The sequence below is a fragment of the Lepidochelys kempii genome, chromosome 14 (assembly GCF_965140265.1).
Source record: "Lepidochelys kempii isolate rLepKem1 chromosome 14, rLepKem1.hap2, whole genome shotgun sequence".
NCBI lineage: Eukaryota > Metazoa > Chordata > Testudines > Cheloniidae > Lepidochelys > Lepidochelys kempii.
In genome coordinates this window covers 43116189-43187395 of record NC_133269.1, presented here as the reverse complement: position 1 = coordinate 43187395, position 71207 = coordinate 43116189, and the positions used below count along the sequence as shown (strand labels likewise).

The window sequence follows — 71207 nt, the reverse complement described above, 5'->3', positions numbered from 1 at the left end:
CGAGCGGATTGCTGTATTCGACACCAGCTGCTGTTGCAACTGGGCTTTTGGTGGTCGAGCCAGTCTGGAGGCGACAAAGGCATAGGTCACTGGAGCAAGGTCCATGTCAGAGAGAAACTCCACCTCCTGCATTCCAGGTAGATGGGAAGAAGTCATGGTGTCTGCAATGTCTCTGTAAAAACCCTGGTGAAAACTTAGGCCCCTTTGGAGGAGCACCTTAAAAACCTAACCAGGTATCTCACAAAGAGAAGAAAAATAATCAGTTCCGTTTTCCCTCTGAGTCATTGATACGAGTGGTTCTCAAACCGCAGTTTGCCGTAATACTCAGATCAGTCAGGGACACACAGGCTGGACAAGACACTGGCATATATGGGATCTCCGGCTTACAAAGGGGTCTGCAGGATGGGTACAAGTTGATCCACATGCAGTTGGAGTTCAAGCAGTGCAAGGTAACATGCTTAATTCAACTCAAAGGCTGGTTTTGGTCATTGGCTTCACTTTGCCTCTCTTCGCTGTGTCTATTTCTAGTAGTAGATCCAGTTTGTTTGGATTTTTTTTTCTCTTTTACTATTTGATTTGTCGGGGGTGCTGAAGAGACTCTGAGGACATACAATTCTCCCACCAAACTGAAGGATGTTTTGGGGTGATCTCCCTGCCTCGCACGGCATCATGGTGCTAAGTCATCGTTGGCGGAAATCTCTTATCCCCAAGGTTTACCAAAATCATTCTTCTGAAGAGCAATTTTTTGGTGCTGTTGAAATGCAGCAGATTGCATCAAATGACCGGTAGTTTTAAAACCTTCCCCTATAAGCCTCAACCAAGGGGATCTTCAACCCTTCCCCAGTTCAATCAAACAAATTAAACACTGTCCTATGCTCTCTATACACTCAAGAAATCCGAGCCGACGGGAGTTTTGCCATTGACTTCAGTGGGACCAGGATTTCACCCACAATACTTTTCTATTTCATGATCAAAGTAGGAAATATTTGCAAGTTCTCTGAGCAGCAGCTGGTCCGCTGGCTGCCGTTGCTCTCTTCATTCATAGAATCATAGAATATCAGGGTTGGAAGGGACCTCAGGAGGTCATCTAGTCCAACCCCCTGCTCAAAGCAGGACCAATCCCCAACTAAATCCCTAAGGACCAATCAAGATGGGATGTCTTTTCGAAAAGATCTGCTTTAGTTCAAACAGGAATTAATTCTGGGAAGTCCAATGATCTTAGTGATCTCTTCTGACCTAGGAATCTATGAATCTCTGGCTGATATTGGCGGTGGGGAAGTACAGAGTCTCACAAGAGAAGTTTTCTCTTCCACATTTATTGATATTTGCAGCCAAGTAGCTGCTCCTTTTCAGCTTCCCAGTTCAAACACAGAACATGAAAATCAAGGGAGCTCTCCGGATCTGGAGGTACTACCAGCATCTGTCTCTCGCATCTGTTTGTGCAGCGTCTGGCACAACGGGGCCCTGATCTCAGCTGGGGCAGGGACTGTCTCTCGATGGGTGTCTGTGTAGTGCCCGGCACAATGGGAACCTGATTTCAGCAGGGTGCTACTAAAATGTAAATAATAATTACATTTTGCCTAGCCGTCTTAAGCTCTACAGCCATCCACAGGCTAAGATAAAGGGAACCAGATACCAGGTTTGGGGGTATGAAGTGCTCATGGGCAGATATCAGGAAAGATTTTGCCCCCTGCCCCAGACAAATTCCAAGAGACATGATCTCCTCCCTGCCAATGTGGTGTTAACTCTGAAGCCTAATGATGACAATTTAAACACCTCTCATGGTAAACACTTTGTTGCCAGTCCCAGCACGGGAAATGGTCGTGCTGTGAAGATTTGCACAGTCTGTGAGTATAGTTTAATTTTTGACTGGAGTAGGAAGCACCTGGGTGGTGGGCAGAACCTCCTCCCCCTTCAAAATTGCACTAACCTTTTTTTATTCTTGACATTGATTGTGGCTTAGCCCAGGTGGCCCCAGAAAGCCCAGACAAAAGAGAGAACTTGTGGCTAGCTAGACACCATGAAGGACCTTGCAGGTTTAGTTTCAGGAGCCAACTTTGCATCGGTTCTCATCCCTTTTCTCTTTATATGCAGGTGCTGCGGTGGCCTGGTACTGGTATATGATTCCTCTCCTGAGTCTGCTCTGATGGTCGTAGATTTGCATCTCTGTTTGCATGGCCGACCTTAGGATTTTTGGGGCCCTATGCAGTATTATTAAACTAGTGACCCTATGCCCGACGGCAGCTCAGCACTTCACAGCAGCCCTGGGGAAAGGAGGCCTGTTACTGGAGAACTGACCCCTGGAGCATCTCTCAGAGCCATTAGCAGTAGAGAGGACTATGATGCACTGTTTACAGATTCGCAAAAAGAAAAGGAGTACTTGTGGCACCTTAGAGACTAACCAATTTATTTGAGCATAAGCTTTCGTGAGCTACAGCTCACTTCATCGGATGCATACTGTGGAAACGCTGCTACTGCCCAGGGCCCTTTAAACCGCTGCCAGAGCCCCCGACTGCTGCTATTACCCCGGGGAGGGGGAAGGAGGAACTTGCCGGTACCGGGTGGGCCAGGGCTGGCTCTGACCTCCCCCAGCCCTGCCTCTTCCGCCCAAGGCCCCGCCTGGAGCCGGCCCCAGCCCAGCCCTGTACCGGTAAGTCCCGAGACTTACTTTCACCCCTGTCTCCAGGCCGGGCACGGCAGGCCCTTGGGGGAATGCACATAGCGTGGGGTCTGAGAGAAAAGCTCTCTGGCCTGTTTCCATGTCACGCGCCTGCTCTACCCAATGCAAGGCGAGAAGCAAGAAGTGTGATACACACAGACGTCAAATACGCCTCGCCTGTCTTAGGAACCATTAGTCACGACGGTCAGTAAAAGGGATAAGACCCATCACTCGAAGACTTTTAGCTGGCCTGTCTTTTTAGAAGGGGCGCTAGCTTCTAAGGAGAAGTGCTGCCCTAAGGAAGAGTTGCCCTGTGAAAATCACAGAATCTTCTATGTTTCTAAAGATCCCAGCATTAAAATGGGCCCGCTAACACTGCCTAGACTCAATAAAAGGGGTTGTCACTTTTAAACTTCATACAAGGTATGAGCTGCGCTATTTGCCAAAATTGGTAGATCTAGTTTTTTTTTTAGCGTGGGGCTATAAAATCTCACTGGGACCCTGGCAAATTCATGAATTTAATCCCCATTCACAGTTACAACCCCCCCAGACAGAGCTACAGAAGCAGCTTGTGATTCATCTACCTCTGTTACTTTCCCCCAGCAGGGATGAGCACCAGAGACTGGATTGAGTCTGTTTGGGGGACCATTCCAGATCTGTACATCTGCAAATATACCGCAGCCCTAATAATACCAGTGAAGGGAATTAAACCAAACACCAGAAAATTCACCTTCTCCACCACTCCATCCCGTCTTCTGCGTTGCAACAAATTGCCTTTCTCTCTATTACCACTGCGGGTCAGTATTTGCCTATTCCTTGTTCCTACTGCAGAGATGTTAGCGAGGGTAAGCAGGGTCTGAATGAGCCCTCCCCTGACATCCAGTGATGAACTGGGGGAAAAGACCTCAGGAGCGGACTGTATTTGCATAGACACACATATTCTGCCTAGGGGATCAGCAGACAGACCTGCTTTGCCCAAGTGATTGGTTTTAGCAGTGTAACCCCTTTGGGGTTTAGAGAGCATGGCCCCTTTAAATCTTTTTCCTAAGGGGAGAGGGGGGCAGTGAGAGACAGGAGGGACACTCCAGGGCGGGGGTCTCGAGCTAGAGAGAGAGAGGGGCGGATTCTCTGCCCGACAACCCTGAGAGATTTGACTACGAGCCCTGCGTGCTGGGCTGTGAGGGATTCACCTCGGGCCGACACTACTGGGAGGTGGAGATGAAGATGGAAGGGAGGGGAGTCTGGGCTGGGGGGGGTGGCCAGAGAGTCTGTGAGCAGGAAGGAATGGATCAACTTTAACCCGGAGGAGGGGATCTGGGCTGTGGAGGGCAGAGGAGATCAGTCCCGGGCTCTCACAGCCCCGGAGCAGCTCATTCCCTTGTCCCCGAGCCAGGCACCCCGCAGGATCCGGGTTTATCTGGACTATGAAGGGGGGCGGGGGGCGGTTTTCGATGCTGGTCGCAGGGACCCGATCGTCACTTTCCCGCCGGCCGCTTTCGCCGGGGAGAGAATCCGCCCGCTCTTCCACCGTGGACGCCCTTTTCTTTTCTGCTCCCTTCCCTCCACAAACACAAACACCGCCAGGGCCGACGCTGCCAGCTCGCCCTGTGTCCCTGAGCTTCCCTGTCGGTGCCCACCAAACAGGCTCCTCTAGCCCCCTCCCTCCTGATCTCTATGACCTGGAGGACTCAGCCAGCCAGTCTCCCTCCGCACAGACAGGGCTGGGGGGGGAGGTGGGGGAGACACTCTACCCATAGCTCTATGGCTGTGGAGGTCTGTGAGAGTCTCTCTAGGCTGGGTCTCTGTGCTCCTAGGAGGCCAACTCAGTGTGGAGTGGGGGGGGGAGTCCCACCAAGAAAGGAGGGAGCCCCCTGTGGAAGAGACCCAGCAGAGGGCCAGGGAGAGACCCCCTCAACTGAGCGGAGGGGAGCAGGGGGAGCCCTGGGTGAAGAAGCTGGGGGGGGGGGAAGGGGACACAGGGGTGTTTAATATCATGTGAGCGGACTTATTTAGCCACAGCCAGCTAATATATATTCAAACACAACTGTTAGCTTGTGTACGAGGTACGAAGGCTGGAATTTTCAAAAGCACCTAACCTGGAACTCGTGCTGCTAAGTAACTTCAGGTGGGATTTTCAAAAGTCATGGAAAGCCCCCTAACCTTGTTAAAGTCCTCCCCCCCGTAAATGGACCGGAGACAGACGTTCGTCTGTTTAAAACTTTCTGGAAAGCATTAGTTTGCTGTGTGAGGTGTATTTTGAGACAGAAACAAAAGGTTGGTTTCCATATGAATTTTACCAAAAGCAATATAAAATGAACAGAGACATGAAAGCCCCATCAGTTCCCTTGTGTCCACTGCCCAATATAGGATGGAAAGGCAAAAACAGATGAGAAATGTAGGATTGATGACTAATACAGGAATGATGCTGAATTCCATCAAGCATGACATTTCCCGCTAGATCCTCTCTTCCGCCCCCGTTATACCGTCAAGTAAATAATGTAACTGTCAGGGTGGGAATGACTCTGACAATACCAAGACTATGAAATAAAAGTGAACGGATCATATGGAAAACCCCCTTGAGATGCACGGCGTTCAAACTAAAATGTCCAGCATCTTTCACATCCAAGTTGTTTCCATGAGGTGCAAACTGGGTATAAAAATTACCATAGGTGTTCTTCATGTAACTCATTTTTCTTTTAGAAATCTCCCTGATTTTGCTGTCAGCAATTTATTGTACCCGAGTTTTCTCCCAAAGTGGTCTTTCTAAAATGTGGATAAATGCATATTTTGACGGTGTGGGTTCATATTATTAAATTTGCTGACAGTAGAATTGTTACTGGTGTGACTGTTGCCTGATATGAATCAGCACTGAGAATGGCCGATTCAGGACAGGGCAGATACACCCCAGAAAACTGATGGTTTGTTCTATATATAGATTCACCAAAACAGTAACAAAATGAGCTCTTATATCCCCACACTGGTTAACAGGAAGCCAAAGCACAGCCCCTTTCAGCATTCCAGCTCCTGGCTTGTCCACCTAAACTGGTCTTTTGTGATAAATGATTACTAAATCCAGAAATCACATATAAAGCTCTTCCAATCCCAAAGCCACTGTCCTCAGGTCAATATAGACTTTAGATCTTATCCAAAAATCACGCTGCAGCCAATCCCCTTTGTAACTAAAAACAAAAGTGATACATCTGATGAAGTGGATTTTAGCCCACAAAAGCTTATGCCCAAATAAATTTGTTTGTCTCTAAGGTGCCACAAGGACTCCTTGTGGTTTTCGCTGATATAGACTAACATGGCTACCACACTGAAACCTTAAAACAAAAGGTTTATTAATAAAAAAGAAAAGGTGTTAGTAAATGGTGAAAAGAATCATCTACACTACAATTGATCTAGAGAGTCTGTAGATCAGGATCATAGCAGAGACGGTAGTTCTGCAACCTTGCAATGAGTCTTTCTGGATCATCCAAAAGGTTAGATACCAAATGGCAGTTTAGATGTAAAAACCTCAAGGAATCCTTGTGGTACCTTAGAGACTAACAAATTTATTTGGGCATAAACTTTCGTGGACTAGAACCCACTTCATCAGATGCATGGAGTGGAAAATACAGGAGCAGATATGTACACACAGTACATGAAAAGATGGGAGTTGCCTTACCAAGTGTGGGGGGGGTCAGTCTAAGGAGACAATTCAATTAACAGTAGAATACCAAGGGAGGAAAAATCACTTTTGTAGTGGTAATGAGGGTGGCCCAATTCAAACAGTTGACAAGAAGGTGTGAGTAACAGTAGGAGGAAATTAGTATGGGAACCCCCCCCCAGCAGTCAGAGGCATTGCTCAACCCCTCCCTTTAGGGGTGGGAGGGGGATCCACAGGAACGCACCCCTTTATTTTGGGACTCTGTTGATTTTGGACAACCAATTGCGAGTAGTTTGCAGCAGAAGGAAAGTGGAGGGTGCGTTAAAGGGACATTTGTCTGTCAGACTGTCACACTGCAAAGTGGGAAACTGAGGCAAAGGACACTGCCCAACAGACTGTGAGGTGGGTGTTGACTTATGGTTTGCAAACTTTTGAATCATTGTTGTGGTGTCTTCCCAAATTAATGGTGAGCTCCCTCTTCTTTTTAATGAAAGTTTTCTTTTGTTAAACACAGACTCAGTGCTTGCGAGTGGGGAGGCACTGACAGGGGTGTTGTTTAGTTTTCCCAGATTACTGGGTTGGGATTCAGGCTGGTGTTGTTTTTTAATGTGAAGAGAAAGCCCTAGATATAGACTCCAGTCCTTGTCACTACCGACACCACCTGGCAGAAGGGTTACACTACAGCCGACTGAAAAATTTCAACAGAACCATGTTCCATCAGAGAAAGCACTTCAGCAGAAGCTGAAACACTGAACAAAATAGTGTCGGACAGCAGACATTTCATTATGGGGAAAAACCAGGGAGAAGAATTTCCAACAGTGTCAAATCATTCCCTTTTGACATTTTTCTGAATGAAAAGTTTTAATGTTTCATTTTTTGCAAAAGATTTTTCATTTTGATTTTTTTCTTCATGGTGTATTATAGAATATAAAATTAAAAGCCAACATCGAAATGAAGTCATTTCAAAATAAAACATTGAAACCTTTTATTCTGAGAACGTCAAAATGGGATGTTTTGACATTGAAAGATTTTCCCCTCGTTTTTCTCCCAAATAAAAGTATTTTGTGGAAATGAAACACTTCCAATTAATGCCAAACAATTTAAAACATTCTTTTACTGAGAATTTTGAAATTTACAAGTTTTGTTCCTAAGTGGAATGAAGGCAAATGTCAAAACCTCGAAATCCTTCATGAAATGGTATTTCTGTCCTCCCCAGAGCTTTATATGGGATCCCAGTAACGAGCAAGTGTTGCCAGGATGTGGAATTAGTCAGCTCTATGCTTGGCTGATGCAGTAACTCATGATAACAGGCGCCACCAGGCGGTCAAGGGACATCTATTTAGAACTCCTCACCGGACATCAGCAATACCAGGAGAGATGCTGGAGTGCCATTGAGAAGTGAAGTCAGGAAAGCAACTGAAATACTTCCCTGATGGATTATATTTACTGAGGGACAACCTATCCTAAATTCTCAATTACTGAGGGACAAGCTACACTCATTGCTATATTTGGGCTGAATTGGGAGAGCAGTGGGGAGGCCTGGCTGCAGAGGCTAGGGGGAGGGGAGACCAAGGGGAGGCGTGATTGAAGAGGGTGGGGAAGGGAAGAGCAGGGGTGTTTAAAACCATGTTAGCTGGTCATTATTTAGCAACAACCAGCTAATATATATTTAAATACAAATGTTAGTGTGTGTACGAGGTGCGAAGGCTGGAATTTTCAAAAGAACAGACGTGACTTAAGACTCATTGATTTTCAATGGAACTTGTGCTCCTAAATAATTAGGGTGGGATTTTCAAAAGAATCTACAACATAATGATTGTGTTCGTTAAATGTGTTAACATTTTCCCTGTGTAGCTAAACTGCTTGTGTTCTCTCGTTCACCTTATTAAAGTCTCCCACTAGATGGGCCCGAGAGGGCAATTTGAGTGTTGAAACTTTCTAGAAAGTTCTGGTTTGCCGTGTGAGGTGTTTTTTGAAACAGAACCAAAAGGTTGGTTTCCACATGAATTCTGCTAAAAGAAATTCCAGTGAAGTGAGCTGTAGCTCACAAAAGCTTATGCTCAAATAAATTGGTTAGTCTCTAAGGTGCCACAAGTCCTCCTGTTCTTTTTGCGAATACAGACTAAACAGGGCTGCTACTCTGAAACTTAAAATGAACAGAGACCTGAAATCCTGTTCCAATCCCTTGTGCCTGCTGCCCAATTTAAAATAAAGCCAAAAAGATGAGAAATATAGAATTGATGCAAAATATAGGAGCGATGCTGAAGTTCCATCCTGCTAGATGATCTCTTCCACCCCCTCTTGTACCACCAAGTAAATAATCTAACTGTAAGGGTGAGAATTATTCTAGCAATACCAGGAATATGAATGGATCGTATGGAAAACCTTGAGATGCACTGAATTAAAACCAAAATATCCATCCTCTGTCACATCAGAGTTGCTTTCATAAGGTGCAAATGGTGTATAAAAATGGCCATATTTGTTCTTCGTGTAACTCATTTTTCTTTGTCTTGTAGCAGTCTCCCTGATTTTGCTTTACGCAATTTATTTTATCTGAATTCTCACCCAGTGTGGTCCTTCTAAAATGTGGATAAATGCATATTTTGAGGGTGTATGTTCATATTATTACATTTGCTGGCAGTAGAATTGTTGTTGCTATCAATAAAAAAGATCCAGATTTTCTCTTACAAGCTCCTTTACAGATCAGTGAAATAATGGTGCAAACCTTAGAGCTAGTTGAATTATTCAGTATAAATAATATCCTGTGCCAATTTGGGGCCTGATCTTCAGTACTAAGTTTAAATTCACTATTTAACCATTCACTGCCGACCATTTCAGAATAAAGACCCAACTAAGATGATTTATTGCACAATTCTGCTTCCCAAGTGTCAGAAGTCCCAAATATCCTCTGCCTAGACAACAAAACCTGCAGCTTTCCTTCAATATCCATATGACAATCAACATCCACAATGCAGTCACCAATCAATTAAAAAATCCTGCTTTGAAAGAAGAACATTTAGCATCAAAATAAAATAACCCAAAGGAAGTGTCACCAAACAGGATTATTTACAATTATGTTTTTCAGTGAAAAAGCATTTTTAATATGCAGATTCTGCTGCTGAACTTTCAACTCACCCACAGCTGTGGACCACAGCAGAAACCAGAGGCCCTTGCTGCAGCCGTTAGATCCAGTCTGCAGCAAAGTGTTGCAGATCTTGTTTATACTCACACAGGAATGCACACACACAGAGAAGTGAGAGGGGCAATTTATTGAAGCAAGACACATTTTTCCTTGAAGAACCCTTTCTACAGTGTTGGTTATGGTCCTTATTTAATTAAAGCAAATCAACCTACCACTTTCCCTAATACATGTCATTGCCACTTATATACAGCAGCATCTTTCACTCTCGTGAGGGTTCAGACCAGATATAGAGCTTGACTTCATTATGCTGGTGCTTGCCCTCCTCTCCCTTTGTATTTTTGCATGAGAAGATCTGGTGACGTTTACTCAGCGCTCTTTTGGCTTGCAGGGCAAGTCTGGTGAGAACGTCCTTAGTTTCCCACCATCACGCTGTATGCACTGCATAGCGCAAAGTTCCTGCTGCCTGTTGTCCAACCCTGCGGTCCCTCCATTGTACTGCTGACCTCTCTCTGCTCCTGCCTGTACCCTAATATGACAAACAGGACATGAATTTCTAATACAGCAACTATGGCTCTGTGAGAAGGGCACTTCAATGGCTTGCAGGAATGGTGTGACCTGTTCCTGAAACTGACCTGCTGCATGATGTCAGTCAAGTCATTTCATCTCTGTACCTGTATCCCCATGTATAAAACGCAGTTTATGGTGCTTCATAACATCCCTGTGAGGTAGGGCAGTATTGCAAAATCTGAGGGGAATTTATATCAGTAGTCAATAATTAAGCCAAGGGCCACATTTGGTGGGATTTTCTATTAATATTTGAGAATTAGGATGGAAATGGGGCAAAAATCTGTGGCCAATTTTACATCAATATTCAATTATTTGAAAGAGAAAGAAAATGCCCTCAGAATTTGTACTATCAGTTTTTGAAAATTAGACCAAATCTGATGGGCTATTTTGTCAATAATTGATAATAGCAGAGACAAGGGATTTAATCTGAGGGGATAGTTGATCATAGGAGGTTTAACCCCTTCCACACCATCTGTCCATAATGTGTAGTAATGACTCAGGCTCACAGTTTCCCTCCAAAACCAGAAGTAGTGGCAGTTTATTGCTGGTGGGGGGGAAAAAGCCCCCAAAGAGGTAGAGAGGAAAGTAGGCAACATTAGAAAGGACTCAAGATCGATTTTTGAAAAAGAGAAAGCCATGTAACTATCTGAGGGGATTTTCAGTCAGTATTTGATTAGAAATAACAGTGGCAGTATTGGAGGTAGGGATTGTGTCAGGGCGAGAGGGCAATGTGTGTTATAGACTCATAGAGTATCAGGGTTGGAAGGGACCTCAGGAGGTCATCTAGTCCAACCCCCTGCTCAAAGCAGGACCAATCCCCAGCTAAATCATGCCAGCCAGGGCTTTCTCAAGCCTGACCTTAAAAACCACAAAGGAAGGCGATTCCACCTCCTCCTTAGGTAACGCATTCCAGTGCTTCACCACCCTGGTAGTGAAAAAGTTTTTCCTACCATCCAACCTAAACCTCCCCCACTGCAACTTGAGATCATTACTCCTCGTTCTGTCATCTGCTACCATTGAGAACAGTCTAGATCCATCCTCTTTGGAATCCCCTTTCAGGTAGTTGAAAGCAGCTATCAAATCCCCCCTCATTCTTCTCTTCTGCAGACTAAACAATCCCAGTTCCCTCAGCCTCTCCTCATAAGTCATGTGTTCCACTCCCCTAATCATTTTTGTTGCCCTCCACTGGATGCTTTCCAATTTTTCCACATCCTTCTTGTACATGGGGCCCAAAACTGGATACACTACTCCAGATGAGGCCTCACCAATGTTGAATAAAGGGGAACAATCACGTCCCTCAATCTGCTGGCCATGCCCCTACTTATACAGCCCAAAATGCCATTGGCCTTCTTGGCAACAAGGGCACACTGTTGACGCATATCCAGCTTCTCGTCCACTGTAACCCCTTGGTTCTTTTCTGCAGAACTGCTGCCTAGCCATTCGGTCCCTAGTCTGTAGCGGTGCCTGGGATTCTTCCCTCTTAAGTGCAGGGCTCTGCACTTGTCCTTGTTGAACCTCAGATTTCTTTTGGCTCAATCCTCCAATTTGTCTAGGTCCCTCTGTATCCTATCCCTACCCTCCAGCGTATCTACCTCTCCTCCCAGTTTAGTGTCATCTGCAAACTTGTGAGGGTGCAGTCCACACCATCCTCCAGATCCTTAATGAAGATATTGAACAAAACCAGCCCCAGGACCGACCCTTGGGGCACTCTGCTTGATACCGGCTGCTAACTAGACATGGAGCCATTGATCACTACCCATTGAGCCCAATGATCTAGCCAGCTTTCTAGCCACCTTATAGTCCATTCATCCAGCCCATACTTCTTTAACTTGCTGACAAGAATACTGTGGGAGACAGTGTCAAAAGCTTTGCTAAAGTCAAGAAATAACACGTCCACTGCTTTCCCCTCATCCACAGAGCTATCGGTTTTACTCTTTATTTCCTCGCTTTTATAGCTCCAAATTGGGAATTATTTGCTCTTAGCAACTGAACTGGTTTAAACTAAGCTTTTTGTTTGTTTGAATAATGCAATGGGTTGCCAGGAGTGGCCATTGATGTAATCACCCCCACCCAAAGCACCTTTAAAAAGCTTAAATGGGTTAATCCACTCCACCTTCCTCATACAGTTAAAGCTTTGACACCCCTTTCCCTTGGCTGCACAGGGTGTGGTGTGTGAAAGGGGAGGCCAGGTGGCCCTAGCCAAGGAGCATGGAGCAGAACTGGGTGGTACCTCTCACGTTGTTTACAGTTTTAGCAACTCACTTTAATCACTTGCGCGCCCCCCCCCCCATTTTATTGAGTTCCTAGAGGAGATGGGGTACCCTCCTCCATGAGGAAAGAGACAATCATAAATTCAAACCATGCATAAATTTAATACAATGGTCCCAAAAGATACATTGCAATCCCACGCAGTATGTCACAACATGAATTCTAATGGCCAATCAATACACAGGACTTCCTAACACGGTTTTATAATTTCCTTTAAATTATAGATTCACCCTGCTCCAAGAGTAGGGATGGGCTGAACTTTAGCCTTCAGATTTGCGGCAATAAAGTTAAATGAAATCCTAATGCTCATAAGCTCTTGCCAAGCAATATGATGGTTACTTGCCATATTAACTCTAGCCTCAAAATGAAACCTCCCAACACAAAGTACCAAGTTGAAGGACTTGTTTTAAAATTTGGAAGAGCAGCTCAGAGACCTCCCTCCTTAACCTAAAGGATAGAACCTTGTTGCAGCCTGCATGAAAAGGTCCTCAGAGCAGACAAAACAATTGCAAAGCACTACCTATGGGATCCTCCTTGAAAGAAAAGGACAAAGCCACTCACCAGTGGTGCTAGGAGTTACAATTCATCACAGTCAGCATATCAAAGGCATGTGACAGATGTTAAAATAGTCAGCATGATTGATTTGATCTTTACCCATAATCAGAACAAGGCCCTTTGCCAGTTTAGTCAGTATACAAAATGCTAGCTAACAATCAGATTGACAGCACTCAAGGAAATGACCCAAGTTGCCTTGTGTAAGCGTTCAGACTCACCCAGCAGTACCTCCTGCTGGCTGTCCTCAGGAATTAGCTCAATTTCCAGCCCCAAGCACCCTCTGCAGGCCAGTGATCCACCTTACCACTGGCCCCCGGTCCCTCCCAGGACCTGGTGTCCTTGTCTTGGGTGCTGCCCCACTGGAGTACCCCCACTCACTGGGTCTCCCCACCCCAGGGAATCCTCACCCATTATCCCCACATTGCCTCAGTTGTGGCTACTGCCAGTCACCATCTAGCCCCCATACCCTGGGGCAGACTACAGTGTAAAAGCCAATCACCACAGGCAAGAAGGGGTTTGGACCGGCTGCCTTTACCCGCCCTCAGGCTACCCCTCTGCAACCCCAATACCTATATAGGCCTGGGACCAGGCCCTGCAGCCTGGGGAATTGCTGGCCTAGGGCTTTCCCGCTCCTGAGACCTTTCCCCAGCCCTACCTCACTCTAGGTCCCCTGGGTGGGTGGGTGGGTGGGTGGGTGGGTGGGTGAGCGAGCGAGCGAGCGAGCGAGCTCGCCCACCCACCTACCTACCTAGCCTCTCTCTCCTACTAGAGAGACTCTGGCTGAGCAGCTGGCTCCCAGCCTTTATAAGGGCCAGCTGGGCCCTGATTGGGGTGTGGCCCAGCTGCGGCTACTTCCCCAATCAGCCCAGCTTCTAGCCCACAGCCCCAGCCCTCTCCTGGGCTGTTTTAAGCCTGCTACACCTTGACAAAAAATTCTTCATAGTTTCCCTTTAAAAGGAGAATATAGACAGAGCAACAACAGAGAAGATTTTTACTGTCAAAATAATTTCTTTAGTAAGGCCCTAATGGTCATTTCCTTGCCCTAAATCTCTTCAGATTAGAGGCCCAATGTCTCCCCGCTGGATTTCGTAGATACCTCTATTACCTTGGCAAGTGACAGTGGCTCATACACAAGCAGAGATGACAGTGTTTGTCCCTCCAAAATAAACCCCCCCACTCTGGAGTCTGATAATTTGGTCTGCATGTTATTTTCTGAGAAATGGGTTAAAAACCCCTCACAGTGAAAACTACTTGATTGCATACACAGATCCACCAGCCCTTTTTGTCCCTTGGAATAGCTTTGCCGATCAGGACTTTGCAGAAGTTAGCTGGAGGCTAAGAAGCCCAGCTGTACCTCATGCAAAGCCCTTGGCACCAGTGTTGTGGGGTGGCTGCCCCACTCCTGGAGACCAGGGTTTTATTGAAGCAGTGAGGGCAGCTGAGTGAGTAGCTGACCACAGGTGTGGCCAGCTCAATCAGGTCCACAGCTGGCCTGGATAAAAGGGCTGTGGGCATAGGTGCTGACTTTGTGGGTGCTCTGGGGCTGGGTGTGAGCACCCACCAGCTCCAGGAAAAGTTGGTATTTATGGCTGTGGGGCCAAGAGACAGAGGAGTCTCACTATAACCCTGGAGTGGGAAGAGCCTAGCTGCCTGGGAGCAAGGTACCTGAAGCAGAGCTGGGCTGGGGAAAAGGGCAAGAGGAGCTGGGGAGCTCCAGCCTGGCAACTCCCTAGGCTGAGGCCTTGGTTAAGGCCTTAAGAAGTATTAGAGGTGCAGCTTAGGGAGGGATAAAGGCAGCTGGTCCAACCCCCTTGCCCGTGATGAGTGGCCATTGCAGTCTGCCCCAGGGGCTAGATGATGAGTTGAAGTTGCCACTGAGGCAAGGTGAGTATAGAGGGTTGGGGGTTCCCTGGGGAGGGGAGACCCAGAGTGTGGGAGTACTGCTGAGGCAGGACTCTGATGTAAAGGGGCACTGAGGTCTGGGAGGGACACGGGGGCCTAAGGCAGCCAAGCCACCGATCAGCAGAGGGTGCTCTGAGGCTGAAGAGCTAATTCCCAAGATTCCCAGGAGGCACCGTGGCAGTGAGTCTTGCTTCGCTACAACAAGATATCAAAATGTTTTCATGCTGCAGTTGGTGAGAAACAGGCAGTGACTCTGGCCCCCATTAATCCAGCCACCTGTTTTCCCTCTTCCTCTGTCACAGACCATCTGTATATACCCTGTGAGAACATGGCTCGGAAGACGGTATTTAGAAATTATTGTATCCATCACGGAGGGCAAATATTAAGCAGAAAAAAAGATGGCCACTGCCACAGTTATTGGGTTGCCGGGAAGGGGCATGACTCCAGGATCCTCCCCTTCTAAAGGCTGGAATACCACTGGCAGCCCACAATCCTTTGTACATTTTCCCAGAACCACCTGCTGCAGAGAGCTGTGCCATGAGCTAGGCTGTAGGGACCTCCGGAGTCCCACAACACAGGGACACAGCGATGGCGGGAAGAAATGCTGTGTACAGCTGGGTGTGGATGTGGCAGGTGCTGTTTTTCCAACAACTGTTCTGCAGGGTGGCCCTGCTGCACCCTTGTAGGGATCCACAGCGTCAGGTGCTGCCACGCCACAGTCTTTCGTGGTAGAGCCTCCCTTTGCCAACTGAAACCACAAGGTGTTTCCGGACTCACAAGAGTAACATGAGACAATGTACACATAGAAAACACCTGTTTGGTGTGCAAAGTTCAGAATCAGCCCATTTCTGAGAACACTAAAACGAAACTAAATTAGTCTCTTCTCTGCAGAAGCAGCCATGGCTGCTGCGAATCCAGCACAACAGCTCCTAGGTGAACTGACTTGTTCAGTGTGTCTAGATTATTTTAAAGATCCAGTGTGTCTGGACTGTGGCCACCATTTCTGCCAGGCCTGCATCACTCAGCGCTGGGAGGCACTGAGTACAAACTTCCACTGTCCTGAGTGCAGAGAAACCTTCTCCCAGAGAAACTTCAAACCAAACAGACAGCTAAGGAATATTGTAGAAGCTTCCAGAACATTTACACTGGAGCCAACAAAAGAACCAGAAGTTGGGACAGTGTGTGAAAAACACAACGAGGATTTAAAAGTCATCTGCCAAAAGGATCAAATACCCATTTGCTCGGGTTGCCACCTGTCCCGAGATCACAGAGAACACGCTGCGGTTCCCAAAGAGGAAGGTGCTGAGGATTACAAGGTAAGAAATCACAGAATGGTGTAAAAGCAGGAATGGCATTTTAATAAAAAAATTATGGCAAAAAAGAGCAGATACTGTTAGGGACCCTTAAGAACAATATTTTAGCAATGAGAACAGACTTATAACACGCTGTTATTAACCTGTTCTGGCCCTAAACCATTTTTAACACCAATAAGGACTCAGAAATGTCAGTTCTGCATTGGCCCAGGGGCTGAAATTTATATATCTAGCACAGTACTATTAAAATGGAACTGTTGCTGACCTGGGATGCATATTTTGCTAGAAATGAGAACTTCTTGTGTGCATGTGTTGTGCACTTGTCATGAATCAGTGCAGCCACAGGAATTGCTGGATTTTCCTGAAAAAAGGCACATGAAGGGAGAAAGTAAAAGTCTCCGAGCTGAAATGTGGCATACGAAAGAAGTGTAGTTAGCTTCAATATTATCACCTCTTTAAAAAATACCAGTAGCTTCTGGAAGATCCAAACTTACAGGGGTTTCAGGGACCTGACAGAACTGATACACAAAGCCTTCCAGGGCACAGTGAAGGTCATACCACATAAGTCATTGTGGCTGATTCGATTTTTTTTTTTTCTGTTTTTCATACACAATTTTTTTTTTTGTTGTGTATTTTTGGGAAGAGTCACTCTCCTACGTGCAGCTGAGACATTAGAAAAGGAGTATTAGTAGTACCTTAGAGACTAACCAATTTATTTGAGCATAAGCTTTCGTGAGCTACAGCTCACTTCATCGGATGCACTGGAGTCTGTTATTTTTCACTGGCAATTTTTAGAGAGGCCTAAATGTTTCTGCTCCACAACTCTGCCATCTGTACTGTCAAATGTATGACCATGACATCTCCAAGGATATTGTCTCATATTCCTATAGGGCACACATGGGTCAGGTATTTCATCTTGTCCCAAATAATGAACAATCACTTTGTCCACATTTCCATCAAGAATTTTATATCCATATCTGTGACACACAACCTCATCTGTATTGGTCAGCCTTCGGAAATATCTCTTCCTTGCCAGAAGATCCCCGTTGGGAAAAGATGTCTTCCTCTGTGGATCCATTTGTCTTGATCACACCTCCGGTCATCTTTTTTTGTCCTCTTTTTCTTTCATAATTGTATGCAAGCAGCTGTCCCCTTTTTTTTTTTTTTTTTTTTTTTGGGCTAGGAAGCTGGAAGAGTCGATATTTTGTGCTTTACAGGATTTTCTTAAAATATCCAGTACTTTTGCAATGAAAGTGGTCCCTATATATATAACTACACAGACTGGAGGAAAAAAAGACTAAACAATCTATTTTATTGCATTTGTGCACCTGTGAACTTTAGGTTTTGTTAAATCTTCTTCTGCAAAGCTTTGTGCAAATCAGATTAGAGTTGCGGGTGAGACACACCACTGACTGGACAATTGTCAAGACGTGACCAATGTTAGAGCAGGATGATTAAAGTAGAATAATGTATTGCATTTAAGCAACACACCCTACCAACTCAATGATTGGCAACAATGATAGGGACCTAGGAGGTTAGTCGCCTATTCTGAACAGACTTATGTGCCATGCAACTGTACACCTGGGATTTTCACCCCCTCTAAGCAGCTCTGTGCATTCTCGACACCGACTGAGAGCTATGTGCTGGGGGGAATGTCAAGGCTCCAAACTGCAGAGGTGAAAATGGGGTGAAAACAGGTGTTCCCACAGGTACTCGCTTTCTTCCTGCTTCAGAATCCATGTATTAGCCCTCATGGAATACCCACACTGTCCCCTTCACTGACTGCTCCCTGACCCCATTTCTGTGGTAACATCTTAGCTGGTCTATGAGTGAGCACTTTCAGGGTTCAGTGACGGAAGAGTGAGATTAGAGTAAGGAAATGGACTTGCAGGGGGCAGACAGACAAGGTGGGTGACATAACATCTTTGGACCAACTTCTGTTGGTGAGACAAGCTTTTGAGCTTATACCGAGAGAGGCAGCAAATCAGCCACAAAGCAAAAGAGAGCAAGAGAGACTCAGACTTTTTAACCAAAGCCATGCAGTAGGAGGCAAACAACTCATTTTCATCCTCTGGGCTACTTTCAATCAGAGTGTTTTAGTAATAATTAACCCCTTGATCGTTTGGACCAAAGAGAGAGACCACAAGCATGAGAATGACTGACTGTACAGTGGTTAGAGCACTCACCCATTTAATTATGTATTTGATATTCTTGCAAATATAAATAAATGGAGGGAAATCCTCCAAAAACAACCAAAACTAAACCAGTTTTTCTTTTGTTAGGACCAAATTCGGAGCCGTTTGGAGATTCTGAAGAAAGAGAGAGACGAGATTTTGTCATTTAAATTGAGTGGGGAAAATAAAAGCCAGGAACTGCTGGTAGGTGCCATTATTACTCAGAAGCAAATGTGCACAGGGCATTATCAACACACTACTTAGTTTGAGTATCGTAAGAGGACTAGTGAGTAACACAGTCTCATCCGTGAAAGGTGATTCCTTCTTTATTCTCATTGTAAAGAAAAACTCTTCTGCTTTGAGAGTCAGCAGGAAAATGCAGCATTAAAGAAAGAGCTTTAATAATCCAAATATTTTCACTGATAATTCCCATGTAATTTGTTTAATTAACAGTATTTTCTCCTTTAGTCTTTCAACTAAAGCTGGTTGAAAATTTTCAACCCAAAAAAAGCTCCCTGCGGATAAATAGGGTTTAGTAGAAAACAACTTGCAAGACATTTTTTCAATTTTTTGACTGGAAATTTCAAAATGAAACAAACATTTTTGTGTCAATTCAAACTAAAATTTTCATTTTGTTTTTAAAAAAACTTTCTTTTGTTTTTTATCTCTTTCATTCTACTGAGTGCACTAAAATAATGTACAGGGTTTTTTTTACCTTTGTTTTTTCCTTTTTCTTTTTGCCACTTTTTCAAAAATGGGAGCTCTTTTGAAGAGGTACAGGGAGGAAGTACTAAAAAAAAAAAAATGGGGGGTGGGGTGGGGGGGAATAAACATTATTTTGTTCCACTTCAGGAAAAGGGAGAAACAAAAATGTGAAAATTTTCAAAAGTTATTTCAAGATATTTTTCAAACAAATCAAAAGAAGTTTCATTTTGAAAACTGACAAATGGAAACCACTTTGAAATGTCAATTATTTTTGCGAATTTCCCCACCCTGGAATGTTTTGGCCAGCTGTACTTTCAAAAGAGATAACCACAGCTGGACAGTCAGTGCAGCTCCTCTAGGAATCTGCTGCCCCACAGGAGGAGGCTCACTTAGGGCCTAAAACAAAGCACAAGGAAGTCCTTGGAAAGACTATGGGCCACTTCAGTGAGCTTTGGAACAGACCCTTATTAATATCGCTGCTAGACATTGCCATGAAGAAGATCTGGGTTCCAAATCTGGTCTGATTTCCTTGCCCCTAGGGTACCAAGGGCCAGACAGTGCTCCAGAAACAGCATGAATTGGTGGACGTCTGACCAGTTTACATGCACTCATTCCAAAGCAATCTGCAAACTCAGATTTGCATGTGCAAAAGGGGGTCTTCCCAGCAGCTCAATTTGTGCTCAAGGTCCCTGTGTGGCTTAAAATCCAAGATTTATGGTGTGCCAAATTTTATGTATCCAAATCTGTTTTCAGAACTCTTGAGAGCAAATGATGGAGCTCAAATGTTAGTCCTTTTTTTTTTTTTTTTTTTTTTAAATGCCCTTTATGCCCAAATGTATTTTAGGGACAGCATGTGTTCCCCAGTTCAAGTCTAGAACCCAAACTAAGAAGCACTATTGTTTGCTCTCTGAAAATAATCCTTGCCAGTCCAGTTCTAAATTCCACACCTGCTGTGCTTCTTGTTGTTAGAAGGATCTAGTTTTCTGGAAGCCACTGATCACAGATTATCTGAATCATGCAAGAAAAATTCATACTCTAAACACCAGTTAGGACTCTTGAAAATCTATTGGAAAATATTCTGTCTACTGAGCACAGAGTATATTCTCCATAAAATGTCAGAAGTTAATTTCTGTGGGGTTGCAATGACGTGCTGCAATGTGCATAAAATGTCCCATGACTCACTCCGTAGTCTTGTTCTTGACCTGTGCTTTTCCTGTTTGTATCTCGGCCTTTCAGAAACAGCTAGAAACTGAGAAGCAGAAGATTGTATCTGAATTTCAGCAACTGCGCCAGTTTCTGGAGGAACAAGAGCAACTCCTCCTGGCCCAGTTGGAAGAGCTGAATAAGGAAATTGAAAAGAGGAGGGCTGAGTATGTTGCCAAATTATCTGAGGAAATATCTTCTTTCAGTCACCTGATCAGTGAGATGGAGCAGAAGTGCCAGCTGCCAGCGAGTGAATTCCTGCAGGTGAGACAGTGTTAGAAACACCCCCAGAACCTTTCACAGGGCAAGAAAGTCTCCTAACTCTCTTCCTTTTGGAGTGTAGGAGTGAATGGTCAGAACATATAGTATTGCTAAAATATACATTATTTTTCCTTATGGGTTTGATCAAATGCCCATTAAAGTCAATGGAAATATACTTCTTGAGTATGAGCATTGGATTGAGCCCTAAATGAAAAGAAATTCTTCTTTTGAATTCAAGTGGGTGAAGACTCCTCCAAAAATGGCTAACTCCAAACTCTGTTCTGTCTCTTAATGCCAGAACAAAGAGACCTTCAATAAAATTAGAAGGTGACAAATTCAAAATTGATCCAATGAACACTTTTTCACACAGCACGTAATTAGACTGTGGAACTCATTGCCACTGGATGTCGTTGAGACCAAGCATTTAGCAAAACTCAAAGTGATCAGATCTTTATATGGATAATAAGAATATGCAGAGTGATATTAAACCTCCATGCTTTGTTGCTTCATCCAATCACTAACTATTAGAGAGAAGGATGAGAATGCGGGAGGCAGATTATCTTACACCTTCCTCTGAAGCATCTGGCACTGTCCACCTTTGGAGACAGAATACTGATTAGATGGACCTACAGTCTGAGCCAGTCAAGCAATTCCTGCATTCCAAACACTAACTCCAAAAGATGGAACCTGTCATTAATTATGGAAATAGCTAAGATTGAAGCAGAGTTTCCATTTTATGCCTGATTTGGCCACTCTTCCTACATATGCCATAAAAGGGAAAATATTGGCCTTAAAATTGATACATGAGGTCTGAGGCGGTGATTGGTTTTTTTTTTCTGCCACAACTGAAGTTAGTGAGGGAAGCTGTTCATTACTTATGGTACTCTGAAAGTGTAAGTAGTTGTTAGAATTCCAAAAGCCTTCTAATGCTATTTAGAGGCATTTTTTGACACTTAAAATCAAGAAAAGAGAAAAACAACAACTTTCCATCCTGGACATCTGTAGCTGCTATCTAGGGCCAAATGCTGGGGGCAGCTTTCTTCACTCCTCAGGTTTCCTGCATTGATCCTGGGCCTTAGGATAGTGAATGGCCCTGTGTTACTCTGTACCCCACACTCATTGTTCTCACCCAGCCCTCAAGAAGTCCACAGGCCGGGCCTTCAGAACATTTGTGGGCGAGTGGGGAGAAAGTTTACAGCATGGGGGCAGCACAGCCTGGGGTTGTCCCTCCCTCTGGACCCACTGGAGTCTGCAGGAGGGGATCTTCCCCAAACCTTTGAGTGTTAGGGAGATTTCATGTGCCTGCTGGTTGTCCAAATGTCATTACCCAAAGAGCTAGTGTGCCTTCACGAACAAACTTCCTTGGGCCTGGATCCTGCAGTCAGAGCACTTATCCAAAAGAGAAAAGGCAACACCTTTAATGTTTTTGTTTGCATTAATAAATAACAAATAAGTTCACTTTGAACCTCACACTGTGAAGCCAAAGTGAGTCTCCTCCAGAGCAGGAGGGATACTTAGTTTGAGATATGGGACTGAATTTCCTTTTATCTTTCTCCTCTAGGACATCAAAGGCACCTTGAGCAAGTAGGTGGCTCCTTCTCACTGTCCCTTTCACCTCACAAGGCAGAGACTTGATTTTCAACATGAGACCGTGGTCCAGCAGTGCAGAGTGTGGGGGTGGTTCCCAATCTCTCTCCGTTAAATCTAATCTTGGGGCTCTTGTCATTTTAACTAGACTCCAGAATAGACCAGCTTGAGAAGTTATTTACCTACAAGCAAGGTTGTTATTTATAGTGTAGCTGGTGGAATGGAGAACTCAGGGGATTGGGGATGGAGAATGCATTTTTCATTTTGAGGTCATAGACTCCAAACTCCACCTAGATTGGTAGGGATGGAAAGTCAGAGCCAACTGCTGACTATTCAATGAGCTGTTTATTAATTGTTTCTTATTATGCCGTGAGTTCAATCAGTGGGCTTGGCGTGGCAACAGGTACGATGGAAAAGACATTCCCTGCTCTAAAGACTTTGTAATGTGCTATTATCAGTAGCAGTCTCTAGAGGCTCAAGGCAAAATCAGGGCCCAAAATGCGGGGTGCTGCACAGACACGTAGTAAGAGACAGTCCCTGCCCCAAGGAGTTTACGGTCTAAAGAGACGCAAGAGACAAAGGGCGGAGGGAGGAAGGATTAACATCAATTTCAGGGGACATTCAATAAAAACAAACCGCTGCACTTTGGAAGGAAAGATCAAATGTACAACTACGAAATGGGAATAACTGGCTAGGCAGCTGTACTGCGGAAAAACACCCCACCTCTGCTCCCTTGGGCAGTGCAAGGTCATTAAGTAGTTTGCCACTCCCTCAAGTGTGGAGTGGACACACACTAGCCTTTGTAAGCTGAGAACCCCTGTGCTAGTGGTCTGACCATTGTACGTATCCAAAGAGCTAAATAAGAACGTAAATTATCTTTGAAATGGATAAGTGGATCTCACTCCAGGTGCTGGTACAATAGGTGTCTACATCACCACAAGGATTGTCACTAATTATCTCCCTTAAATAGTGTACAGGATATGTCAGGGGATCCTGCTTCCCACACTCACAATACAAGACCAAGGGGATGCTCAGTGTAACAGAAAGGCAACTAGTGTAAAGCTGAGAAAAGGAAATACTTTTTTTTAAAACACAATTCATTATTAACCTGTGGAACCCATTGCCACATGGTATTACTGAGTTTCATAGATGCATAGAGTTGAAGGCCAGAAAGGACCGTAAGATCATCACATTTGACCTCCTGTATATCACAGCACAGGCTTCGATTTTTCTCATTCCCCTGGGGGTGTTCGACCTCTGCTTGGCCCCAGACCCTGCCCCCACTCCACCCCTTCCCCCAAGGCCCTGTCCCGCCTCTTCCTGAACTTGCTGCACCCCCTGTACCCCCAGCGCCTCCCATCCACTGGGGATCAGCTGTTCAGCAGCGGCCAGGAGGCGCTGGGAGGCAGGGGGAAGAGCTGATCTGTGGGGATGCCAGTGGGTGCTGAGCACCCACTATTTATTTATTCGTGGGTGCTCTAGCCCTGGAGCACCCACAGAGTCGGTGCCTATTTATCACAGGTGCTTAAATTTCCCTCCGTTATTCCTGTGTTCAGCCCAGTAACTTGTATTTGACTAAATCCCAACGTGTGTTGATTAAAGCACCTTCCACAAAGCCATTCAGTCTAGATTTGAAGACATCAACAGACAGTAACGCCTGAAGCTCCCTAGAAGTGGGGAGGGGGGGGGCCACCGGTGCCCAAACCATGGCCCCACCCCTGCTCTACCTCTTCCCCCAAAGCCCTGCCCCCTGCTCGCTCCTCTTCACCCCCTGCCCCCATCACTTGCCTTTAAGGCAGGTAAAAAGGGAGAGAGCAGAGCTCTACCACTTATAAAAGTGATGGGGCCATGGCCCCCTGTTCTGGCGCCCCTGTCAAGAGATGGAGAATCCACCACTTCCCTTGGCAGTTTCTTCCAAGGTTAATCCACCCACACTCTTAAAAATGTCTGCTTTATTTCCCATTTGAATTTCTCTGGTTTCAGCTTCCAGCAATTGGTCCTTGTTGTGCCTTTGTTGGCTAAACTGAGGAGCCCTTTAGTACCAAGTCTGTTCTCCCCATGACGGTATTTATACCCCACACTCAAGTGCCAGGGTGCTCTCAGGGCAAGACATTTTTACCAGCCCTCAAATCATTTTTGTGGGTCTTCTCTGCACCATCTCCACTTTTTCAACGTCCATTTTAAAATGGGGACACCAGACCTGGATGCAGTTTTCCAATGTCAGTCTCACCAAAATGAAGGGGAAGCTTGTAGTGTCAAACTGGTATTGGACGTATTCCTGAGGCCAGAGAGAATTTAATCCCCCACGGTCGGCTGAGCTACAACCATTCGCTAGAATAAAATACATTTTAGTAAAACACAAATATGAACGGACTCCACAAGGAGTAACACTGGGTTGTTCTTCAGATGTGAGAGGGAGAAGTTTCAGAACCCAGTGGCCTTTTCTTCGGACCTGAAATGGAGAAGCTGGGAATCTTCTCAAAGAACTGCGTCTCTGGAGACCATAATGAAGAAATTCAAAGGTAATAAACAGTCATTTGGGGAATTTTCTCACAAACATTACACGGATAATTGACAGAGCTGGGGAAATGTCTGAGGGAAAATAACTGTGGCTGGAGATAGTCAACTAATCATCTGGAACCTATGAATTCCCTACTCAGCTCTCAATACGGCACAGACACACTGGGTTAGGGTCCTACATTCGGACTCCCTGCGGGTTTTCCTTTCTTAGCAGCTATGAACGTTAACCTTCGCTTGAGTTTCCTGCTGAATTAACTGTTTCTGAAGTATGTTTGTTTGGAATTTTTGTCTGCAAGGCCTCCTGTGTCATCACAGTCCCTCTCTTGCTTTAGACCAGGGCTGGGGAACCTTTTTTCTATCATGGGCCATTGACCCACAGAAAAAAATCAATCCAAGGCCACTCCCCCGAGGGGGGACAGAGAGGCTTGGGACGTCCCCCCTGCAGCAGGCCAAGCCGGTGCTCGCGGCTCTAGCCCCACGGTGGGTGCGGAAGCAGTAGCGATGGAACAATGGGGGTGCTGAAAGCCAGTGGTCCCAAACTTTTTACGTGGCGTACACCCTTACCCATGTCTGTGCCCCCTCAGCCCAGAGCTGGTGCCAAGACTGGGCTGTGACCTCGCGGGGGAGGCGGGATGCGGACCGGCTGAGGCTGGGACCACAGCTGGGGGTGGGAGCAGAGCCCCAGGTGGGGGTCTGGCAGCCATCCGGTACCCTGGGCATGGAACCCCCACGCAAAACCTGGGGGTGCTGCAGCACCCTCTGCACGCCTAGTCCCGTGGCTCTGCGCAGAGGCTTGGGGCTTCCACCCCATGTCGGGGCCAGTCTGCACTCGCGGCTCCAACCCTACGGTGGGAGGGGGGTGTTGGTCCTGCAGGCCGATGAAATTTAGTAACATGCCAGATCTGGGCCACGGGCCGTACGTTGCCCACCCCTGATTTAGAGATTCTCCACCTTTTATCCTCCAGAGCTGGAGAGAATGAGACCACAAGGTCTGTCAGGAAGGAAGAGCCAATTTTATTAAGTAATAATGATACAGGGGCAGATTTAAAGTTGATTGAATGCTAATCAGGGAAAAGGTTTCTGTGTATTGGTCTGTCTGTGAATTATGTGTTGGTTTCAGAGGGTTTGTCTGCACAGCAATTAAACACCTGTGGCTCGCCCGTGTCCGATGACTCAGGCTCACAAGGTTCGGGCTCGGGCTGGAGCCTGGACTCTGTGACCCTCTCCCGTCACAGGGTCCCACAGTCCAGACTTCTGCCCAGGCCCGAGCATCCACTCTGCAATTAAACAGCCCCATTGCCCGAGCCCAAGTCAGCTGTCATGGGCCAGCCACAGGTGTTTAATTGCTGTGTAAAACATCTCTGGGTATGTCATGTAACCTTAGGTCATGTGCTTTGTTTTCATGTTTGTGGTTATTTTTCAGTGAGTGTGTAATGGTTTGTATTGGTCTGAATTGCACTTAACCTCCTTAACTAAAACTTCATAAAGTTTGTTTTCTTTTCATTTGGCTTTTGTGTTAGAGAATGGACAGTGTGAATATGACATTCAATCTTTTTCACCCTTTTCTTCCTCTAGACTCTCTGTCGTCTAGACAGCGGTTGGACAAAGGTAAATTTCTGGAACCAAAGGGGGAGTGAAAACTTTCATATGAATCATGGTGGCTCATTGGCAGCACTGTAGTTCAGGTTTTGTTTCAAGTTTGCATTTGACAGGAGCTGAACACCGTTATTACTGGTGGCTGCCCAGATCTTTCCTAAAAACAGAAAAGTCGATTCTTTTCTCTATGATAATTTAGAATTAAGACTCACTCATGATCTCACGCTAGAGCTGTGGCTGAAAAAATATCCCGACATTTGAGAGTTCTAAACACGAGGCTTAATTTTACTTCGAAATCCTGTCAGCTGCCCTGGGTGTGGCTGGGGCTCCTGCTGTCAGCCACCCCAGAGCGGCTCCTTCCCTGCCAGCCTGGGAGGTGGGTGAGGAGACCTCACTGTAGCCCCCAGGCGTAGGGAGGATGAAGAACCCTAGAAGGAGCAGAGGTGAGGCTGGGCGGGCTTTATTATGGCCTGGGAGCTGTAGGGGGCCTGAAGTGAGCAGGGGGCTGGGTGGTCTGTATCGATGGTGGGTTCTGAGCAGATAGGGTGAGTGCTGGGAGGGTGAACTAAGGGCAGTGGGGTAGGGGTGCTGAACTGATGGGGCGGTGATGATGGGGCAGTGATGATGGAGCCTGGGGGACTGAATTGAGGGGGTTTGGGTGGGGACAGAACTGATGGGGGCCTGAGGGACAGGATTAATTGCTGGTCAGGAGATGGGCAGATGTGGGGGTGAGAGCTCCTTCAGCAGGAGCCAAAATCACCTTATCCCGTACATGTGGGAGAGTGGGCAACACTGATTGTCACATGTGCACGCCCTGGGGAGGGGCCAGGGGAGTTCAAACTCAAGAGACTGACCTAAAAATCACAATATAGTCCTTTTTAAAAAAGTCACAATTTTTGGGCCAATCTCATGAGATTTGATCTCTTGAAGTTGGCATTACTGTATTAGCCATTGTATAGCCTTGGGGCCATCAGTGTGGAGTTTGGAAAGTCCCCCTGGTAGACCAGCATAAGACAAGCAGCCATTCAGTAAGTGTGTGGTGTCCTCAACCACACCGCAGCTACACAGAGTCATGGGGGGCCAGTGATGTCTCTAAAAAAGCAGTTTTATACAGGAGGACTTTGGATTCCCTGTAATCTGCTGGGAGCCTCCTATGATGCCAGGATCTCTAATCACATCCGTGGGGAGAGGTGGGTGCAGATGGGGAAAGACTGTCAGGCCCTTTGATGCTGCTCTGTCAGAGCAAAGAGGCCTTAATATGCATGGAAACAGTCCCCAGAAAATAGCTTCTGTGCAAGGGAGCCACCCCCGTCCGTGTGAAGTTGTCATAAGGGCTCTACAGCAAGTCTGCTCCCAGCCGTTATTGTAGGAGTGGGTTGGGGGGCTGGGTTGGGGGGCCATGCTGGGGGCCAGGGCTGTCCCTAGGGGGGTATGGGGTCCGGGGCTGAAGTGACAGATTCGTTTCTTCTGCGACTGACTGCACCTGCTTGCAGCGCCCCCTAAAGCGTGGGGCCCAGAGTGGTCAGCCCGATTCACCCTACCCAAGGGTCGGCTCTAGACAGGATGCATCACACTATGGCTGCACTCTGCTTTGCAACACTGAGGCCCCTGTAACTAGGGGCCAAGGAGACTAAAGGAAGGACAAACGTGTCTTAAAACCACCTCCCTCTAACCCCCCTTGTCTTTCCCCCAAGCACACGGATGGAATAACTGAGAATCAGACTCTGGGTCTGGGAGCCTGGCTGAGCTGAGCTGATCCTTTCACTCTGTCACTGAACTGGTTCTGTCAGGGGTGTGACTCCCCCCTGCACATGGCTGAGATCTCAGCGCAGCTCCCTTTGCAGAGCTGGGTAAATTCTGGAGGGGGGAGATTCTCTGATTCACCCCCCACCTGGGGCAGGTTCTGTCACTGACACGATCAGACCCCTGCCCCAGGGCTGAGCTCTGCCCCTCACCCTCTGATTCTCTCTCTGCAGTGAACGTGACTCTGGATCCAGACACGGCCCATCCCCAACTCATCGTGTCTGCTGATCGGAAAAGTGTGAGAAGGGGAGACACGTGGCAGGATCTGCCCAACAACCCTGGGAGATTTGACACTGAGCTCTGTGTGCTGGGCTGTGAGGGATTCACCTCGGGCCGACATTACTGGGAGATAGAGCTAAAGGAAGGCGAAGTCTGTATTGTGGGGGTGGTCAGAGAGTCTGTGAGCAGGAAGGGAGATATCGATTTTAACCCTGAGCGGGGGATCTGGGCTGTGCTGTGCAGTGAGGATCGGTACTGGGCTCTCACGTCCCCTGATGATCTCACCCCCTTCTCCCCAAGCCGGGGACCCCACAGGATCCGGGTTTATCTGGACTATGAAGAGGGGCGGGTGGCGTTTTTCGATGCTGGCAACGGGGACCCGATCGTCACTTTCCCGCCGGCCTCTTTCGCCGGGGAGAGAATCCGCCCGCTCTTCTCTGGTCCGTTGCTTTTCATTTCCTTTTCCTCTCTCCTGGGACCATGCGCTTAGTTTGCGGCTCACACTGTGTCCCCGAGGTGCCCTGTCCGGCCCCGTGAAACGGGCTTCTCTAGCCCCCACCCTCCTGATCTCTATGACCTGGAGGACTCCGCCAGTCCTCCCCCCCGCACAGACAGGGCTGAAGGGGGGTGACGCTCTCCCTGTAGCTCTATGGCTGTGGAGGTCCGTGTGAGGCGCTCTAGGCTGGGGCTGTATGCTCCTAGGAGGCCAACTCGGTGTGGGGGCCCCCTGTGGGAGGGACCCCTGTGGGAGGGACCCAGCCGAGGGCCAGGGAGAGACCCCTCAACTGGGGGGGAGGCGGGGGGGGGAAAGCGGGGGGGGATGCCTGGCTGAAGAGTCGGGGTGGGGGGAAATGGGGGTGTTTCAAATCCTGTTAGCCGATCGTTATTTGGCCACATCCCGCTGATATATATTTAAATACAACTGTTAGCGTGTGTACGGGGTGCAAAGGCTGGAATTTTCAAAGGAACCGAAGCGACGTCAGACTCGTTGATTTCCAGTGGAACTCGTGCTGCTAAGTAACTGCAGGTGGGATTTTCAAAAGCACCGAAGTCATGTTTACCATTGCGTTAGTTTTAATGTGTTAATATATTTTCTAGAATAATGAATTGTCCCCGTGTGGGCAAACTGCTTGTGTTCTCCTGTTCACCTTATTAAAGTCCCGCAGTAAATGGACCCGAGAGGGATATTTGTCACTCCATTTGTCACTCCATTTGTCACTCCATATGTCACTCCACTTCCTGCCGCCTGGTGATTGCAGGGCAGGCCTGACCCTGCACTCACGGGGCAGCGGGAACTGGAGTGACCTGGCCCCAGCCCGCTCTGGACTCGGGACTGGGGGGCAAGGGGGAACCACCCCCCAGCACTCGCCGGCGGTGCACAGCTGGCTGGGGCCGGGTCGCTCTACTTCACACCGCCGGTGAGTGCAGACCCGACTGCTGCTGGAGTCCTCAGGGGAGCGGGGGAAGGGCTGGGGAGGAGCAGGGGTGGGAAGAGGCGGGGTGGGGGCAGAGCAGGGGCGGGGCTTTGGGGAAGAGGCGGGGCTGGGGCAGAGCAGGGGCGGGGCTTTGGGGAAGAGGCGGGGCTGGGGCAGAGAAGGGGCGGGGCTTTGGGGATGAGGCCGGGCAGGGGTGGAGGCAGCTTAGCCGGCCAGGGGATCGGGCTGGCCGGGGCCCCTTCCGACTCTGGGCCCGGCGTCAGTACTGCTTCCTGCCCAGAGGGTCTGCGATGAACGTGCACTCAAAAATGTAACGCGTTAATTGTGCTGTGCATTAATCGCAGGCATTAACGGCAGTTAATCGACAGCCCTAATAGGAATTAGATACGGTGTCCTGTCAGCTAATTTCTAAGTAATAATCTGCAAAAAAACCTCTGTAGTTTTCAGGTGCCTAAGTAGCTCCTGGAATCACAGTTAAAGTTGCCCCCCTACCAAAATCTGAAATGGCCCCCCTGGGCTCTTACCATGGCCGGCTTCAGGCCTGACTGGGGGTGGGTCCTCGGGGGGAGAGGAGGAGGATGGGGCAGGGCCCCGTGGCGAGGGGGGCTAAGGCCCACCTCAGCCCCGCACTGGGAAGACACTTCCTCTGCCAATCTGTGCCTGCCCCAGGCTACTACGCTTGTGTTAAAACATGGGCGGCCGTGAGGGCCCTGACGCAGCGTATTCTGAAGAAGGTTGAGTTGTTGAACACTCTCTACCTCCCTCATTCAGTTAAAGCTTTGACACCCCTTTCTGCTGGCTGCGCAGGGTGTGGGGTGTGTGTGAAAGGGGAGGCCGTGTGGCCCTATCACAGGAGCGGAGACCTGAAGCAGCTGGCACCTCTGGGGGCTGTTTACAGTATTCAGTGACTCCCCTTAATCCCTCTCCCACCCACACACCCTTTCGAGTTCCTGGAGGACTTGTGGTACCCTCCCCCAGGGAGGAAGACACAATCATACATAAACCTTTCATCAATGTAATACAGTGGTCACCAAAGATACTGCGAGAGGTTGCAATGTATGTCACAACATGATGTCTAATGGCCAATCACAATACAGGACTTCCTAAAGCTGTTTTGTAATTTCCCATAAATTATAGAGTCACCCTTCTCCAAGAATAGGGCTGGGCTGGACTTTAGCCTTCAGATTAGCAGTGATAAGGTTGGATTAAATTATTATGCCCATGAACTCTTGCCACACACTATGATGTTTACTTATCATGTTTGCTTTATCCTCAAAATGAAACCTCCCAACACAAAGTGCACAATTGAATGTCTTGTTCTAAAATTTGGAAAAGCAGCTCAGAGACCTTTCTCCTTAACTTGAGAATAGAAGCTTGTGGCAGCCTGCATGAAAACGTCCTCAGGGCAGACAGAAAATTGCAAAGCACTACCCATGGGATCCTCCTGGAAAGAAAAGGACAAAGCCACTCAAGTGTAGCACTGTAAGTTACAATTCACCATAGTCAGTATATCAAAGACTTCTGACAGCATGATTGACTTGATCTTCACCCTGATCTGGAGAGGGTCCTTTAGCAATGTAGTCTGTGTACTAAACGCTGGCTAACAACCACACTGACAGGAGTCAAGGAAATCTGAGGTTCCCCCCAACTAGCACTAGAGTGACCTTGACAAAAGATTCTTGATGAACTTTCCCTTAAAAAGGAGATAATAGACAGGACAATAACTGAGAAGATTTTTACTGTCAAAAATGATTTCTTTAGTAAGGGCCTATTCGTCGCTTTCTTGCCCTAAATCTCTTCTGATAATAGTCCGAATGTCTCCCAGCTGGATTTTATTAGAGTCTAACTCACGGATTATAACCCAAAGAGCCATAGGAACTTCCACTTCCTTGGCAAGGGACAGTGGCTCTTACTGACAGTGTTTGTCCCCCAAAGATAAGTCCACCGCTCTGGAATCTGAAAATTTGGTCCGAATCTGCAGGTTATTTTCTGAGAAATGGATTAAAACCCCCTCGCAATTAAAACTACTTGATTTCATATGTCACTGGAAGCAACACAGATCCACCAGCCCTTTTTGTCACTTGGAATAACTTTGCCGATCAGGACTTTGTAGAAGTTAGCTGGAGGCGAAGAAGCCCAGCTGTGCCCCATGCAAAGCCCTTGGCTCAAGATATCAAAATGTTTTCATGCTGCAGTTGATGAGAATCAGGCAGTGACTCAGGCCGCCATTATTCCAGCCACCTGTTTTCGCTCTTCCTCTGTCACAGATCATGTGTATGTACCCTGATGACCTGTGAGAACATGGCTTAGAAGACACTATTTAGATATTATTGTATCAATCACAGAGGGCAAACATTAAGCAGAATAAAAGATGGTCACTGCCACAGTTATTGGTATTTTTCAGGGGGGCGTATGACTCTAGGATGTTCCCTCTCTAAAAACTGAAAGACCACAGTGCTTTTTCCCAGAACCACCTGCTGCAGAGAGCTCTGCCATGAGCTAGGCTGTAGGTACCTCCGGAGTCCCACAACACAGTGACCCAGCGACGGCGGGAAGAAATGCTGTATAGAGCTGGCTGTGGATGTGGCAGGTGCTGTTTTCCAACAACTGTTCTGCAGGGTGGCTGTGCTGCACCATTGCAGGGACCAACAGCGTCCAGTGCTGTCACTCCACAGTCTTTCGTGGTAGAGCCTCCCTTTCCCAGCTGAGACCACAAGGTGTTTCTGGACTCACAAGAGTAACATGAGACAATGTACACATAGAAAACGCCTGTTTGGTGTGCAAAGTTCAGAATCAGCCCATTTCTGAGAACAGTAAAAGGAAACTAAATTCCTCTCTTCTCTGCAGAAGCAGCCATGGCTGCTGCAAATCCAGCAAAAATTCTTCAAGGTGAAGTGACTTGTTCAGTGTGTCTAGATTATTTTAAAGATCCAGTGTCTCTAGATTGTGGGCACAATTTCTGCCAAGCCTGCATCGCTCAGTGCTGGGAGGGATTGCGTGTAAACTTCTGGTGTCCTGAGTGCAGAAGAACCTTCTCCCAGAGAAACTTTAAACCAAACAGACAGCTAAGGAATATTGTAGAAGCTTCCAGAATGTTTACAGTGAAGTCAACAAAAGAACCAGAAGTTGAGAGAGTGTGTGAAATACACAAGAGGGCTTTAGATGTCTTCTGCCAAGAGGATGAAACACCCATTTGTATGGTTTGCCATCTGTCCCGAGATCACAAAGAACACACTGTGGTTCCCATAGAGGAGGCTGCCGAGGATTACAAGGTAAGGAATCACGGGACGGTGTAAAACCTGGAATAGCCAGGAACTGCATTTTAAATAAAAAATTTATTGCAAAAAAGAGCAGATACTGTTAGAGACCCTTAAGAACAATATTTTAGCAATGAGAACAGACTTATAACACACTGTTATTAACCACTTCTGGACCCAAACCATTTTTAACACCAATAAGGACTCAGAAAAGTCAGTTCCAAATTGGCTCGGGGCTGAAATTTATACATATAGCACAGAACTATTACAATGGAACTGCTGCTGACCTGGGACACATATTTTGCATGAAATTAAAACTACATCTTTTATGTAGTTGCCAATTTTGGTTGGAAGTATTCATAACCTAATCTTTAATTAATCCTGGAAGGTTGGCAACCGTAATCTCGTGTGCATGTGTTGTGCACTTGTCATGGATCAGCGCAGCCACAGAAACTGCTGGATTTTCCTCCAAAAAAGGCACACGAAGGGGGAGAGTAAAAGTCTCCGAGCTGAAACGTGGCATATGAACAAGTGCGGTTGGCTTCAATATTGTCACCTCTTTAAAAATACCAGTAACTTCTGGAAGGTCCAATTTACAGAGATTTTCAGGGACCTGGGTGTACTGACATACAAACCCTTCCAGGGCACAGTGAAAGTCATACTCACCACATAAGTCATTGTGACTGATTCTGCTTGTCTGTTTTTCATGTTATTTTTTATTCTGTATTTTTGAGGAGTCACTCTCATATCTGGAGGTGAGACCTTAGAGTCTGTTATTTTTCACTGGTAATTTTTAGATAGGCCTAAATATTTCTGCTCCACAACTTTTGACAGTGTTAAAAAGTGGTTCTGGGCTGGAATGAGTTAATAAGCATGCGCTACTAATCGGCTCTCATTCCTAAAATATTGTCCTCAAGGTAATATGCTAGATGTATACATTTAATCCTCTGGGTCACTGAGGAACCGTGTGTTCCAGGTCCTATTTGGCATTTAAAAATGGTTCTGGGATGGAATGGGTTGATAACTGCTAGTCGGCAGTTCTCATTGGTAAGATATTGTCCTCAAAGTGTTTTTTGGTGTTTAAAATATGGTTCTGGGCCAAAACAGGTGTCAAGGTTCCTTCCCCACTCTGAACTCTAGGGTACAGATGTGGGGACCAGCATGAAAGACTCCCTAAGCTTATTCTTACCAGTTTAGGTTAAAAACTTTCCCAAGGTACAAACTTTGCCTTGTCCTTGAACAGTACGCTTCCACCACCAAGCATTTTAAATAAAGAACAGGGAAAGAGACCACTTGGAGACGTCTTTCCTCAAAATATCCCCCCAAGCCCTACACCCCTTTCCTGGGGAAGGTTTGATAATAATCCTCACCAATTGGTACAGGTGAACACAGACCCAAACCCTTGGATCTTAAGAACAGTGCTCTGCGATACAACCGCATTTGCTCCAACCCCTCAGACAGAGACAAACACCTGCAAGATCTCTATCAGGCATTCTTACAACTACAATACCCACCTGCAGAAGTGAAGAAACAGATTGATAGAGCCAGAAGAGTTCCCAGAAGTCACCTACTACAGGACAGGCCCAACAAAGAAAATAACAGAACGCCACTAGCCGTCACCTTCAGCCCCCAACTAAAACCCCTCCAATGCATTATTAAGGATCTACAAGCTATCCTGAAGGATGACCCAACACTCTCACAAATCTTGGGAGACAGGCCAGTCCTTGCCTACAGACAGCCCCCCAACCTGAAGCAAATACTCACCAGCAACCACATATCACACAACAGAACCACTAACCCAGGAACCTATCCTTGCAACAAAGCCCGTTGCCAACTGTGCCCGCATATCTACTCAGGGGACACCATCACAGGGCCTAATAACATCAGCCACACTATCAGAGGCTCGTTCACCTGCACATCCACCAATGTGATATATGCCATCATGTGCCAGCAATGCCCCTCTGCCATGTACATTGGTCAAACTGGACAGTCTCTACGGAAAAGAATAAATGGACACAAATCAGATGTCAAGAATTATAACATTCATAAGCCAGTCGGAGAACACTTCAATCTCTCTGGTCACGCGATTACAGACATGAAAGTTGCTATATTACAACAAAAAAACTTCAAATCCAGACTCCAGCGAGAAACTGTTGAATTGGAATTCATTTGCAAATTGGATACAATTAACTTAGGCTTGAATAGAGACTGGGAGTGGCTAAGTCATTATGCAAGGTAACCTATTTCCCCTTGTTTTTTCCTACCCCCCCGCCCCCCAGACGTTCTTGTTAAACCCTGGATTTGTGCTGGAAATGGCCCACCTTGATTATCATAAACATTGTAAGGAGAGTGATCACTTTAGATAAGCTATTACCAGCAGGAGAGTGCGGTGGGGGGAGGTATTTTTTCATGCTTTGTGTGTATATAAAAAGATCTTCTACACTTTCCACAGTATGCATCCGATGAAGTGAGCTGTAGCTCACAAAAGCTTATGCTCAGATAAATTGGTTAGCCTCTAAGGTGCCACAAGTCCTCCTTTTCTTTTTGCGAATACAGACTAACACGGCTGTTACTCTGAAACCTGAAAAATCAATCAGGTTCTTAAAAGAAGAATTTTAATTAAAGTAAAGGTAAAAGAATCACCTCTGTAAAATCAGGATGATAAATACCTTACAGGGTAATCAGATTCAAAACATAGAGAATCCCTCTAGGCAAAACCTTAAGTTACAAAAAGACACAAAAACAGGAATATACATTCCCTCCAGCACAGCTTATTTTACCAGCCATGAAACAAAAGAAAATTTAACACATTCTCTAGCTAGATTACTTACTAACTTTACAGGAGTTGTACGGCTGCATTCCTGATCTCTTCCCGGCAAAAGCATCACACAGACAGAGAGAACCCTTTGTTTCCCCCCCGTCCAGATTTGAAAGTATCTTGTCCCTTCATTGGTCATTTTGGGTCAGGTGCCAGCGAGGTTACCTTAGCTCCTTAACCCTTTACAGGTGAAAGGGTTTTGCCTCTGGCCAGGAGGGATTTTATAGCACTGTATACAGAAAGGTGGTTACCCTTCCCTTTATATTTATGACACCAGGGTAATCACAATTTGTTATGAGTATGTTCTCTTAACTGTCTGTAACAGTATCTGCCAGTTTTTGCAACAATTGTATTGATTAAAATGCCATTCTGGGCCTTACTGGCTCGTTCCAGCTTTTACACCATCACCATGCCTATGCGCTGGACATGCATACTGCTGTCTCTTTCTAAGTATCCAGATGCCTATTTCTGACTTAAGCCCCAGAGTGATTCATAGACTGGAGGAAGACAGGCGTTTGGCTGCCTAGCTAGAGTATGGCGTCTGACCTGGCAGGTGGCCTCTGAGCACACCTACTGGATCAGGCTCGCCCTTCTAACTTTTAGCCACAGGGTTAGGGTACTCACCTGCTATGTAGGAAACACTAGTTCAAGTCCCTCCTCCACCTGATGAGAAGGGATTCAAACAGGGAACAGCTGACTCTCAGGTGAGTGCCCTAACCATGGACTATGGGATATTGTGATGTGGGGCTCCCTCCATCTCCTCTGTCAAAGCTATTCCACTAGGGATAAAAAGTCATTTGGACCAGAGAGAGAGAGACCAGATGCATGAGAATGACTGTCTAGCCAGGTGGTTAGAGCACTCACCCATTTTATTATGTATTTAATATTCTTGAAAATATAAAAAAATGTGGGAAAACCCTCCAAAAGCACCAAAACTAAATCACTTTTTCTTTTTTTAGGACCAAATTCAGAGCTGTTTGGAGATTTTGAAGAAAGAGAGAGAAAACATTCTGTCATTTAAAGTGAACGGGGAAAGGAAAAGCCAGAAACTGCTGGTAGGTACTGAGAAGCAAATGTGCACAGGGACATTATCAACAAAAGAGAGAGGAAGTATGGTTAAAAGATCAATATACATACAGACATGAGTTCAGTCCATTGAGGTTCAGATTCACAGCAGAGATGGTGAGCTTTGTAGTTGCAAAGAGTTCCTTTCAAATTCAGTTCATAGGTCATAGTCCAATGTCCAAATCTCACACCAGGACATACCAGCGTAACTGGGACCTCAGTCTTGCGACTCAAACTTCCCCTGATGAAGACTCAGCAGATCTGAGATGACAGAATCAGGACCCAAGGATCCTTTATACAATTTCATGTCTTTTGTCGAGTTGGAATTCTTCAGGGAACAAAAGTAATTAGGATGACTTTGAAGGAGGTCTGTCACCGGTACTTAGCTATCCCAATTAACATAAGGCCATTTGTTTGTTCCTCCACCATTCACAGCACATGTCAAAGAGAGATGAATACTGTGTTTACAATTCATTTACATGATAGGATGTTCTTTTGACTTCTGAATTATCAGAATACAGCACAGACAGGGACTGTTGACTACATTGGCCACCCTACTCATACATATATAAATACACAAAAGCACAAACATTATCTCCCCACATGTCTTCTGTGGGTTATTTATTTTGCAGGATGTTTACCCCTTTCTAGCCATGCACCACAATTCTAAACACCAGTTAGGACTCTTGAAAATCTATTGGAAAATCTTCGGTCTACTGAGCATAGAGTATGCACTCGATAAAATGTCAGACGTTAAATTTGATGGGGTTGATAGAATGTGGGGTCTGACCTGGCAGGTGGCCTCTGATATACATATGCAATGATATGCTTCCATGTTCATACATAAGTCTTTATAAACTATTCCATGATTTTCCCTGGCTTGTTCCTGGCTTTGACCTGTGCTTTCCCTGTTTGTATCTCTTCATTTCAGAAACAGCTACAAACTGAGAAGCAGAAGCTTGTGTCTGAAGTTCAGCAACTGTACCAGTTACTGAAGGAACAAGAACAACTCCTCCTGGCCCAGCTGGAAGAGCTGAATAAGGAAATTGAAAAGAGGAGCGCTGAGTATGTTGCCAAACTATCTGAGGAAATATCTTCTTTCAGTCACCTGATCAGTGAGATGGAGCAGAAGTGCCAGCTACCAGCGAGTGAATTCCTGCAGGTGAGACAGTGTTAGAAACACCCTAGAACATTTCACAGGGAAAGAAAGTCTCCTAACCCTTCACTTTTGGAGTATAAGAGTGAAATATACATTTTTTTAAGGGCTTGATCAAATGCCAATTAAAGTCAATGGAAATATTCTTCTTGACTCCAGTGGTCATTGGATTGAGCCCTAAAAGAATAAAAAAAGTTCTTCTTTAGAATTTTAGTGGGAGAAGACTCCTCCAAAAATCTCAAACTCCAAACTCTGTTCTCCCTGTCTCATAATGCAAGAACAAAGGGACATTCAATAAAATTAGAAGGTGGCAAATTCAAAACTGATCCAAAGAAACATTTTCACACATCACCTAATTAGACCATGGAACTCATTGTTACAGGATGTCATTGGTACCAAGAATTTAGAAAACTCAAAAACCAATTGGACATTTATATGGACAATAAGAATATCCAGAGTTATAATAAATAACCAAAAAAATTAATTGATATTAAACTTCATTCTTCATTGCTTCAGCCAGTCTCTAGCTATTAGAGAGCAGCGTGAGAATGTGAGGAGCAGATTTTCTTACACCTTCCTCTGAAGCATCTGACATTGTCCACTTTTGGAGACAGGATACTAACTAGATGGACCTCAGGTCTGATCCTGTTGATCATTTCCTGTGTTCCAAATGCTAACTTCAGAAGATCTAAGATGGAGCCAGGCTTTAATTATGGAAAAAGCTAAGATTCAACCTGTTCCATTTTAAGACTGATTTTGCCACTCTTAATACATACCACAAAAAAGGAAAAAGATTGGCCTCAAAATTGATACATGAGGTCTGAGGCTGGTGTGACTTTTTCTGCCAGAACTGAAGTTTAGTTAGACAAGGCGTTCGTTACTTATGGTACCTTGAAAGTGTAAGTAGTCGTTAGAATTCCAAAAGCCTTCTAATTATTTTAATGTTCAAAAAGTGCCTCTAACTAGCAAAAAAGGAAGGGAGAAATAAATCTTAGTCTACTGGACTTCTCTAGCTGATATCGAGGGTCAAATTCTCTGTTGTGTCCAATATCTGCTGTGGGCAGTGTTCTTCACTTCCCAGATCTCCTGCATTGAACCTGGCGTGTAGGGCAGTGATTGGCCCGCTGTTACTCTGTACCCAACCCTCATTGTTCTCACCCAGCCCCAACTTCCTGTGGAGGTCAAGAAGTCCACAGGATGGGCCTTGCGAATGTTTATGGGGCAGTGGGGAGAAAGTTTAAAGCATTGAAGCAGCACAGCCTGGGGGCATCCCTCCCTCTGGACCCACTGGAGTCTCTAGGAGTGGATCTTCCCCAAACCTGTGTGTTAGGAAGATCCTTGTTCAACACATCGTAAGACTGAGCCCTCTGATTCCATGTGCCAGCTGGTTATCCAAATGTCACTCTATGAAGAGGTAGTGTGCCTCCATAGACAAACTTCCTGGGCCCAGATCCTGCAGTCAGAGCACTTATCCAAAAGAGCAAAGGCAACATGTTTGATATTTTTGTTTTTATTAATAAAGAACAAATATAATTTCACTTGGAAACTCAAAACTGTGAAGACAAAGTGAATCCCCTCCAGAGCAGAAGGGATCCCCAGTATGTGATCAATGGGACTGAATTTCCTTTTATCTTTCTCCTCTAGGACATCAAAGGCATCTTGAGCAGGTAGGTGGCTCCTTCTCACTCTCCCTTTCACTTCCCTGGGCAGAGAAGTGATTTTGGACATGAGACCTGGCTCCCCGTGGTCCAGCAGTGAAGACTGTGGGGGTGGTTCCCAATCTCCCTCTGTTAAATCTAATCTTGAGGCTGTTGTCATGTTGGACTAGACTCCAGAATAGAGCAGCCTGAGAAAAGAGTGATTTACCTACAGATAGAGTTATTTGTAGTGCTTCTGGTGGAACAGAGACCTCAGGAAATTGGGGATGGAGAATGAGTTTTTCATTTCTAGGTCATAGACTTCATCTCCACCTAGGTTGGTAGGGATGGATAGTCAGGGCCGTCTGATGACTATTCAATGAGCTGTTTATTAATTGTTTCTTATTATGCCGTGAGCTCTATCAGTGGGCTTGGCGTGGCAACAGATATGCTAGAAGAGACATTCCCTGCCCTAAGGACTTTATAATGTGCTTTTATCAGTAGTATTATGGCAGGGCCGAGAGGCTCAAGGGAAAATCAGGGCCCAGCATGCTGGGTGCTGCACAGACATATACAAAGAGACAGTCCCTGCCCCCAACGAGTTTACATTCTAAATAGACACACGAGAACAAGGGCGGAGGGAGGAAGGATTACAATACATTTAAGGGGACATTCAATAAGGACAAAGTACTGCACTTCAGAAGGAAAAATCGAATGTACAATTACAAAATGGGGAATAACTGGGCTGGCAGCAGTACTGTGGAAAAAGATCTGGGGGTTCACGTGGATCACACATTGAATGAGTCAGAAGTGCGATGCTGTTGTGAAAAAGGCAAACGTCATTCTGGGATGTTGTCCCAGGTTGCTGTATTCACGGCAGGTGTTGACTCCTCCTGGCTGTTCTGTTCTGCTTCCAGGTCCAACACCTCCCCTTGCAGTCTCTCCCCCAGGTGTGCTCTCTGTCACTCTGCAGCCTCATCTCTCGCTCCAGGAGCTGCAGCTTCCTCTTCGGCCCTCCAGCCTGATCACTAAATGGTTTCTCCTTCTGTGGTATAGAGTCTCCCTGGTCCCACTGTCCAGGCAATTCCCCTCCATCAGTGGCTGGTAGGGGAACTTGAGCCTGTCCACTGCTTCGGGTTCCAGCCCAGGGACCATGGTAGGCCACATGCAGGCAAGGTCTGCTCTCTCCCTGGGCTGCTTCCTACTCACCTCCCATAGGCTTTCTTCTCCACCCTTCTCTCTTATAGGGATTAGACTAGATGACCCTTGAAGTCCTCTCTAGCCCTATGATTCTAAGTACTCCCTTCCTTCAGGGCCAGGCTCCGAGCATGCTATTCTTCCCCTGGGTTCCCTCTTTCCCTCACTAATGCACAGAGGGTGGCTTTAAACTTTCTCACTGCAGCCAATTTTTGTTGCCAGTTTCCTGGCTTTCTACTAGCCCAGCCCACAACTGCTCAGCTGAGCTTCATCTTCCAATTAGGGGTTGCTTCTCTGGCCTAAACCGCTCATGTGTGGCCTGTCTCACTAATCTCCTCTTTCTCAGCTTCTTTCATCCTTTTTGGGGGCTGATGTGGGGTGAACATCCCATCACAGATGTATTAACGAGACTGTCATATGGCATATTAACAGGAGTGACCCAGGTGGACGTTGTTCCACCCTTCTTGCCACTGTGAGGCCTCAGCTGGAATACCATGTCCTGTTTTGAGCATCGCACTTTCAGAAAGATGGGGGAAAATTGGAGAGATTTCAGACGAGAGCAACAAACATGATCAGAGGTTTAGAATGGACGAGCTGTGAGGAAAGGTTGAAATAAATGGGTATGTTTAGTCTAGAGAAGAGAAGACTCAGGGAGGGCCTGATAACAGTCTTCAACTATGTCTGAGACTGTTCTACAGAGAGCGGTGATCACTCGTGCTTCAAGTCCAGTGTGGGTAGAACAAGAAGTAATTGGTTTAATTTGCAACAAGGGAGATTTACATCAGTGTGACGGGGTTGCCGGGGTGCAACCTGGACGGTGGGACTGCTGAGCTCTCCAAATCCCCGACCTGGGCTGCCTCTCGCACCTTGATGTTGATGTCAACCTACAAACCTGACAGGCCCTGCGCTTACGCAGACGCCCACGGGCAGGGACACGCCCACGGGCAGGGACACGCCCAGCTGTGTTACACGACTCACCTCCCAGCCATTGATGAAGCGGCAATAGAAAGGCACCAGCCAGTTCCCCCCAGCTCCAGCCCTGCCCCCCAGAACTGCACCGACTCACCCTGCTCAAGGCTCCGTTGGACAGTGCAAGTTCATTAAGTCGTTTGCCACTTGCTCAGGGTGGAGTGGACACACACTCGCCTTTGTAAGCTGAGAACCCCTGTGCTAGTGGACTGACCATTGTATGTATCCAAAGAACGAAATAAGAACATAAATTATCTTTGAAATGGGTTAATGGGTCTCACTCCAGGTCCTGGTATGATGGATATCGACATCACCACAAGGATTGTCACTAATTATCTCCCTTAAATGGTGTCAGGATATGTCAGGGGATCCTGCTTCCCACACTCACAATACAAGAACAAGGGGACATTCAGTGCAGCTGAAAGGCAACTAGTGTAAAGCTGAGAAAGGGAAATACTTTTTTTTACACGATTCATAATTAACCCATGGAACTCATTGCCACATGGTATTACTGAGTTTCATAGATGCATAAAGTTGAAGGCCAGAAAGGACCGTAAGATCATCACATTTGACCTCCTGTATATCACAGCACAGGCTTTGACTTTCTCTTTCCCCTGGGGGTGTTCGACCCCTGCTTGGCCCCGGACCCTGCCCCCACTCCACCTCTTCCCCACAAGGCCCTGCTCTGCCTCTTCCTGCCATGCCCCACCTCTTCCCGCCTTTGCTCGACCCCTCTCCCCCCCAGGGCCTCCTTTCCGTTACTAAACAGCTGATCCCCGGTGGGCAGGAGGTCCTGGTAGGCAGGGGGAAGAGCTGATCGGCAGGGCCTGCTAACAGGCAGGAGGCATTGGCGGGAAGTGGGGGGAAGCTGATCTGTGGGGCTGCTGGTGGGGCTGAGCACCCACGATTTTTTTTCCGTGGGTGCTCCAGCCCCGGAGCACCCACAGAGTCGGTGCCTATGTATCACAGGTACTTAAATTTCACCCAGTTATTCCTGTATTCAACCCAATAATTTGTATTTGACTAAATCCTAACATGCATCGACTAAAGCACCGTCCAGAAAGCCATTCAGTCTAGATTTAAAGACATCAAGAGACAGTAACGCCTGAAGCTCCCTAGAAGTGGGGGGGCCACCAGTGCCCAAACCATGGCCCCACCCTTGCTCTGCCTCTTCCCCTGAAATCCCACCCCCTGCTCGCTCCTCTCCACCCCCTCCCCCCATCACTTGCCTTTAAGGCAGGTTAAAACTGAGAGAGCATCAAGAGATGGAGAATCCACCACTTCCCTTGGCAGTTTCTTCCAATGGTTAATTCACCCACACTCTTAAAAAGTCTGTCTTATTTCCCATTTGAATTTCTCTGGCTTCAGCTTCCAGCAATTGGTCCTTGTTGTGCCTTTGTTTGCTAAACTGAGGAGCCCTTTAGTACCAAGTATTTTCTCCCCGTGATGGTATTTATGCCCCATACGCAAGTGCCAGGGTGCTCTCAGTGCAAGGCATTTTTACCCCAGCCCTGAAATAATTTTTGAGGGTCTTCTCTGCACCATCTCCATTTTTTCAACGTCCGTTTTAAAATGGGGACACCAGACCTGGATGCAGTTTTCCAATGTCGGTCTCACCAAAATGAAGGGGAAGCTTGTAGTGTCAAACTGGTATTGGACGTATTCCTGAGGCCAGAGAGACTTTAATCCCCCACGGTCGGCTGAGCTACAACCATTCGCTAGAATAAAATACATTTTAGTAAAACACAAATATGAACGGACTCCACAAGGAGTAACACTGGGTTGTTCTTCAGATTTGAGAGGGAGAAGTTTCAGAACCCAGTGGCCTTTTCTTCGGAACTGAAATGGAGAATCTGGGAATCTTCTCAAAGGAATGCGTCTCTGGAGACCATAATGAAGAAATTCAAAGGTAATAAACAGTCACCTGGGGAATTTTCTCACATATATTACACTGATAATTGACAGAGCTGGGGACATGTCTGAGGAAAAATAATTGTGGACGGAGATAGTCAACTAATCATTCAGAACCTATGAATTCCCTCCTCAGCTCTCAATGCGGCGCATACACACTGGGTTAGGGTCCTAAATTTGAACTCCCTGGGGATTTTCCTTTCCTAGCAGCTATGAACGTTAACCTGAGCTTGAGCTTTCTGCTGAATTAACTGTTTTTGAAGTATGTTTGTTTGGATTTTTTGTCTGGAAGTCCTCCTGTGTCATCAGAGTCCCTCTCTTGCTTTAGAGCAGGGGTGAGGAAACTTTTTTCTATCACAGGCCATTGACCCACAGAAAAAAATCAATCCTGGGCCACTCACCCGCAGAGGGACAGAGAGGGTGCATGGAGGCTCAAGACCATGCGCAAAACCTGGGGGGTGTTACAGCACCCTCTCCACTCCTCGTTCTTGCAGCTCTTCACAGAGACTCGGGGCTTCCCCCGTCCCGTGGCAGGGCGAGTCGGCACTTGTGGCTCCATCCCTGCGGCAGGGGAGGGAAGTGGTGCTGCGGGACGGATGAAATTTAGCAACAGGCTGGATCTGGACTGCAGGCCGTAGGTTCCACACCCCCGCTTTAGAGATTCTCCACCTTTTATCCCCCTGAGCTGGAGATAATGAGACCATCAGGTCTGTCAGGAAGGATGAGCCAAGTTTACTAAGTTCTAATGGTACAGGGGCAGATTTAATGTTGATTGAATCTAATCAGTGAGAAAGTTTCTGTGTATTGGTCTGTCTGTGAATTATGTGTGGGTTTCAGAGGATTTGTCTACATAGCAATTAAACACCTGTGGCTGGCCCATGGCTGCTGACTCAGGCTCACGAGGTTTGGGCTGGGGCTGGAGCCTGGGCTCTGCGACCCTCTCCCGTCACAGGGTCCCAGAGCCCAGGCTTCTGCTGAAGCCCGAGCATCTACACCACAATCAAACAGCCCCATTCCCCGAGGTCTGCGAGCCCAAGTTGGCTGTGTGACCTTACAGATCATTGTTGGAACCAAGGTCCTATAGTGGCACCAAATCTTTTACAAAGGAGGTCAAGTAAGGTCTCTATGAAAAGGTTATGATTTGCTGGTTATGATTATGCTATCTGTATGCATGTATCATTTCAAACTTGTGCTATGCTTCTGAGTGACACCTCAGACAGTTTGGCATGAGCACTGCCTAGCCTGCTTGATGGCCCATTAAGGACCATCAGCTCTACAAGTGACCCATTGAGAGAAGGCAGATACACCTTATGACCTTTTTTTCCTTTTTCTGCAGTATTGGTTTTCATAACCATTCATCCCCATAAGGAGTGGCACTGGTGGTGATACTGGGAAATGGGAGTGTCTGAGGGAATTGCTTGTATGACTTCTGGTTAGCCAGTAGGGTGAGACCGAAGTCCTCTCTGGTTGGTTGGTTTGGTGTGCCGTCCTAGCCTTGGGCTGTGACTGCCCTTCTCTAAGCAATTTGTCCTGAATTGATACTCTCAGTAGTGTCTTGCCAGAGGCCGCTTTGTTACAGGCTGTCATGGGCCAGCCACAGGTGTCTAATTGCTGTGTAAAACATCTCTGACTATGTCATGTAATCTTAGGTAATGTGCTTTGTTTTTGTTTTGATAAAGCCTGCTGCAGTTTCCACGATATGCATCTGAGGAAGTGAGCTGTAGCTCACGAAAGCTTATGCTCTAATAAATTGGTTAGTCTCTAAGGTGCCACAAGTCCTCCTTTTCTTTTTGTTTTTAATGTTTGTGGTTATTTTTAGTGATGTGTGTAATGGTTTGTATTGGTCTGAATTGCACTTAACCTCCTTAACTAGAACTTCATAAAGTTTGTTTTCTTTTCATTTGGCTTTTGTGTTAGAACATTAACAATGTGAATATATTCATAAACACAACAACCTGACATTTTGTCTTTTTCATCCTTTTCTTCCTCTAGACTCACTGTCGTCTAGACAGCAGTTGGACAAAGGTAAATTTCTCGTATAAAAGCGTGAGTGAAAACTTTCATATGAATTATGGTGGCTCATTGGCAGCGCCATATTTCAAGTTTTGTTTCAATTTTGCATTTGACAGGAGCCAAACACCATATTACTGGTGGCTACCCAGATCTTTCCTAAAAACAGAAAAGTAGATTCTTTTCTCTATTATAATTTAGAACTTTTAACTAGTGGTTGGGTTAACGAGCTGGGCTGGGGTGCGGGCGAGGGGGCGAGCAGTGTATCTCCATAGAGATCTAAGAGTTTAAAAATGAGCCTTTTGGAAAATCAGAGAGGAACATCTCCCCTCATTTTCAGAACTCTTTATGCACATACATCACATCCCCTGGCCATATGATTATTATTAGCAAATGCACAAGTGGTACAATGAAGAATAGGAAAATTCAACATTTAAAAATATACATTTCTGTTTTATCTCTCTACTTTATAAGTGAAAAGAAAAAAATGCTAAAAATGTCAAAAGGGGTTAGGTAGACATCACATATTAGCTGGGGGCATAGACAGGATGCATCACACTATGGCTGCTCTCTGCTTTGCAGCCCTGAGGCCCCTGTAACTAGGAGCCAGGTAGACTAAAGGAAGGACAAAGCTTAAAACCACCTCCCTCTAACCCCCCTTGTCTTTCCCCCAAGCACAAGGATGGAATAACTGTGTGTGTTGTGTGCTGTGTGCTCTCCCCAAGCTCGTCCTCCTCCTCATCTTCCCCATCTGCAAAGTCCTCAGCCATGGCGGAGAGTATCCCATCCTCGGAGTCCACGGACGGGGTGGGGTAGTGGTGGCGGCCCCCCCTAGAATTGCATGCAGCTCAGCGTAGAAGCGGCATGTCTGGGGCTCTGTCCCGGAGCGTCCGTTTGATTCTTTGGTTTTCTGGTACGCTTGTCTGAGCTCCTGAAGTTTCATGTGGCACTGTGTTGCGTCCCTGATGTAGCCTCTGTCCCTCATGGCCTCTGAGATTTTTGGAAATGTTTTGGCTTTTCGTCTTTTGGAACGTAGTCCTGATAGCACGGATTCCTCTCCCCATACAGCGATCAGATCCGATACCTCCCGTTCGGTCCATGCTGGAGCTCTTTTTCGATTCTGGGACTACATGGTCACCTGTGCTGATGGGCTCGCCTGGCCAAACAGAAAATGAGATTCAAAAGTTCCCGGGACTTTTCCTGTACACCTGGCCAGTGCATCTGAGTTCAGAGTGCTGTCCAGAGCGGTCACAATGGTGCACTGTGGGATAGCTCCCAGAGACCAATACCTTCGCATTGCGTCCACACTAACCCTAATTCGAAACGGTGATGTAGATATCAGTGCTAATCCCCTCGTTGGGGAGGAGTACAGAAATCGGTTTTAAGAGCCCTTTATGTTGAAAAAATGGCTTCGTTGTGTGGACGGGTGCAGGGTTAATTCGGATTTAATGCTGCTAAATCCGACATAAACTCGTAGTGTAGACCAGGCCTCAGACTCTGGGTTTGGGGGCCTGGCTCAGCTGAGCTGATCCCTTCACTCTGACACTGAACTGGCTCTGTCAGGGGTGTGAATCCCCCCCTGCACATGGCTGAGATCTCAGCGGTGCTCCCCATGCAGAGCTGGGTAAATCCTGGACGGGGGAGATTCTCTGACTCACTCCCCCGCTGGGGCAGGTTCTGTGACTGACACGATCAGACCCCTGCCCCAGGGCTGAGCTCTGCCCCTCACCCTCTGATTCTCTCTCTGCAGCGAAGGTGACTCTGGATCCAGACACGGCCCATCGCCAACTCATCCTGTCTGAGGGTCGGAGACGTGTGACATGGGGACGCACGCGGCAGGCTCTGCCCCACAGCCCTGAGAGATTTGACTATGAGCCCTGCGTGCTGGGCTGTGAGGGATTCACCTCGGGCCGACACTACTGGGAGGTGGAGGTGGAGGTGGAGGGGGAGTGGAGGGGAGTCTGGGCTGTGGGGGTGGCCAGAGAGTCCGTGGGCAGGAAGGGACGGATCGGCTTTACCCCTGAGCAGGGGATCTGGGCTGTGCAGGGCAGAGGAGATCAGTCCCGGGCTCTCACGTCCCCTGATGATCTCACCCCCTTCTCCCCGAGCCAGGCACCCCGCAGGATCCGGGTTTATCTGGACTGTGAAGGGGGGCGGGTGGCGTTTTTCGATGCTGGTCGCGGGGACCCGATCGTCACTTTCCCGCCGGCCGCTTTCGCCGGGGACCGAATCCGCCCGCTCTTCTGCGCGGGATTCGAGGGAAGATCTTCTCCTTTACTGTACCGTTCCCTGGGCCGACGCTGCCAACTCACACTGTGTCCCTGAGCTTCCCTCTCTGTCCCCCCGAAACAGGCTCCTCTAGCCCCCTGCCTCCTGATCTCTATGACCTGGAGGACTCCGCCAGTCCTCCCCCCCTGCACAGACAGGGCTGAAGGGGGGTGACGCTCTCCCCGTAGCTCTATGGCTGTGGAGGTCCGTGTGAGGCGGCGCTCTAGGCTGGGTCTCTATGCTCCTAGGAGGCCAACTCGGTGTGGAGTTGTGGGGGAGGGGGGAGTCCCACCAAGGAAGGAGGGAGCCCCCCCCTGTGGGAGGGACCCAGCCGAGGGCCAGGGAGAGACCCCTCAACTGAGCGGAGGGGAGCCGGGGGAGCCCTGGGGGAGGGAGCTGGGGGGGAGGGGACCCAGGCAGTGGGGAGCTGGAGCCGGTTGTTAAATTTTGGAACCGGGTTTAGAACCGGCTGTTTCGCCGCTGCCCTGCAGGGGGCGCTGGGGCTTTGCTGGGCTCCGGCCTTGGGAAGTGCTGTAATTCCTCCTCCGGCCGCCGGGGGCGCTGCGCTGCGGGAGCCACGTGGGCTGCCGCCCGGCCCTGGGCACCAGCCCTGGGGCTGCTGCTGCTCCCCTGGCCCTAGGGCTCCCGCTGCTGCCGGGTGGGTCCCCGGCTGCTCTGCTGGGCCTGGGCTGCGTCCTGCTGCTCCCCCCGTGAGCCCGCCCTGCCCGCAGCCAGCCCCTGCCGCACCCCCTGCCCTGCCTCCAGCCATCCCCGCACCCCCTGCCTGCAGCCAGCCCGTCTCCAGCCAGCCCTGCACCCCCCCTGCCCTGCCTGTAGCCAGCCCCTACCTCCAGTCAGTCCCTGCCGTACCCCCTGCCTGCAGCCAGCCCCTGTCTCCAGCCAGCCCCACACCCCCTTGCCTCCAGCCAACCCTGCACCCTCCTGTCTCCAGCCAGCTCCGCACCCGCTGCCCTGCCCACAGCCAGCCCTGCACCCCCTGCCTCCAGCTAGCCCTGCCCCACGCCCCTGTCTGCAGCTGGCTGCATGTCCACTGGTGCCCTGCAGTTCCCAGGGCAGTAACCCTGCACACCTGCTTCAATGAGGGGGGCAGGGAGCAGCTGGGACCCACACATGTGCACACCCTAGGGTGACCAGACAGCAAGTGTGAAAAATCAGGACAAGGGTTGGGGGGTAATAGAAGCCTATATAAAAAAAAGACCCCAAATTTGGGACTGTCCCTATAAAATTGAGACATCTGGTCACCCTAGCACACCCCCAGGGAATGGCAGGGATCCACACATGTGAAACGGAGCTCATTTCTAGTTCAGGCCCATCTTTTTTAAAAAGAACTTTAGGCAGGGTTAACATACATCTGTATTTTCCCGGACAGGTCAGGTTTTTTGGTTCTTAAATCGCCGTCCCAGGAAAATACAGACATATGGTAACCCTGTTGGTACAAAAAATACATACTGGGGCACATCCCTTAAATCAGAACTTTTTATAGGGAACCGGTTGTTAAGATTTTGGCAGCTCATCACTGGACACGGGTGTTTAAAATCATGTGAGCTGATTGTTATTTAGCCACAACCAGCTAATATATATTTGCATACAACTGTTAGCTTGTGTACGAGGTGCGAAGGCTGGAATTTTCAAAAGAACTGAAGCGACGTAAGACTCACTGATTTCCAATGGAACTTGTGCTGCTAAGTAACTTCAGGTGGGATTTTCAAAAGCACCTAAGTCATTGAAAGCACCCTAACCTTATTAAAGTCCCTCCGACAATGGACCTGAGAGGGAAATTTGTCTGTTAAAACTTTCTGGAAAGCGCTGGTTTGCTGTCTGAGGTGTATTTTGAGACAGAAACAAAAGGTTGGTTTCCATATGAATTTTACCAAAAGTGATTTAAAATGAACAGAGCCCTGAAAGCCCAATCAGTTCCCTTGTGCCCGCTGCCCAATATAGGATGGAAAGGCAAAAACAGATGAGAAATATAGTGTTGATGACAAATATATGAATGATGCTGAATTCCATCATGCACGACATTTCCTTCTCGATCATCTCTTCCACCCCATTATACCGTCAAGTAAATAATCTAACTGTAAGGGTGGGAATGACTCTGGCAATACCAGGAATATGAAATAAAAATGAACGGATCATATGGAAAACCCCCTTGAGATGCACGGCGTTCAAACTAAAATGTCCAGCATCTGTCACATCCGAGTTGTTTTCATGAGGTGCAAACTGTGTATAAAACTTACCATAGGTGTTCTTCATGTAACTCATTTTTCTTTTAGAAATCTCCCTGATTTTGCTGTAAGCAATTTATTGTATCTGACAGGTTTCAGAGTAACAGCCGTGTTAATCTGTATTCACAAAAAGAAAAGGAGTGGCACCTTAGAGACTAACCAATTTCTTTGAGTCAAAGCTTTCATGAGCTACAGCTCACTTCATCGGATGCATAATGTAATAGCTATTACCAGTAGGAGAGTGGGGTGGGGGGAGGTATTTTTTCATGCTTTGTGTGTATAAAAAGATCTTCTACACTTTCCACAGTATGCATCCGGTGAAGTGAGCTGTAGCTCACGAAAGCTTATGCTCAAATAAATTGGTTAGTCTCTAAGGTGCCACAAGTACTCCTTTTCTTTTTATTGTATCTGAGTTTCCTCCCAAAGTGGTCTTTCTAAAATGTGGATAAATGCATATTTTGATGGTGTAGGCTCATTAAATTTGCTGACAGTAGAATTGTTACTGGTGTGACTGTTGCCTGGTATGAATCACCACTGAGAATGCCCAATTCAGGACAGGGCAGATACACCCCCAAAACTTATGGTTTATTCTATATATAGATTCACCAAAACAGTAACAAAATGAGCTCTTATATCCCCACACTGGTTAACAGGAAGCCAAAGCACAGCCCCTCTCGGCATTCCAGCTCCTGGCTTGTCCACCCAAACTGGTCTTTTGTGATAAATGATTACTAAATCCAGAAATCACATATAAAGCTCTTCCAATCCCAAAGCCACTGTCCTCAGGTTAATATAGACTTTAGATCTTATCCGAAAATCACGCTGCAGCCAATCCCCTTTGTAACTAAAAACGAAAGTGATGCATCTGATGAAGTGGGTTTTAGCCCACAAAAGCTTACGGCCAAATAAATTTGTTAGTCTCTAAGGTCCTCATTGTTTTCGCTGATATAGACTAACACAGCTACCACTCTGAAACCTTAAAACAAAAGGTTTATTAATAAAAAAGAAAAGAAGACAGTTAGTAAATGGTTAAAAGAATCATCTACATTACAATTGATTTAGAGAGTCTGTAGATCAGGATCATAGCAGAGACGGTAGTTCCGCTACTTTGTAATGAGTCTTTCTGGATCATCCATAAAGTTAGATACCAAATGGCAGTTTAGATGTAAAAACAACAAGGAGTCCTTGTGGCACCTTAGAGACTAACAAATTTATTTGGGCATAATCTTTCATGGGCTAGAATCCACTTCATCAGATGCATGGAGTGGAAAATACAGGAGCAGGTATATATACACAGTACATGAAAAGATGGGAGTTGCCTTACCAAGTGGGGGTCAGTCTAACGAGACAATTCAATTAACAGTAGAATACCAAGGGAGGAAAAATCACTTTTGTAGTGGTAATGAGGGTGGCCCATTTCAAACAGTTGACAAGAAGGTGTGAGTAACAGCAGGGGGAAATTAGTATGGGGACCATACCCCCCCCCCCCCCCGAGCAGTCAGAGGCATTGCTCAACCCCTCCCTTTAGGGGTGGGAGGGGGATCCACAGGAACGCATCCCTTTATTTTGGGACTTTGCTGATTTTGTACAACCAATTGCGAGTGGTTTGCAGCAGAAGGAGAGGGGAGTGGTGCATTAAAGGGACATTTCTCTGTCAGACTGTCACACTGCAAAGTGGGAAACTGAGGCAAAGGACACTGCCCAACAGACTGTGAGGTGGGTGTTTAATTATGGTTTGCAAACTTTTGAATCATTGTTGCGGTGTCTTCCGAAATTAATGCTGAGCTCCCTCTTCTTTTTAATGAAAGTTTTCTTTTGTCAAACACAGACTCAGTGCTTGCGAGTGGGGAAGTATTGACAGGGGTGGTGTTTAGTTTTCCCAGATTACTAGGCGGGGGTACAGGCCGGTTTTGTTTTTTAATGGGAAGAGGAAGCCCTAGATATTGACTCCAGTCCTTGTCGCTACCGCCACCAGGTGGCAGAAGGGTTCTACTGCAACTGGCTGAAAAACTTCAGCAGAACCATGTTCCATCAGAGAAAGCACTTCAGCAGAAGCTGAAACACTGAACAAAATAGTGTCGGACAGCAGACATTTCATTATGGGGGAAAACCAGGGAGAAAGCTTTCCAACAGTGTCAAATCATTCCCTTTTGACATTTTTCTGAATGAAAAGTTTCAATGTTTCATTTTTTGCAAAGGACTTTCTGTTTTGATTTTTTCTTCACTGTGTATTATAGAATATAAAATAAAAAGGCAAAATCGAAATGAAGTCATTTCAAAATAAAACATCGAAACCTTTCATTCTGAGAATGTCAAAATAGGATGTTTTGACGTTGAAAGATTCTTCTCCCCTACAGGATATTCTTCTCCCCTATCATACTATAGGATAATAGGTGGGTTAATGATTCAAATTGGCTGTAATCAAAAATGAGAGGGGGGAAGAAAAAAGAGAACCCCATCCTGGGGGAATTTTATAACAATATTCAATCATTAGTGTTTGTCTACAGAGAGACACTCAGGAATAATTGATCCAAACAGTGTGAATTTAAAGCAGATTAGTTAAACCGTAGTAAACGGCTGGGTGGATGCTCTTACTCAAAATTAAAGTGGCTTTACTTTACTTCGGAAGTGAATTATACAAACTGAATTAAGGTTATTTTAATTCTAAATAAGAGCATCTACACAGGAATTTAATAAGGTTTACTTAATCCACTCTGAAAATTAATTGGGATTAACTTTCCTGAGTGTCCCTGTGTAGACAAGACTTGAGAGGCAAATAGGACAAGATCCAGGATGGTTTTAGATCAATATTTCATAATTAGAGAGGAAATCTGAGCAGATTTTATATCAGTAAGGTTATATCACTAAAATGTGACAGAGAAACTGAGTAAAATCTGGGGATTTTAGATCAATATGTTTCAATAAGTCTTGATCTTGAATACATTTATGCATATAAGTAACTTTACACACATGTTTCAGAGGGGAAGCCATGTTAGTCTGTTTCAGCAAAAATAACGAGGAGTCCTGGGGCACCTTAAATACTAACACATTTATTTGGGCATAAGCTTTCATGGGCTGGAGCCCACTTCGTCAGATGCATGAAGTGGAAACTTCAGTGGGTAGATATATATACACATGCAAAGATGGGTGTGTTACATTACTATGCAGAGGACCACATGAGTAATTTGGCCTCAATATGGCTAAAACAAATACCAAGCATGGGCCTCGGAATTTAGCCTCATAGAAGAATAAAAGAACACGCAAGCTAGTTCTGCTCCAGCTAGTGCACTAAAAATAGCAGTGTGGCCATCGTAGCTCAAACTAGCCAATAGCCACCCAAGTAACAGGCCACCAGTGGGCTAGCTCGAGCAGAATGGTATATACATGTGCCGGAGCTGGGAAATACTCTCAGCTGCTGTAGAGACGTATCCTCAGACACATACCATATGCGGCCTTTCCCACACCCTCCACCGATCTCTTTCTGGGTATATATACAGTGCAAAAAAAATATGCATTCCTAATTCAGGTTAGCTAACCCACGTTAGCTGACTCAGACTAAAATAGCAGTCAAGACAGGGCAACTCAGCTTTTTAACTCGTTAGCAGCTCGAACTCAAACTCCTCATCTCTCTACTGCACAAACTCACACACTTGCCTGCATACCTAGATATGGACCCTTCACTGCTAAGGACAGAGCGCCAGCCGCAGCCAGCTTTAAAATCCAATCATCTCGTCTTCCTTCAGAAAACCCTGGGTCTTGAAAGAGCCACAATTCTTCTCTCCTCTGCTAGTTCCATTTTTACCATCTGCCTCTTCCATTGCAACTTAATCAGGTACCCTGCTAGTTAGCCCTAAATACCTGTTCCCAGATTGTCCACCCCCACACTTCTATTTCTTAGGATGCTGCCTTGGAGTGCTCTATCCGATGGGGAATGCAGGTCCAAGAGATCGGGGAGTTTCTGAAAATGAGGAGGTGGGATCAGTCAGGGCTGACTCCAGACAAGAGTCCCACTTGCTAAAAACCCACCCTGATCCCCAGACTAGTGCTCTTTATCTGTTCAACTTCCCAAGCCCTTCCAAGAAGCCGGTGTCCTGAGGGTTAGCAGGTTTTCCATTCGCCCTTCAGATGGGAGATTTCTGACAGTTTGCGAAAGTTAGTATGGACATATAGTGACCGCTGGTAGTGGAAGGTATCGTATCTTTTATTAGCACAAGTAAAACATTGGTTGATGCTGATGCTTTAGCATCGGTTGTGGAAAGAAATTCTTGGCCAGTTCATTTTAAATTGATCCAAAGAAACTCTCTTTCCACCTACATACAGTAGACTGTCACTGTGGCAGCAGGTTACTAAAATTATTATTTAATACTCATATTAATATAGCGACCAGGTGTCTCTGACAGGATTGAACCCCATTGTGGTAGGTGCTGTGTAAACATATATAAAGACAGTCTCCCAGCCCTTAAGAGCTTGTCGGCGAAGACGACAAGTGACATAGGAAATGCAGGTGAGCATATGCAATCAAACATACACAGTCATTATATACATAGATACCCGTTAAGACATAAATAAAACTATTATCATAAACAGATAAAGTGCCATTGCGCCTCATATGCCCATCAACTGATCTTTAATTAGTTGATTTCTTAAAGGCATGATAGGAGGGATGGATTTTGAGGGGCTATCTGAAGGAGGCTTGCATTTATCTATTTGTTCAGGGAAGGTGTTCCACGCATAAGGGAAAACAGGGAATGTCAAGATGCTTGCGTGAGAAGCTAATCAATCGGTAGCGGTGAAGCGTCAGCAATCTTGGTGTCTGCGTAATCCGTGATATAATCAATAACATCTGTAGCTAGGCACAAGCTAGGATAATCAATTCCACCATTTCAGGACCTAAGGTGATTGTTGCAGACATGAAGAAGAAAATGCTATTTTATGTTTCCCACCAGTATGCTAGGAATCCCTTCTCCTATACACCACATATGGAAATTTGCCTAGGTGCATTATAGATATTTTCCTTCTGGAGATGTTGGTGTTGCCAACTCTCAGAATCTGGACGTCGGAATAGATGTTTCAATGGTCATTAGCTATGCAGGTTCAGCCAGGAGTGAAACTCTATCTAACGTTGCTTGATGCTCTGATCGGTAACCATTCTTTGATGCACACTGGAATGAATCGCTGCGTGGCATATTTACAGACTGGTGGAGAGCAGAACAATTGTCAGAAACATGTAGCCACCTTACGTACAATGTGTGTTTGGACACTTCCCACTGTGATCTGTGTCCGCTGTCAGTCAAAGGAGGGTGGAGCTTCCTCCCGTACCCGAAGATGATGAGTAGCGCCCCCAGGTTTCTGCAGTCCAGATGCTTTGAACCTGGACTTGAATTCATATCTCTCCTATGGTAGCATGAGCATGGGTCAAGTCATAATCTAAACAAAATAGAATTGCTAAACTCATCCAAAATAACTAGGTTTCTGATTCAATGGGGTCTATTAAACAATGTGCATACAGTTGCAATGGAGGGCAGTAATGGACCAGGGTGCAGCGATGCTGAGAGGGCTTGGATATAGGTGGTGGGAGTAAGCAGTACTGGATAAATCCAGATTCCTTGTTTCAAAAACCCAGGGCCCTGAGGCATAAAACTGATTTATTGTGCCTCCCAGGCAAGAGGTCTTGATTGCAATACTCCTATGGCACCTGCACACCTCATGTCCTCTTTGGATCCCTTCTAACATATCTCACTAAGGACTGGAAAACCAGAGACTACAACAGCAGCAAAAGCAATCGCTTACCTCTCTGACTAACCGCTCTAAAAGGCAGAAAGCCAGGAAAGCTATTCCTAGTTGGGTGGAACTGGACATCATGCAGTTTCCCTTCCCCTTTGCTCTTCCTCCAGAGAAGTCTCGTGGTCCACCCACAAAAAAAGAGGGAGAGAGAAGTTTCTTTGAGTCATTTCACTTTATCTTTAAATTACCCACCTCTAGGTCCTTGAGTGTATCTCACACAGAATCAGAACTCAAAGAAAGGCCATTTAGGGAGAGAAAGAGGAAGTCACTGCTGAGTGTCAGGAACATAACTCCCAGCATGTTCCTGGCTGTCACTGGGCACATTGAGTTGCCGTTGCCATCATTATGGACCCCAGGAGATACAAAGAACAACCCACAAACATTGACGAGCAGAAGGGAAAGCAGGACTGGGAAAGAGGAGTGAGACTAAGAGGAGCATCTTTAACAATTCCTTAGATACCCCCTCTTTTTATCTTAACCAAGTAAACTTGTGGATCTAGCTCAAAACCCGAGTCATCTTCCTCTGCACGGCCCCCTTCTCCAATATTTACCTTCCACCACTGTCAGGTTCACTGTTGCATCTGCTGACACATCTAAGCTCCGCACTGTTGCCCGGTACGTCCCAGCATCCTCAGGCTGCACACCCAGGAGCACCAGAGAAGCATTGTGGAAGCAGAGAGTTGCCCGCTGATGATAAAAATCTGCCCGTTCCAGGCTGTGCTGGCAGGTGTGCTCCTGTGACTCAAGGGAGGGGTATATTGACCAGGAGGGGACGATTCCCTGTCATGAAATCCCACTTGACGTGGTAGAACTCCCATGCCGAGTTTGCTAATTGGAGGGAGATGGGCAGGACAGCAGCCTGGCCAGGGGAAACGCAGACTGGGTTCTGCAGTGGTGCCTGCATGGGAAAGAGACCAGGGCGGTTTAAAGGGAACATCAGCATCTTCTAGAAGATGACAGATTGATCTCCCCTAAAAACGAGGGCCAGCTGAAAGAAGCACCCCCCCCCCCCTGCAAAGCCATCCAGTTGGCTTCATGCTCTGCTGGCTCCAGCAGCCACACACTGAGTCTGCGTCAGCCAGCCATTCCTATGCATAGGGGCAGCTCATGAAATGTCTTTGATAAAACCATCGCTTTTCTGACCCCAATTGCCCTTTAATTCCCCATTGCCAGAAAGACTTTGCTGTTGCTCTTATTTGGCTGGAGATATGTCTTTGTGCAGTAGCATGTATCACTTTAGACCCTGAAAATGCTCAAACTGTGGATTCTGAGGAGGGCCCTTTGTATTTATCAGCCATCTACTAGCTGGAGGCTGAGGTAAACGATGAGCCTCTAAGCTAGAGCCAGGGACAGCTCCCTGGTAGACTTTCCCAAAATCTGGGAGCAAGGTATTTTTGGCTTCTTGCAGCAGCACTGTTGCTGTGATCAGTGGGTCTCTTCAGTCTTTGTCTTGTCCATTTAATACTCTGGCTCCTAGGTATCTAGTCAAATTTCCAGCCCCACCCTCTATGTGAATGAATGCGTGGATGGTGTGACAAAATAGCTAGTGTTGGTATTGTGGGTCCCACACTTTTCTTGGCAGGGTCTAGGACATCGCCCCTTGCCCCTGCTCTTGGGGCACCAAGGGCCCTGCTAGTGACCTAGGAAAGTGGTAGAGAAGGGAAACAGGGAAGGGGTCTGGGTTTGCGCCCCAGTCCCTCTCAACCCCTGCAGGTTTCTTACCCTCTTCCCCCCTGGATAGGGTTACCCTCAGTCCTTGATGCTGGGGATAGGGTCTCCCTTCCTCCAATTCTCTGGTCTCTCAAATCTCAGCAGCCCACCTCCAAGCTCCAGTCCTCTCTCCTCCCTCACTCCACCCTTTCTGTCTGATGGGGTGTGTGTGTGTGTGTGTGTATTGGGCTCCCTGCAGGGCCTTAATTGTCTACAGGTGCTTCAGTTGGCCTACAGGGAACCACACCTTAATTAGCCTACTGTATCACATTAGGTTCCTGACAGGGCCTTAATTGGCTACAGGTGCTTCAATTATCCTGTAGTAGCCTTCCATAGTCTACAGGGAGTCACGCCTTAATTAGCCAATGTACATTGGCCAAACCAGATAATCTCTAAGCAAAAGAATAAATGGACACAAATCTGACATCAGGAATTTTAACATTCAAAAACCAGTAGAAGAACACTTCAATCTCCCTGGTCACTCAATAGCAGACCTAAAAGTGGCGATTCTTAAACAAAAAAACTTCAAAAACAGACTCCAATGTGAAACTGCAGAACTGGAATTAATTTGCAAACTGGACACCATCAAATTAGGCCTGAATAAAGACTGGGAGTGGATGGGTCATTACAAAAACTATTTTCCCCCATACTAATTTCCCCCTACTGTTACTCACACCTTCTTGTCAACTGTTTGAAATGGGCCACCCTCATTACCACTACAAAAGTGATTTTTCCTCCCTGGGTATTCTATTGTTAATTGAATTGTCTCGTTAGACTGACCCCCTACTTGGTAAGGCAACTCCCATCTTTTCATGTACTGTGTGTATATACCTGCGACTATATTTTCCACTCCATGCGTCTGATGAAGTGGGTTATAGCCCAGGAGAGCCTATGCCCAAATAAATGTGTTCGTCTCTAAGGTGCCACAAGGACTCCTCGTCGTTGTTTTGTTAATGCAGAGAAAGGGAAACCAGAGAGATAAAGGATGCAGAAAGAGTGAAGGAAAAGGACACTAGACCATTCAAGAAATGATACATGGTACTCTATTATAGGAAAGAAAAGAGAGAAAAAGAGGAATGAAGCCCAGAAGAAAAGATGGTTAAACAAAGGCGAGTAAATTACACTTTATAAAATTTATTAAATAGAATGTTGACTAACAATATGTTGCATTTGAATATAGTGCACAACTTCAGTACCCCTTTAAATTGCAGTGGCTTTCAACCACAGTGGCTTTCAACTCTCCCTCCTGGCTTTCAAGGAGAAAGATTAATCTCTGTCCTCTCCCTTCCTTAATTCTGAGCCTTTCAACTTGGAAAATCTTTGAGGGTATTTTAAAAGCCCTAAAAGCAGAAATAGGTGGTTGCTGACATCAGTGTCCTTTACTTGCTGGCTTAAAACAAAAAGTAAAAATAGTTTCTTCTCTTTTGTCTTTAGGGAACTTGATATGGTACTTTCCAATCTCTCATTAAGAGTGGAAGTTAGGGATTTGCCTTCATCACGCCGCACCCTGTCAGCGATGTGAATTTCTCTTTTTCTGTAATCACTTTGCTCCCTCTATGCCTTTGAGAGAAAGAAACAATATCCCATTGCCAGCTGAGAGAGCGGAAATGGTAATATACCTGGTGGAAGACAACAAAACTCACATGCACTAAGAAATAGCTACATAACCACTAGACAGTGCTTTTAGGCCCTTTTGGGCTCAGGCCCCATATGTAAATGTTTATGGCCTGTCACAACCCAGTAAATAGCCTGGGGGTGGAGCTGGAGGCTTTGGGGTAGTTTCTGTCAGATTCTTCCCCCCAGGAGAATTGGGTCCTGCCCGGCTTTCACTCCACCTTGGCAGCTCCTACAGCTCCTGTGCTGTGTGGCTACCTGGTTTTGGCTCTCCACTCTGGGAATCGCAACTTCCGGGGTTGCCCTGCCACCCTGACTGGACCAAATTTGTGTGAGTGGAGTTGTGATCTGGCTCATGGGCCTGCCGTGCCACTCACTGGTATTTGGCCAACCCAGGCTGCCATCGTTATGACAGCTGGGTCTAACCTGAGTGGGGCGGGTACTCCAGAGGTTGCAATGCCTGGAGCAGGGAGGCCAGCCCAGCCAGCCCCGGGGGACAGGAGCTGCCACATGACCCTTTGAAACATTCCGGGACCCCAATTTTGGGTCCCAATCCACAGATTGAGAAACCCTGCACTAAAGGGCACTGCAACAATAGGGCACCCAAGGAGCCATTATGCAGATAATGGAACAAGGCAAACAGGACACTTGGGTGCCCACCTAACAGAGGAATACCAATCAACAAACCAGAGAAATGTCTTGAGCCCCACTCTCCAGGCCTCTTTTGGCCCAGGAGGCCTTGGTATCTTTAGGACCATGTTCTCACAGTCAGCCTTTAGGTTTTTCCATCTGCAGGACAAGAACATATAGACCCACTGGACCTGTTACTGGATGGAAACAAGGATGTGAGGGCTGACTAGCCAGGGTCTCCCATCACAGCTTACATTAGATTTCTGATATAAGAAAAGGGGCTTTACTCCAGCATCTCATTGTCCAATACATTTACCCTGATTCTGGCCATTGTGGCTATCTTCACAACTGTTTCCCTCTTGGGCCAGGAGATTGATTTGATTTGGGTCTCTGTTCCCATTCTATTCCCTTTCAAGAGAGACCCCTCAAATGACACTGCTGGTTCACTTCATTATAAAATGTGAAAGCTTGATCAGGGGATTAACAATTGCTGTGATTTTTTTAAAAGAAGTTTTCTTCCCCCTTCACCTGCTCAAATTTTTCCTGACTTGACCATGATGGGAAGGTTGTTTTTTTTTCAATTACTAGTAGAACACAGGAGAAGAGGAGATTATATTAATCCTAAAATTAAATGTGACAAGGATATAACTCCCATACGTGAAGGTTGAACTTGCAGCAGTAGGAGGTTAAAGAATCAAATACCGTGGGAAGGTTTTTTAAAGGGCTGAATAAAACGAGGGGAAATAACATTTATATGCCAACCTCATTTCATGATATATGGATAACTCCAGCTTCAGGACTTTAAATGTAAGATTGCCTGCAAGCAGGAAGTAAAGAAATAATCATACACAGTACACTATAGATATATTCCTCCTCTCTCTGAAGCATTTGGTGCTGGTCATTGTCCATGGAAGGAGGCTGAAGTAGATGGAACAATTATGTGTTGTGTGGCCCCAACCAGGGGTGCACCTCCGTCTGGCATCTCGGGTGGACCCAGTGTCTCCTCACGCTGAGTGAAGTTGCTGCCTGATGCATGAATATACTGCAGAAGGGAAGAAATACTGTCAGTTATGTTTGGCTACCAAACCTGCAATCTATGTCCAAGTGATTGGCAGCCTGCCCTGAGAGTGACACTTCTGTCGCTAGATAAACCTTAAGCCCTTTCTGTTTAGGACGTCCCCCACTTCCATCCTTTTAATTTCTCAATCTCTCTATCTCCAGCCAAACAGCCCGATTCTTAGATTGGCTCCCATCACCACTGTGTCCCAGCACCTCCCCTGTCCCTTTAACTCAGGAGGACTTGATACGTCTCTTGCACACATGCCAACCCATCATAGTTCATGTTTAAGATAGAGTCCTGGTCACCAAGGGTTTGTCTTCTCTATACAAATCACATCAAGTTCTAACAGACACTGAAGGAATCATATTAACGACTGCAATGTTGTGATCAACATCTTGATAGTTCACATGACTTCTCGAGGTCGTGTTCTAACTTGATGTAAGCCTTAAGGGGCAGTGGTCTCACACACTTGTTCATTACAACACCCGACTGGCTCCCCTCTGTCATATATCTCCTCTGATCTCATCCACCATGTTTTGCTGGGGATGCAAAGATGGAAGCTGCAATCACACACCTCTCCCACTGCCAGTGCCAAAATGAAGAGAACCAGGCAGGCAAAGACCATACGGAGACTGTTAATGGTGCTGAGGCTTTTCCAGGCAACTTCTCCTGCGAGTAAGGAGAGGTGAGATAAACATAAAAAGACTGAGAAAGTAACGGGTGTAAAAGAATCACTCATTAAACTATCCAGCTGCAGCTAAGAGGGTCACTTCAGCTCACGGTGAATCAGGAATGGGTTGTGGGCGTATGAAGGGGAAAATCTCGCCGGATCCTCTGGGTTAATCTTTCTCCATCGCTGTTAAAAGTGTAGTGTATAGGAACTGGGTAGTCATCTCACACTAGGCACCAGTTGTTGGGGCTTTTGCTTTTTACACAGCATACATAATATGAAGGCACAACATGGGCATGATGAGGTCCAAATAATAAGCATGTTTATTTAACATATATAATGTGCAAGGCCTAGCTGCATATACACACTCAGGCTGTGGTAGGTGCCTGGTGGCTTCTGACACAGAAGACAGTGAGGGCCACTAGAGGGCTCACAAACTACTTAAAGAGACTACTACCCAATTTCTATAGACTACAGTAAGACACAAGGGGCGGCAGTGGGGACCTTTAGGGTATGTCTACGCAGCAAGCAGAAACCCACAGTGGGAGCCTGAGTCCGCGTCGACATACTCGAGCTGGAAGGGTTGTGCTACAGCATGAAAAATAGCTACGCGGAGGTTCGGGCTTGGGCTGGAGCTCAGGCTGTGACGCCCCACCCTCCTCGCCAAGCTTCAGAGCCCAAGCTCCAGCCTGAGCCCATATGGCTACGAAGCTATTTTTAGTGCCATAGTGTGAACCCCGCAAGCCCAAGTCTATCGACCCGGGTTCTGAGACTCCCTGCTCCAGGTTTCTTCTTGCCACGTAGGCATAGCCAAGAAGTGAGGCTTCTTCCAAGTGCTCCCCTCCTCATTCTTCTGTAACTATCTGCTCCCTTCTCTCTTTCCCTCGTTCACCTCCATTTTCTCAGTCTCCCCCATTATCTTGTGGAATCCCAGCAAATTCAGTTCTGCTGCCTTCTATCACCTTCTCAGGCTCCCTCAATTTTCTTTGCCTTTAATCTTTTCCACCACTCTAACACCCGTGATATTTTAACCGTACATCATTTCTGACGTTTTTCACAGCTTCTGTGCGGCCATGCTTTCAGCCTGTCTCAACCAGCTTTGTGGTTTTCTTAAGCTCAGTATCTCAAAGGCAGAAGTGCTACTTTTGGTCATAAAAAGCATGTTAAAGAACAAAGCCCTCATCTCCCTCCTCATCGCAGATCCCCCATGTGCATCCCTTTTCTTGTAACGTTTGTTGGTCTTCCTCAACTTGCCTTAGCCCACCTCTCCTGCTGTATGTCTACACATGTGCTTCGCCTTGCCCCTGCACTGCACTGCCTCAGCCTCGGGCAGGCTGAGCAATTTATTCATGGTATCATTTCTTTTCTCTGAAGACAAGGGTTGCCAGCTTTGGTTGGCTATATTCCTGGAGGTTTCATCAGATGACATAATCTTTAATTAAAGATCAATCGTTAATTCCCGGAGAGTCCAGGACAATCCTGGAGGGTTATTAGGCAACTCTACTGAAGACCTAGCGGTGCTGTTGCCCTGTTTCACGCTTACAATGAAATGTAATTACATGACACCATCTCGGACTCCTCCACTTGCTCTCTCTCCCTTCTTCCCCATCAGCCTCCCAGGCTCCTCTGCCACCCCTAATACCACTGTTTATTCATCTTCTCTATTCCACCCTCTCTCTTTTTGTCATTGCGTTGAGTCCCTTCTCTCCTCCATTTTCTTCTCTAACCACCCACATCTCCCCCCTTCCCTTCTCTCTTCATTTCCCCACTTCTCCCAAGCCATTTCTGACCTCAGTCTCCTTACTACACCTATACTCTATCTTGCCCCTCATCCCCTAATACCTTCAGTCACCATCAGGTTCACTGTTGCATTGGCCCATACATCCAGGGTTCGTACTGTTACCAGGTACCTCCCGGCATCCTTGGCCTGCACACCCCAAATCATGAACGTAGCATTCTGGCTAATGTCTGCCCGCTGCTGATATTCCTTTGCCACCTCCTTAGTCAGCTGGCAGGTTCTCTTCCACCAGGTGTGGGCAGTCCCAGTGCAGTTGTCCAACATGTACACCAAGATGGGGAGATTCCCAATGCCTGTGATGAACTCCCACTTGATGTAAATGAATTCCCAGGCTGAGTTCAGGGATTGGAGGGAGACGGGCAGCAGAGCTGTCTGACTGGTGATGGCACAGACTGGGTTCTTGGGTGTGATTATAGAGAGGGCAGGCAAGGCACCTGAGTGTGAGAACAAGGGGGAAAATTCCACGGGGCTTTACCTGTTTGAGGGACGAAAGCCTCCCTAGTTCATTCCCCCATCACCTGACCTGCTGAAGTGCAGTTGGAATGGAATCATTGCCTTCTAAGTGAAAGTCTTTGTAGCCCATTCCCCACCCGTCTAATCAATGCAGCGTCTGAATATAGTAAAAGTTACCAAGGGACTACGCTAGTGAACACAGAGATGGCATTTATAAAGTGGTCACTTTGTTTTATTTTACATAACTCACATTAATAACTCATTGCTACATGTAAGGTTGAAGAACAGTTGAGTTCAGGCTTTTCTGCTGCTGTGGTTTGCTGGAGGCAGCTTTCTGCAAGATTAGATTCACACCCTTGCATTGGTTTTATAGATCACAAAGCTTGTAGTTTGAAACTCAGCAAGGAAGGAATTGCTGTTCTTGTATTCAACACATTTCTGCTTTTCACTCTGCCTTGGTGGAGCATTCTGGGCATCTTGACACCGGAAAGACTCCAACCAATTATGAGGAAGTGCAGAAAGGCCTGGAGGGATTGACGTGTGGGGAAGAGATTAAAAGAGCTAAGTAGACCAGAGCCTTGGCTGCAGCCAGACTTCACAGAGGGTCAGTGGGTTCCATGCACAGATGGCTCCTGCTGCATTATATTAGGGCCGCGCCCAAGGAGGTGCCTGGACTCAAGCAAGCCCTGGCACAAATTAGGCATTATGAGGGCATCTCCAGTTTACACCAGCCCTACTTGCCAGAGGGCTGCCAGTTGTAATGGTGCCCTCCAACTCCCTGCATACTGTGTGGTGACCTTAAGTCCCTCTCTGTCCCCTCCTCACCTAAATATCCTGATGTTGAACAAAGACCCATGTTTACCTTCTTCTTTGTTACCACCTGTCACCAGTGGGGTGGCTTTCCCTCTGTCACTTCTTGTCACCAGTGGGCTGGCTTCCCCTCTCTTATGGTCTGTCGCTAGTGTGGTGGCTTCCCTTCTGTTACCTCGCGTCACCAGTGGGCTGGCTTCCCCTATGTTAATGTCTGTCCCCAGTGGGCTCATTTTCCTTCTGTTTCCTCCCGTCACCAGTGGGCTGGCTCCCCCTCTGATACCTTCAGTTACTGTTGGGCTTGCTTCCCCTCTGTTACCTTCCACAGTCAGGTTCACTAGCGCAGTGCCTGATACATCCAGGCTTCGTACCGTTATCCGGTACATCCCCGCATCCTCTGGCTGCACGGCCTTGAGCACGAGCGAAGCGTTCTCAAAGGAGATGTTCGCCCGCTGCTGATAAAGTCCCGTCTGCTCCAGGCTGTGCTGGCAGGTACGCTCCCGTGACCCAGGGGCCCCAGTACAGCTGTCCACCATGCAGACCAAGACAGGACGCTTGCCCGTGATGAAATCCCACTTGACATGGTAAAATTCCCATGCTGGGTTCTGGAACTGGAGGGAGATGGGCAGGACAGCAGTCTGACCAGAGAAGACCCGGACTGGGTTCTGCAATGAAATTACAGAGAGTGTAGCTGAGGCATCTGCGTGGGAGAGAAAAGAGGAACAAGTTACCCAGGGAGGTTCCAAGGGAATCAGTTCAAACAAATACAGAGCCCTGTGAAGAAATTCCTCTGGGCACCAGGATGCAGCGCCTAAAATGTAGTGAGATCTTTTCCCAGCCAACTTACTTCAAACAGCGCCGGCCATTCCAGACGGGAGAAGGTTTTAGATCCATATGCTGGGGGCTGGTAGGGAATGGGTCCTTAACTGGTGACTTTGTTTTCCCCCCCTGGTGGGCTCTAATTATCTCCCCAGAGCTCGCAGTCAGCTTGTATCCCACACTGGGAGGTAATAAAGAAGTAAAATCCCACTACCATTTCAACCCATCCCTGGTAGGGTGGAGTCCCTATGAATCAGAGATCATGCATCGCCTGTTTGGCTGCACTGAGTGAACCAGCCTTCCTAGAGACTGCAACCGTCTACATTTAGAGCTATGTGGTGGCTCTAAAGCTCATGCTGGACTGTGTTGAGTGCAAGCCCTCAGGGGGAACTACAGCTGGCTCAATCAGATTTCTTTCTGCCTCTCCCTGGACAGATGGTGTAGGAAGCCCTCCCGTGAAAGGGAAAAGGTGGCTACCCGATCAATGGGGAGTTTTAACACTGCAGAAGTACTGAACAAAGGGACAACACAGCATGGGCCCCCTGAGCAGCATGGATCAGAAGAGACCTGATGCGGTTTTCCCATCTGCTAGAAATATTCTGTGAGCTACCAAACTCTTTCCTCCCTCTTTGCCTCCGCTCAGCCCCCTGGAGCAGCAGCCACTGAGATATAGCCTCCGAGATCCCTTCCTCACCTGTGAAAGCCCAGAGAAGGAGCATGCCAATCATTGCCGTGGAGGGACACACAGCTGAGCACCACATAATCCTCGCTCAAACTATGGGCTCACCCTCTGACCCTCGGAGAGGCACAAGTCTTCCTCATTTTGTTTCATATCTTCTTTGCAAAGAAAACAATTTCTTTACAGCAGTTTCATTATGAAAATGTCTCCTGTTTAAATATTAGTTTTAAGACAAGCCCTGGGCCAGATTTCCTCACTGAGAGAAACTGACAGTGCTGCAGGTCTAGCGTGATGGTCCGTTCAGGTGCCAGCGAGAAAGGATGTGGTCTCAGGCCCCAGTGACTTTTGCGTGCACAGCAGGCTGTCCTGAGCCCTAATTTGGCCAGGTCAGGGCAGGGAAGAAATTACCACCAGCACTTTTTTCAAAGAATCGTGTGCTACAAAACTGTCAAAGCCTCACTATTATATGTAACGAACAGCAATTCCTAGAAGCAGGGAATTATTTTTTCTGTTGCTGCTCTCCTTGCAATTACGTGGCCTGGCAGGTAGGAGTAGATCTACTGGGGACCTGGGGAGGGCACCAGCAGGTATGGAGCTTGTTGGATAGGTGGGGGTTTGAGGAAGGAATTAGGGGAGGGGGTGGATAAAGGGGAACAGGGAGCAGAAAAAAGGGTCGTTTGGACATTTCTCCCCCAAATTCTTTTTGTTTGTTTGTTTCAATGTAAACACCTTGCCAAAGTTGACATGAATTTGTAAAATGTTTCTGTCAACCCACATCTGCAATTTTCACCTTAAAAATGTTTGCCTGTGTTTGGAGGGGTGTGGAAGGAGTAAAAGTGCTAAGCAGACCAGGCCCTTGAATACAGCCCAAGTGCAAAGAGCACAGGTCAGTGGGTGCTGAGCAAAGGTGGCTCCAAGCTCACATTTCAGCTAGCTTGCTGCTGCCCTGTGCAGGCTCTTCCTACTGCATTATATTAGAGCCACACACAAGCGTTGCTCCAACTCATACCAGCTATATGATGAATATATCTAATTTATCTAAATATTTTAACCTGTTCTTTTCCTATTTAATATTCCTTCCCCCTTGTTGTTAGTATTAATTGTGTTAAATATCTGGTCACCATTAGCCCTTTTAGTGAAGACTGAAGTAAAGTAGGCATTAAACACCTCAGCCTTCTTGTTGTCATCAGTTATTAGCACTTCTTCCCCACTAAGCAGTGGACCTACACTTTCCTTCATCTTTCTCTTGCTCCCAATGTATTTATAGAACCTTTTCCTATTGCCTTTTATGTCCCTTGCTAGGTGTAACTCATTTTACGCCTTAGCTTTGCTGATTTTCTCCCTATATGCTTGTCTCATTCTTTTGTACTCCTCCTTATCAATTTGTACAAGTGTCCACTTTGTGTAGGGTTCCTTTTTGATTTTCAGGTCATCAAAGAGCTCCCAATGGAGCCATATTGGCCTCTCACAATTCTTGCCTTCATACACAGAAGTTTGCTGTTATAACTTTAATAGTCTCTCTTTGACAAACTGCCAGCTCTCTTGAATGCCTTTTTCTTTTAGATTTTCTGCCTGTGGGAGCTTACCTACCCGTTCTGAGTTTTAGTCTGCTTCTTTGATATTCATTGTCCATATTCTGCTGCTCTCATTCCTTCCTTTCCTTAGAATTATGAAATCATATCATTTCATGATCCCTTTCACTCAATTGCCTTCAACCTTCAGATTCGCAACCATTTCCTCTCTGTTAGTCAGAATAAATTCTAAAATGGCTGCCTCTTGGTTACTTCCTCCACCTTCTGAAACCAGTTATCCCCGATCCATTCCAAGAATTCACAGGACATTTTGTGTTTTACCATATTACTTTTCAACAGATGTCTGGGGAGTTAAAGTTCTCCATTACTACCAGGTTGAGTGTTTTGGATATTTCTGTTGTTTGGTCTAGAAATGCCTCACCCACCTCGTATTTCTGGGGTAGACTCCTACCATGCCATCACCCCTGAATTTTCCCCTTCTATCTTCACCCAGTCTTCTTCTGACCTCCTTCTATTCTCGGTGTATAGTGGCACATCTCCTCCTTTTCCCTTTGTCTGTCCTTCCTTGCCAAGCTATATCCCTCTGTACTAATATTCCAGTCATGAGCATTATCCCACCAAGTTTCAGTGATTCCAATTAAGTAATAATTTAGCTTATGTACTCCAATACTTCCAGTTCTTCTGTTCATTCCCCAAACTCCTTGCATTTGTGTATAGACATCTAAGATATTGAAGAGAGTTCCCCTCTGATTTCCTCTTGTTGCTCCAATGACTTTACTGTAATTTTCCATTACCCAACCAGCAACACAGCTAGCCTCCTCTGTTAAGGTCAGCTTTTTTATATACCTACCTGTAATGGCTTCCTCCAGTTCCCTGCACGCTGTGTAGAGACCTCTGGTCCCTCTCTGTTCCCCTCCCCACCTAAATATACTGATATTGAACAGAAACCCATTTCCCCCTTCCCCTCTGTTACCTGCCATCACCAGTGGGCTGACTTCCCCTCTGTTATCTTCAGCTTCTCCTCTGAAGGAGCCATTGCTAACCTCCCAGAAACCTTTACTCTCCCACAGATGCCCAGGGCAGTACCATACCTATTATTCTGATGATCAGTGGAGGCTTCAGCAACAGAGGATGTGGTCTCAGGCCCAACACAGGATACTCCGAACCCTAATTCAGACAGGCGGGGGCAGAGCGGAAATGGCCACTAACACCATTGCAAAGAACAAGGGACTTCAAACAGAATGATGGGGAAACTGAAAAGCTCCCTGCAGCTGAGGTGATAAAAGACAATTCCTTGCAGCAGGGTACTATTGTCTCAGCGGCTGTTGTAATTTGTTTGCATAGCAAGTGGTAGCAGACATTAAGGGGTGCTGAGAGAAGAAACAGCAGTTGGAAAGTAGATTGGATACGAATAAATAGCTGGGGGGGGGTAAGTTAGGGCATAAGTATATTAGGAGAGAGGGGGGGACTCCCCAGCAGCAGAAAGGAGGTTGGTCTGGGCAGCTTTTACAGTTGGATTGCAGAAAGGCTCAATTCTTCTAGTTCTGGAGAGCAGGGATTCAGCAGTGCACCTGTCCAGCCCCTGAGATCTGTTCTTCTTTCCAGCCTGCCCTGATGTGGATGATTTTTGGCCTCCTCCGGGCTGATTCTGAGTTCTGTATTGCTTATTCCTTGCAGCCTACAGCTCCCCTGTCTCCTCACGAGCTTCCAGGCTTGGAAATTAGAAATGGGGAGGCCTGTCAGGTCACATCATTTCAATGGATAATCATGGATGGAAGTACTATTATATCTTACCTACCTCTGGGGCCTTGAGCAGGATCTTTCCTCCAGGGCTTGCCTACTCCTGGTTTTGATCCCACAATAATAGCTTTCTTATAAATATCTCAGAGTGTATGTTGATTGACCATTTGAAACACATCCAGCATGGGGCTCCCAGTCTATGCCTTAGGGATCTAGATGCTCACAGACCCCTTAGAGCTAGGGGATCTGTCTTAGCCTCTTACATGGCCTCCTTGAGCGTAGTATTTAAGCCCCTTGCAATCTTTAACGTATTATCCTCACAACATCTCTGTGACATAGGGAAGAGCTACTGCTTCCATTTATTCACAAATGATGAACAAAGGCAAAGAGAGAGTAAGGGCTGGATGCTCAGAAGGATTTCGGCATCACAACACCTAACGTGGAAAAATCACTGTGATTCTGCAGGTCTGAGTTTGGTGCCCAGATTCCCTGTACAATGAATGGGGAGAGATGGGCCCCTTAGACTAAGCCAGCCAATGGGCAATGCTGACCACAGGGATGTGTGCTGAGCCCCACCCATGTCTCAGAGACAAATGCCTATCTCTGCTTGTGATCAGTCTCTCCTATTGAAGCTGTTGTTCTGTGGATAATAATTAGAGCCATCGGAATGAGGGGACTGGATGCTGGGTGTCCCACATCTTAGGCGTGTGCTGTAACTACTGGGCTAAAAGTTGAGGGAAGTCCTCAGACTTCCTCCTCCAGGTTGTTTTGCGTGGAGCCAGGCAGCCCCTGGGCATGTCTGTCAGATCGGGCCTACCCACGACTTAGGCAACCAAATGCCTATCTTCCCCCAGTTTGGGAATCACTCTGGGCCTGAGGCAGGAGGAAGGCCCCTGGGTGCCCCTAGGCAGCAGCAGTGTGCATGCCCAGAGGCAGAAAGTTTGGCACCTTGGAAACGTTTACTGCAAAATCTTAGGCCTTGTCTACACTACCAAGTTGTGTCACCAAAAACTGCCTTTCGGTGACAAAACAGCCAGAGCGTACACACTACAATGGGACGTCTGTCGTGAAAAATGCCCAGTTTTGGCGACAAAAAACTTCCACCCCTACGAGAGACTTTTGTCTTTTCCCCTCCCCTTTCAAAGCTCCGGGAAGTATCTGTGTGCTGCTCCGTTTGGGGAACAAACAAAGAGCAAATCATTGGAATGCTCCTGTTCTGCCCTGCACTAGGATCACAGCAGAAGACAGACTGCTGTCGTGGGGTGGGAGACTGCTGTCGTGGGGTGGGAGATTGCTGTCGTGGGTGGGAAACTGCTGTCGTGGGTGGGAGACTGCTGTCGTGGGGTGGGAGACTGCTTTGATATGCCTCAGCACGGCGAGCTCCCCGAGCTACTCATGATGCTGCTCTCTGCAGTTGAGGGCGGGGGCTGTAGGAGAATTCGGAGAGAATCCGAAGATGCGCATCGATCAGCTCTTCCTTCTCACAACACTGCACTATGGGGTACATACCCACGGTGCATTGCTCACCCTGTCAGTGGACATGATCTGTCAACAGAGGGAGCAAGTGTGAACTCCCTCTGGCGATTTTTGTTTTGTCCATTTTTGGATGTCGACGTAACAGAACTCGGTCGTGTCGACAAGCCTCTGGTCTCTGAGTGAGTTTAGGCACCTACCTACAGGGTTTATGCATTGTAGTGGTAACAAACCTGGCACTTAGGTGCCGTATTCCTTTTGAGCATTCAGCCCTAAGTGGCTTGTGCAAAGTCACACAGGAAGTCTGGGGCAGAACACGGAATTGAACCCAGGGTCCAGGCT

General features: G+C 46.8%; 2 protein-coding genes across 2 annotated transcripts; both read left to right on the top strand.

The window, feature by feature from the left end:
* Positions 1-15641: 15641 nt before the first annotated feature.
* On the top strand, positions 15642-28613 carry LOC140897754 (E3 ubiquitin-protein ligase TRIM7-like). Its single transcript, XM_073310763.1, has 7 exons — positions 15642-16058; positions 18338-18433; positions 20171-20401; positions 21960-21982; positions 24392-24507; positions 26081-26113; positions 28078-28613. Exons 1-7 carry the CDS (start codon positions 15642-15644, stop codon positions 28611-28613), a joined length of 1452 nt encoding a protein of 483 aa, XP_073166864.1.
* A 3801-nt stretch (positions 28614-32414) lies between these two features.
* On the top strand, positions 32415-47904 carry LOC140897947 (zinc finger protein RFP-like). The gene is made up of 7 exons (XM_073311241.1): positions 32415-32831; positions 36594-36689; positions 37631-37861; positions 39500-39522; positions 43452-43567; positions 45562-45594; positions 47330-47904. Exons 1-7 carry the CDS (start codon positions 32415-32417, stop codon positions 47902-47904), a joined length of 1491 nt encoding a protein of 496 aa, XP_073167342.1.
* The last annotated feature ends 23303 nt before the right edge of the window (positions 47905-71207 follow it).

What these genes read in the sequence shown, in the direction of transcription:
- LOC140897754 (XM_073310763.1), top strand. Translation starts at nt 15,642, where the DNA reads ATGGCTGCTGCGAATCCAGCACAACAGCTCCTAGGTGAACTGACTTGT. An exon ending in ATAAAAGCCAGGAACTGCTG is followed by an intron (nt 18,434 to 20,170) that starts GTAGGTGCCATT and finishes TCGGCCTTTCAG; the next exon opens with AAACAGCTAGAAACTGAGAA. An exon ending in TAGACAGCGGTTGGACAAAG is followed by an intron (nt 26,114 to 28,077) that starts GTAAATTTCTGG and finishes CTCTCTCTGCAG; the next exon opens with TGAACGTGACTCTGGATCCA.
- LOC140897947 (XM_073311241.1), top strand. Translation starts at nt 32,415, where the DNA reads ATGGCTGCTGCAAATCCAGCAAAAATTCTTCAAGGTGAAGTGACTTGT. An exon ending in AGGCTGCCGAGGATTACAAG is followed by an intron (nt 32,832 to 36,593) that starts GTAAGGAATCAC and finishes TTCTTTTTTTAG; the next exon opens with GACCAAATTCAGAGCTGTTT. An exon ending in CAGCGAGTGAATTCCTGCAG is followed by an intron (nt 37,862 to 39,499) that starts GTGAGACAGTGT and finishes TTTCTCCTCTAG; the next exon opens with GACATCAAAGGCATCTTGAG.